Source organism: Brachyhypopomus gauderio, chromosome 18, assembly GCF_052324685.1.
Source record: "Brachyhypopomus gauderio isolate BG-103 chromosome 18, BGAUD_0.2, whole genome shotgun sequence".
NCBI classification, from domain to species: domain Eukaryota; kingdom Metazoa; phylum Chordata; class Actinopteri; order Gymnotiformes; family Hypopomidae; genus Brachyhypopomus; species Brachyhypopomus gauderio.
The window spans coordinates 83,854-155,942 of record NC_135228.1 but is presented as its reverse complement, the minus strand read 5'-3'; the positions used below and the strand labels follow the sequence as shown (position 1 = coordinate 155,942).

General features: G+C 44.3%; 1 protein-coding gene across 3 annotated transcripts; it reads right to left on the bottom strand.

The window, feature by feature from the left end:
* Positions 1-28,056: 28,056 nt before the first annotated feature.
* Positions 28,057-69,826, bottom strand: LOC143482267 (trypsin-2-like). 3 transcript variants are annotated; one of them, XM_076980592.1, is made up of 6 exons: positions 69,715-69,826; positions 69,201-69,378; positions 64,903-65,141; positions 60,557-60,681; positions 59,432-59,540; positions 57,316-57,435 (listed from the first exon to the last, which is right to left on the bottom strand). In XM_076980592.1, the coding sequence occupies exons 1-6, from the start codon at positions 69,755-69,757 to the stop codon at positions 57,425-57,427; spliced, it is 705 nt and encodes a 234-aa protein (XP_076836707.1). In that variant the 5' UTR covers positions 69,758-69,826; the 3' UTR covers positions 57,316-57,424. The 3 variants fall into 3 exon arrangements, 1 of the variants encoding a protein (XP_076836707.1); XR_013122175.1 differs by lacking the exons at positions 57,316-57,435; positions 59,432-59,540; positions 60,557-60,681; positions 64,903-65,141; positions 69,201-69,378 and adding exons at positions 28,057-28,592; positions 36,470-36,594; positions 41,206-41,450; positions 43,039-43,213 and having other exon boundaries at positions 69,715-69,802; XR_013122174.1 differs by lacking the exons at positions 57,316-57,435; positions 59,432-59,540; positions 60,557-60,681; ... (1 more) ...; positions 69,201-69,378; positions 69,715-69,826 and adding exons at positions 28,057-28,592; positions 36,470-36,594; positions 41,206-41,450; positions 43,039-43,213; positions 43,835-43,925.
* Positions 69,827-72,089: the final 2,263 nt, after the last annotated feature.

Genomic DNA, 72,089 nt, shown 5'->3' with positions numbered 1-72,089 from the left:
TGTTTGCAGCACATTGCTTGAAATCACCAAAGAGAACACCATAGATCACCCCCGTTCTCCCAAACCTCTTCTTCAGCCAACCTCCCCCAGAGTCCCCCTGTTTGAGAGACAGACAGAAAGAGAGAGAGTGTGTGCATGTGAGAGAGAGGGTTGTGTCTCTATTTCTGTTGTTGTAGAATTTGTGGAATTCACCACAAGGGGGCACTGTTATGACTGAAAGAGTTTGAAATAGCTCTTTCCAGATCTTCCTAAACACAACACTTTTGTCTTTAATTTAGAAACCAGTGTTCACACCTTCTTACTCATAGTAGCATTTAAAAAACCATTTGTTTCTTTAACTGACTGTCAATTATTGTACATTGTGTTTCTGTTGTTTAGCACGTTTATATTTGGCGTTCATTAAACTTAACCACCTGAGACCTGTGTTTGTCATCCTCTTTATTCGATGTCCACAACTGCAGTAAAGCACACGTATGATATTAGTGTCACGCTACAGCCCCGAACCCCTCCCTTCGGGCATGTGTTAATGTAGTCCATGTCTTTATATGTACGTCTGTGGGTGTGTGTTAATGTAGTCCATGTCTTTATATGTACGTCTGTGGGTGTGTGTTAATGTAGTCCATGTCTTTATATGTACGTCTGTGGGTATGTGTTAATGTAGTCCATGTCTTTATATGTACGTCCGTGGGTGTGGCTGGGTGTGTGTGTGTGTGTTCACTTGTTTCATTAGTGTGTTTCATGCGGTGCTTGTTAGGCTACGTGTATATAGTGTGTGTGTTTGTATCATTTGGTGCTTGTCTTTAATGTGAAAACCTGTGTTAAACTGTTGTTTCAGCACGCCATGAGCATGTCCTGCGTTAAGCTCAATAAACGTCGCCTTGTGAACACACCCCGTCTTTGCATCCTCGACTCCCTCGCACCCGTTACAATTAGCTTGAAAAACATAATTTGATTGTTGATGGGCCCAGGCTCTAATTTACATTGCTGTTTCACAAACGTGCCAGATTTGTCAATTGTGATTTTCACCTCAATTGAAATTTGTCCTAGGGGGCTGAGGTGCACGTGTGTGTGTGTGTGTGTGTGTGTGTGTGTGTGTGTGTGTGTATGTGTGTGTGTGTGTTGACAAGAACTAAAATTTAAGGTAATTTATGAAATTAATATGTAAAATATTATAATGGTAGGTATCCTACCGGGCAGACATAGGCGGCTCGTTTGTTATGAAGACCTTCACCACAGAAATAGTTGGGCGTGGACTCAAGACAGTCGGTGACTTTTAGATGAAGACACTGTAGAGGCTGGTTCCTGACAGCAGGTCCTAAAACATAAAGAGTGTCACGGTGACAGCTCGGGACCCCTCCTTGTGGGCGTGTTAATACGTTGTCTGTGTGTAGTTATGTCCATGTTTGTAGTTCTGTGGTGTGGGTTGTTTGTGAGCGTGTTCGTTAGTCTCACCTGTGCCTTGTCTCGAGATCACGAGGGAATGTGTCATGTAGGGCTACGCCCCCCTCTCCTAGCTGTCACTTCGGGTTCCCTCGTGTCTGTGTCCCTTGCCCGTTAGCCCCGCCTTGCTTGTCTGTCTGCCTGGTTTCTGTCTGTCTGCCACGCACGGACGTAATTTTGGGGGGGGGGGACGGGGCCCCCCACTTTTTCAAAAGCCGGCTTTGGTCCCCCCCAGTTTTTACGGTTAAAACCAAATATTTAAATAGCGACGAATCCATGTCCCCCCCACTTTTGAAATCAAAATTACGTCCATGCTGCCACGCCCGTGTCGTAATCAACCTCAGCTGTGTCTTGTTAGTTCTGTGTACTTATAGTCCCTGTGTTTCCCTAGCCCCTTGTCGGTTATTCGTTCTGTCGTGTTTTGCTGTCGTGGATTCATTCTCTCTGGTATCGTGTTCTCCGTTGTCTGCTCTTTGGTCTGTGTAACTCTGCGTTGTTTCGTGTCTGTTTTGATCATGCCCATGTACCTGTCTAATCTGGATGGCTCTCCCGTTGTGACCCCTGTCTGCTACTACAACTATGATTATGGAATGCCCTGTAATAAATCTCGCTCTTCTCAGCGTTTGTGTCCGCCTCCATGCTCCGCAGCGCGAGCTGCGTTACATAATGTTATTCACCTGTTGTCTAAAGTTCGTGCCTGTGTAAGTCACACGTATAAGTGCTTGCGCTATCGCGCTGAACTTCACTTTTGTGTGCAATAAACGTTCTATGTTTCACCACGATATTCGTCGTGCCTGCCTCCGCCCATCATCACAAAGAGGAATTTATATTAAAGGTCTGATATTATTCTAGGTGATTATCCATAATTTATGCAGTTCAGCTACAGTTAAAAGTGCCCAACAAACAAAGCATTTATGGTTTATGCTCCAACAAAGCATAAAGTGAGAAAAAACAGAAGGAATAAAGACATTTGAAGAAACTTGATGCAGGAGTGTTGCATCTTGATAGCTTTAGTTGTCACGCTACGGTCCCCGAACCCTTCCTTTTGGGGCGTGTGTTAACGTTGTCTGTGTCTACTCGTCTGCGTCAGTGTAGCTCCGTGGGTGCGGGTGCGTCTTGTCATTATCCGTCTCACCTGTGGCTCGTCTCGTCATCACGTGGGGTTGATGTGGTCTGTCTATTTAATGTGCGTTCGCGCAGTGTCTTGTGCTCGTCGTTGTCTAATGTCTACACGTTGCCGTGTCTGTTTAGGTTAAACGTGCGCTGTATTGCGCAATATTTGTATCACATTAAACGTGACGTCTGCTGAATTCGGAGGTTCTGTGTCTCATCCTTCGCTACGCTCCCGGCGTCACATTAGTAAGACCTGAAATAGTTTATTTATATAATATTGCTAAATTGAGAAATTTATTTCCATCAAATGCAAAAAAAAACTAGTCCACACTGTTGCAGCTGATTTTACAACTTAAAATATGTCCACAAATTACTCATTTTCTTTCACCTCTACACTGGCTTCCAATCAAAATTATGAATTTGAAATTTCTGTTGAAAAAGCTATATACTCTGGTCCCACAGTATCTGAGTGAGATCATTGTACACTATAACCCACATCACCTACAGCACTCTCAAATACAGGAGTTCTCTTAGTCCCTGTATTAGTAAGACTACAGCTGTGGTGAGTGATGTTTTACACAAGATACAAGAGAAAAGAATAAACTAATTGAAACACAACTACAAAGTGAAAAGTCTATTCAAATGCATATGATGTCTCTCTATTTTATGAGTAGTTTTGTAAGTTTTTTACCTGTTTGGTTAACAGTACTTCCATAACCAGCCACCTGCAGCTCCTCTCCATTAGCAGGAGTTTTACAGGAGGAGGGAGGGAGCTGAGCAGGAGTGATTCCCCTCACAGCTGCAGGGAGTTTGATCAGCATGATGTCACCAGCTTCCAGGGTTTCATCAAATTTGTGGATGTCATGAAGTTTAATGCGAAACCTTTGGATTGCTGAATTCGGATGAACCCCTGTCTTAACTGAAACAGCTCTGCAGGATACACACACACAAAATTGTATCTGGCAACTTTTAACTCTCAACCGCTCACAGCTTCAGGACGTTTGATCAACATGACATCACCATCCATAATGGATTTATCCATAATGTTTTACGTGTAGCAGCTCCCTCCTCACCTCACCATCGTGCCTTTACCTCCTCATGTAACAATACAGCTCTTAAAAAATGCACTGCAAATTAATCGGTTCCTCTAGTTTTACTATTTCTATTTATGTGTTTGAGTAAAACAAATCACATAAGCTACTATATTTAAAATATAAATATTGTAATTTTCATCTGATCACCACAATCTTGGTACCAAACTACTCAGAAGAATCTCATTATCAATATTCATGGATAAAATTGTAACATTTGTATACAGTCTGGTTGTCACATGTCAATCAATAGCTCCGAAGCGTGACCAAATTTACTTCAGCAGCTATATCTCAGCAATGCTTTGACCAATCTTCATGAAAATTGATCAGCTGATAGGGCACATGTCTTTGGGGTCACAGGTCAAAGCTGGCCACAATTGTCCAATGGGGGGGGGGGGGGGGGGGGGGGGGGGTGCTATAACATGGGAAAAACTGTTTCTCAGATTAGACACAACAAGCCAAAACTTTACAGGCATCATCAGGGGCCCAAGTGGTATCAAGGCACACAATGATGACATCATCACTCAAAAAACATGGCCACCATGAGCCAATTAATTGATTTAGGCCATTTGACAGACTTAACATTGGCCAATCATCATGAAACCTGACCATTATGCATATCTCAGGACTCTGTGTCATGCTGTGCAGTTTCAAAACATTTGGCTATATTCGAAACTAGGTGGCGCTATTTGTGAAAATCATGCATAACACCTGCCTATTTTTGCTTAGGAACATGCAACTTGATACTTTTGATTCCTTGCAGTACACTAATCTATTTTTATCCATAATCTTTTAGATGTAGCAGCTCCCTCCTCTGCGACCCCTCTCCCCCGTTAGTGTATATCGTGTGTGTTTGTGGGTGTGTGTGGGTGTGTGGGTGTGTGTGCGCATCTGTGTATGCCCCCTTTGTTATGTGTCGTATTGGTTCCTCAAGTTTTAGTATTTCTATTTGTGTTTGAGTAAAACAAATCCCATAAACTACTATATTTGAAATGTAAATATTGTCATTTCTAAATGTTATACATATAATTTATGCAGCATAACTGGGCTTAATAAGAGAAAAGGCATATTACTAATAAATAAAGTACTAACTCAATAAGTCAGATTTGGTTCAGGTGTTTTGGTGCCTCATTAAGTATAATGAGGTGTTCATGTGCTGGAATTCAGCAGACACTGGAATGTTTTGGCTCTTATATGTGAAGATGAAATTCTGGAGTTGTCTTAACTTTTTCTAGAGCTTCATGTCTTGTGTGTCAATGAAAAAAAAATTCTGGTTTCTTTGGATGAACAAATACATGGACACACACACGTCCACACACACACACACACACACACACACACACACACACACACACACACACACACATACACTCACACTTGTGAAGGTCCCAGATACAGATTGTGCAGCACAAACTGGACAAAATATACTAAGCAAGTTTTGAGTACATGTCTGTATTAATCCAATACATACCCGCCTGCTGTTTGGTTGTAACAGTGAGCTGCAGTCAAAACCCAGTTCTCATGGATCAGAGTCCCACCACAGAATCCTTCTCGTCTGTTAGGTTTGTGATGAAAAACCTGTACGTGATGGTGTCGTTCTCTTTTTTTACAGGGTCCTCCACCAATCAGACGCTCACCTGATCCAACACCTGGAATTATTTAAAATTTACTTTGTATGTTTACATTCTCTTGTTTAGAGATGAACGTATAAACATGGATAACAGACAAAGCATTCATTATGTTTTTTTAGACCATATTACCATGGGTACATTACAGGTAAGATGTTCAAGTTTAGTTCACAATAACCATGCTCATCTAATGTTAGTTCAGCGTGGTTCCTACAGGAAAACCTACTTCTGAATTGACAGTCCATAAAAAATTGCATATACTGGTAACGAACTTTAGTTCAGCATGTCTTTAAAACAGAAACATTTATGTGTTCCAGTATCTGTGTATTGTTACTGTGAGTTTTACCTGCCAATAGAAGCAAGAGTTGCAGGAGAAAAACCTTTGCCATGATTGGTCCCTCTCAGTCTTCAGTTGAATGGTCCCTCTCAGTTTTCAGTTGATTGGTCCCCCTCAGTCTTCTCTTGGTGAAAATTTCAGACAAGTGTCTGACTTTTAAACTCTCTAACCCACATCACGCCACATCTGCACATAAGACAGACCAATCACAGGTGACACAGCTCATCAGTTTTCCACTTCCTAAACCATTTATGTGAACTTGTGAAAACCATACGAAAGCTGAACTATAAATAGATTACCAAGGTAAATGCCATTACAAAATTACATTAAATGTATATAGTCATGTGAAATATATATATAGGCGTGCAGGAATAGACATCAGGTGGTGCTAAAGCAACAAAAGTGCCCTTTTGAAACTTTGGGGTTTTTTTATTATTATTATCATTATTATTAACATATAATAATATATTTACTGAGGTTGGTTTGAAATGATATTTTGGAAACCTGAGCGATTAAAAACAATGCCCTGAAATGAGCCACTACCTCGCACACACCCAACCTCTCTCTTCCTTTAACACCAGATGCGCTGCAGTTCAGTTCAGTGAGTGGAAGGAAGCGTCTTCAGTACAGCACACACGGTCACAGATAGACTTCTTCTCCCGTGCCCCATCAGTCAGGTTAGATACACATCAAGTAAAATCATACCGTTTGCCCTCTAAGCCCAACGTGAAATCATTTTCTTGTGCAGTAAAATGTCTCATACAGCACCAAACTACTAAGCATTTTTAGCCGACTGGTCACCTGATAAACTAGTCGCTCTAGCCCAAATCAATGATAGATAACGTGAGGACGACCACATACAAATAATTAAGGTAGAGTTTGCAAATCTATGTGTTAAGCTGAACGTTTTGTATAGGTTTTGTTAGGCAACATAAATTAACACATTCGTTTGTGAAAGAAGCAAGGACGGATTAAGGATAGTCTTAAGACCCCCCCACCCCCCGCACGCACCGCCCCTCCCCAAAAACATAAATAAATGAATACATTAAACAACCTGTCACTAACTAACCCTAACTCAAGAGTCTATGTTTCTTTCTACTCTACTTTCTTGCAAAGTCATCCACTAATTCATCAAAATTAAGCTGTCTGACCAAATCTGATTCAATGGCCAGAAGTGACAGTGAGTTCAGATGGTTTTGGCGCATCCTAATCCTGAGATCATTCTTAATACGAGCCAGTTTGGAGAATGAACGCTCCCCTTCACAATTTGTGATAGGCACAGTCAAAAAAAGTGCTATGTAGACATTTGGAAAGGTTGACTGTAAATTCAAATTTATCATGGTTTTGAGCATTTTACTAGGATGTTTTTCTTTTTCTGTTATGAATGATTTGTATTGTATCAACTCATCAGCCAAGCTCATGTTCAGATTTGAAGGATATGCTGCAGCGAGTGAGTTAGCCTTTAAAGTGAGCTCACTGTTGGACATATTGTCAGGCATGAAAAGAACATCAAATAGTTCAGTTAAGTGTGTGTATGCATTCAAACGGTGGTTGAGACAGGACACAAGTTTGTCAATGACAATATTGAAAGTTTCGATCCGAAACTTGTCCTTTCCGTTAAATGCTACACCTGGCTCTGCACTATCATCAGACATAATTTTGTGCTTCTTTGTACGCTGGAGGTCATGCCTGTACTCTTGGGAGACAGTAGTAATGACATTTAAAGCTGCCCCTTCAAACACCTCAAAGTTATCTCTCTGTGCTGCCACAAAGTCTCGTAAAGACAAGAGAAGTTGTGTAGCTGTACATATGTCAACATCATGCTTCTGCAGCTGCAGGCTTGTGGCTTGGAACCTCTGTAGTATTGTGTCCCAGAAGTATGCCATGAAGGCCATCTCCAACATGTCTAATTTGTCACAGAGTGCAGAGGCTTCACTTCGAGTTACACATTTCTCCTCCATATCTTTAGACATATCATTCAATGCCTCTCAGTTGTGCATAATATTTCCAAAGAGCCTTAGTTGACTCCATCGAGTACCTGACTTCAGTGATTTCAGTGTGAGTTTGATATCAGTATCACGGAAAACCTTTCCCCACCTGTGTGTAGATGATGCACAAAATGTGTACATTGCCTGTACAAAGTAAAAAAAACGTCCAGCTTCTGGGCTACTGTCCACAGCATTGACACCAACTAAATTCAGTGAATGTGCTGCACAGGGGACATAACAAATCAAAGGGTTTCTTTGTTTAAAATGAGATTGGACTCCACTTTCCCGACATGTTAATTGCATTATCATATGACTGGCCCCTACAGTTGGATAAGTCTAGGCCCAGATTCTCCACCATAGCAATGACACACTCTGCCAAACTGTCCCCACTATGGTTTTCAATAGGCTAAAAAGCTAGAAAACGATAGCATTCATCAGACAAATTGCTTGTCTTAAATTTAAATTTAAATTAATTTGTGTCTCTGCACTTAAGAGAAATTGAACATAATAATTTTGAAACAATACAAATTCAGAAACATTAAGTAAGGGCCTGAATTTGTAGGTCCCTAGAAAGTCAAGGAGCCATGGTAAACGACTTCTATGGAAGTCAAGGGCCCCATAGCAGGGGCCCTCATGATCAAGGGCCCTCTAATGGTATGCCTTGCTCTTCTCTAGGGCCCCCTGGTAGGGGCTCTCATAACCAGGTCCCTTTAAAAAATATGTCCCCCTCTTTCCTAGGACCCCCCAATAGCCAGAAGTCGAAGTCAGAGCAGTGCCACAATGCCTCATCCATTTTCCTAAGGGGCACAAAAGCATGATTAGGGCCCCCAAAAGCATGGCTAGGGCCCCCAAGAGGCCCTGGGGTGAAAGTCCCTAATAGTCAGAGGATCCTTAAAATGGAGGGCCCTCGGAAATAAAAATATATTGTACCATAAATGTTGATAGGCATTGCAAAAAGTTTTCGGCCAGGGCCCCCCCGGGGCCCCCTGACCTCAAGGGCCCCTGGGAGCTGGCCCCACTGGCCCGGTCAGTAATCCAGCCATGGAAAGAAGAAACGGGAAGTTCCCCATTACCTGTGAAAAATGCCCATTTGCATTCATGTAATGACAACACTCAGTAGCCTATAACTCCTTCTCCTACTTTTTGGTCATTTTACTGTCTTAATTGTAGGCCTATATTGATTTACTAATTGCAAAATATATGCAACAAGGCCTCCAGATAGTGGAGGGTAAACAGAAGTTAAAACTGAAGGACTTAACAATGACTGTAGGCTATATAGGTAATATTGGATATGCATTTTATCAGTTGGTGGTGTGACTTTTTTCCATTTAAAACTCATGTTTAGAGAATGTTACAAATAAAAGTCAAATTTCATGTGCGTGTAACTTTTTTTATAATGAAGTGTTCCACGTGTGCGAAAAAGTGCCCTTTTCCCCTGTCACGTCCAGCCCTTCCCTCCTCCCTGGTCCCGCCTAGCTCCCCGCTCCCATTCGTCCCTCCGTCTGTCCGTCACGCCCTCTTCGTTAGTCTTGCACACCTGAGTCTTGTTTCTCTGTCTTGTCCAGTGTATATAATCCCTGTGGTGTTTCATTCCCATGTCGGTCATTGTGGTTTTGTGAGTACCTCCCTGTCTGCCTGTTCATGGTTTTTGTATTTCCCTGCTTTCGTGTTCATGTTCTTGTTGTCTACCTCCCTCCTAGTGTTAATCTACTGTCATAGTTCTCCTTGTTACCCAGCCTCCCAGCTCCATGTAGTTTGTATTGTTTGCTAGTCTCTCTGTCTCTGTACTCATCCCTAGTTTCTTCATAGTAGTCTCGTGTAGCTGTTTATTTTATTCCTTGCCCTGTTAGTATCTCCTTCCTTTTAGTTGCCGTCCTCCCCGTTGTTACTTCCCGGGTTTTTCTACGTGCGTTGTGTATGTGTCTCCCTCGCCTTGTTTGCTCTCTCTGTTTCAGTTTAGTGTCTCATAGTTTTCTGCCTGGCTCATGTTAGGTTTCCTTATGGTTTTGTTAGCCGTTTAGTCTAATGTAGGTTTTCCTTGTCTACTTACCATATCACTCATTAGCCCTCATTGTTCTGTGTTTAGTTTCCTGTTCTTCTAATAAATAATTTGAATATCTGCATGTGCGTCATCCCCGCCCTTGAATCGTTACATAATGACCGACCCAAGTATGACGCAGCAGGTAGAACCCACTCACGCCAGCAGCACGACAACCAAGGCAAATGAACGCCTTCAGGAAAGACTGAAGGTTTGTCAGTCTTTCCTGGCAGGAGACTCAATGGGCAATCCCGTGTGCCTGCCCTCCCTGACCCTCTGCCCTGAGAGGTATGATGGGGAAGGGACTTGTGCTGGAATGTTTGTTTTACAGAGTACTGAGTACATCAGGCTACTCACTTGTCCCCCACCGCCTGATGAAGTGCTGGTCCTGTTTCTACGTTCTCGGTTGGATGGCAAAGCACTTGAATGGGCGGACATAATTCTGACTACTCGCTTGGATGAGGCGTGGACCGTGAAGGGGTTTTGCAGGTTGATGCGGAGGAGGTTCCAGGGAGTTACCCCTAAGCCCTCCTTCGTCCAATGCGGGGTTCCCTCCTCCGCTACACACTCCAAGGACAGAATTGAGAGGGGCTGTGTCCAGTCACGCCAGGCCCTCAGAGCTCAACCAGCCAACCATGTTAGCCATATGGGAGAGACGAGCGTCTCGAGGACAAGTACCCCCATGGCTAATACCCCTGCCTGCAACGCCCGGACTGACGGCGTCGGTCCGGCGAAACCGACTTCTGATGATGCCACCTCGGCATCCCCTGCCCCTGATGACGCCTCCTCAGCATCCCCGGCTCCTGGTGACGCCTGCTCGGCATCCCCTCCCACTGATGACTACGCTCCGGCGGCTCCGCCTCCCGATGACGTCTGCACGGCGGCTCCGCCTCCCGATGACGTCTGCACGGCGACTCCGCCTCCCGATGATGTCGCCACGGCCGTCCCTGCCTACGATGACGTCGCCACGGCCGTCCCTGCCTACGATGACGTCGCCGCGGACACGTCCCCCGATGACGTCAGTGTGGCCAACACGCCCCCCGATGACGTCAGTATGACGACCACACCCTCAGATGATGTCTACGCGGCGGCCCGGCTTCCCAACGGCGTCTGCGTGACAGCTCCGCTGCCCGATGATATCGGCCCGGCTGCTCCGCCCCCTGACGACGACGTCGTCCCTGCATCTCTGGCTCCGGCAGACAGCACCGGCCCTGCGTTCCTGCCTGCTCCAGGTGAGACCTGCCCGGTGTCTCCTACTCCAGGTGACGCCTGCCCGACGTCCCCGCCTACACTACACGACGTCTCATCTGCGGCCGCGGCCCCCAATGGCGTCTGCACGGTGGCCGCACCCCCCGATGACTGCGTCCCGGTGGCCACGCCTCGCAATGACTGCGTCCCGGTGGCCACGCCCCCTGATGACTGCGTTCCGGCAGCCGCGCCCCTCGATGACGTCGGCACGACTTGCCTCCCCGCTCCTGATGGCACCGCCTCGGCGCGCCCTGCTCCGGATGGCGCCTGCTCGGCGTCCCCGCCCCGCGATGACGCCTCCTTGGCGCCTCTGCCTCCTGTGCCCGCAGCCCGGAGGAGGTCACTGCCTGTTCCCGCTGCCCGCCAGCGGACCCCGCCTGTTCCCGCTGCTCGCCAGCGAGACCCGCCGGTCCCCGTTGCCGGTCGACGGACCCTGCCTATTCCCGTTGCCGGCCAACAGACCCGGCCAGTCCCTGCCGCCTGTGGGGCCATTCCTGAGGCCCGTCTCCTGGCCTCCCGGGTCCCTACGGCCCCTCCTCCGGCCTCCCCATTCTCCGCTGTCTTTCAGCCGGACCTGCCGGTATCCCTGGACCCTTCCCCGGCTCCCCTGGACACTCCTCCGGCCCCGCCGGTTCCCCTAGACACTCTTCAGTCTGCGCCAGCCCCCACAATGACTGCTTTGCCCACCTGTGGGCCTGGGGCTGGATCCTTGCGGAACTGTTCGGACACTGACACTCCTGTTACACCTGTTTTGCACTCGCCTGTGTTCCCTTTTTTGCCATGTCCCCTCCCTGGCTTCCTGTTGGTCCCTGTCCCTGTGTGTGTCTCTGTCCGCGTCCGCGTACCTGTCCCTGTGTCCGTCCTCGGTGGTGTCCTCCATGTCCCTGTGCCAGTCTCTGTTCCCCAGGTAGTCACCCACTTTGTTCCCGTCCCCATCTCCGTCATCCTCCGCCAGTTTGCCTCTGCATCCCAGTCCTCCCTGGCGTCCAGTCCTGTACCCTTGACCACGCCTTGTCCGCCCCCCTTAGTCCCGCCTCCTGTGCCGACCCCCTGTCCTGTCCCGTCTGGCCCCGTTCCCATGTCACCATCCGTTCCTTGTCCCGGTCCTCCCATATGTCTGGAGCCCAGACTGTTGTATCCGTCCTACCCCGTGTCTGTTGTCCCTGCCCCAGCCTCAGCCGCTCGTCTCCCTCTGTGTCGTGGTGTTTCTGTCCCCAGCGTCTGTCCGGCCCTCCCTGGTTGGCGTGCCCCGGAGTTGCACGCCTTGAGGGGGGGTTATGTCACGTCCAGCCCCTCCCTCCTCCCTGGTCCCGCCTAGCTCCCCGCTCCCATTCGTCCCTCCGTCTGTCCGTCACGCCCTCTTCGTTAGTCTCGCACACCTGAGTCTCTGTCTTGTCCAGTGTATATAATCCCTGTGGTGTTTCATTCCCATGTCGGTCATTGTGGTTTTGTGAGTACCTCCCTGTCTGCCTGTTCATGGTTTTTGTATTTCCCTGCTTTCGTGTTCATGTTCTTGTTGTCTACCTCCCTCCTAGTGTTAATCTACTGTCATAGTTCTCCTTGTTACCCAGCCTCCCAGCTCCATGTAGTTTGTATGGTTTGCTAGTCTCTCTGTCTCTGTACTCATCCCTAGTTTCTTCATAGTAGTCTCGTGTAGCTGTTTATTTTATTCCTTGCCCTGTTAGTATCTCCTTCCTTTTAGTTGCCGTCCTCCCCGTTGTTACTTCCCGGGTTTTTCTACGTGCGTTGTGTATGTGTCTCCCTCGCCTTGTTTGCTCTCTCTGTTTCAGTTTAGTGTCTCATAGTTTTCTGCCTGGCTCATGTTAGGTTTCCTTATGGTTTTGTTAGCCGTTTAGTCTAATGTAGGTTTTCCTTGTCTACTTACCATATCACTCATTAGCCCTCATTGTTCTGTGTTTAGTTTCCTGTTCTTCTAATAAATAATTTGAATATCTGCATGTGCGTCATCCCCGCCCTTGAATCGTTACATCCCCCCTGAGCCCCCCAAAATCTCTGTGCACGCCACTGTGTGTGTGTGTGTGTGTATATATATATATATATATATATATATATATATATATATATATATATATATATATATATATATATATATATATATATATATTTTTATATATATATATATATATATATATATATATTAGGGGTGGGCATAGATACATTTTTTTTAATCTAGATTAATCTCACTGAAATCTAGATTAATCTAGATTAAAATGGCTCATTCAGAATATGTGTGCTATTGATCAACTTGTCTGATAGAGCTGCGCTGACCTTGCCTCGGTTGCACTCAGAGTAGTTTGGCGGCGACTCTTCCCCTGGGCTGCATCAGTGCTTGACCCATTTGTGCTTTGCGTTTAAATGGTACTTCAGACTGGTAGAACTCCTACAATAAACTAATTCCGCGTTGCATAAGGTGCAAACAAATTTAGTCTTGTCGACGTCTCCATTAGGAAGATTCTTAAAAATGAATTTTCCATGAAGCAAACCTGGCAGCTTCGTGGCTGCATCCATGTAAACACATGTGCGATTTGTAATTCACAGGTTTGAAAACTCGTTCTCGCCCCTACTGTGCAATTTGGTTATGAATACACCCGAGCTAAACTATCAAGGTGAAAGTCATCATAGTTTGCTTACCTATTCTGACCCAGTTCCCAACCCAACTTTAAGACTAGATTAATGGCAATATTAAAGACTAAGATTAAAGACTTATAGATTAAAGACTAGATAAAGGCTGAGATTTTTTTTTATATTGCCCGATAAGAGTATCACATTATTTAACGCCGATAACGGCCCACCACTATATTTATTTATTTATTTATTTATTTATTTATTTATATACATTCTCAAACTGACGACATGAGGGTGGTGTGAGGGCCCGACATCCACAAGTGGGGCTTATAATTACGGCCCAACACTGTGCAGGGCACTTGACATTTTTGCCAGAGAACACCAAGATTGGCGGATTCACCATTGGCGCCCTGTGCTCTTCACAGATGAGAACAGGTTCATACTGAGCATGTGACAGATGTGACAGAGTCTGGAGACGCCGTGGAGAACGTTCTGCTGCCTGCAACATCCTCCAGCATAACTGGTTTGGCAGTGGGTCAGTAATGGTGTGGGGAGGCATTTCTTTGGAGGGCCGTACAGACCTCCATGTGCTAGCCAGAGGTACCCTGACTGACATTACTTACTGGGATGAGATTCTCAGACCCATTTTGAGACCATATGCTGGTGCAGTGGGCCCTGATGCATGACAATGCTAGACCTTATGTGGCTGAAGTGTGTCAGCAGTTCCTGCAGGATGAAGGCATTGATGCTATGGACTGGCCTGCCCGTTCCCCAGACCTGAATCCGATTGAGCACATCTGGGACATCATGTCTCGCTCCACCAACGTCACGTTGCACCACAGACTGTACAGGAGTTGACTGATGCTTTAATCCAGCGTTTCTCAACCGGGGTGCCGCGGCACCCTGGGGTGCCGTCTGTCTTCATCGGGGATGCCGTCAAAATATTCTGATGTGAAATAAAAAACTATAGTTTTAAAAATTGAAGTTATTATACGCTTTAAAAATCATTAAAATGTGTTTCATATGACCAGATCTCTCAAGTTTGGTGGGCGTGAGCTTTTTTTCAGGCGGGGGGGATTGGAATCTGTCGCGATGGTTAGTGTAGCGGCTGTGTGTGTGTGTGTGTGTGTGTGGTTGGCGGGCTGGCTAAAGTCTACAAAGAAACAGCGCGATCTATATTCTACGGAGCCCGTAAGGTGACATCATGTAAAAAAATAATAACTGAATATTGGCTGAATATGCTGCGGTGTGCGGCGATTAGATTATTTAAAAAATAAATTAATAATAATAATATTCAAGCGTGAGAAATTCCATGTGTGGCGTGAGAGCGTGTGAAATCGCTAAATATGCGTGAGTCTCACGCTCAAAGCGTGCATATGGCCTGCATATGACCAAGGTCAGCACGTGATTACGCAGGTTTCCCCACTGACTGTAAGTCACATTTATCTGCTCTCTGTCTTAATAATCACTTTTTTGTGTTATGTTGGCCGGGAGATGGTTGCAGAGAGTATGTTTTCAGGGTTGCGAACGCTCACGCATTGAGCATGAGACACACGCATTTGACCGTTTTCACACGCTCTCACGGCACACTTCCGATATCTCACATCCGAAAAAAAAATCTTGTTTATTTATCTGATCCATATCTATGATTCAATGAGTTACTAGTTCGCTTTGGCGCCAACCACCCGCGATCGATATATTGCGATATAATACTTAATTTGTGTCCATTTTACGTTCACACCCCCCCCCCCCTCCGTCAACAACTTACGTCTCCACCCCCCCACCCCCCAAAGCCTGTGTTTTTAACGCATTGTAAACTGGGGTGCCTTAAAATTTGCATGCATATAAAGGGTGCCACAACTGAAAAAAGGTTGAGAAACACTGCTTTAATCAATCTCTGAGAGGAGATTCCTCAGGAGACCATCCGCCGTCTCATCAGGAGCATGCCCAGGTGTTGTAGGGAGGTCATACAGGCACGTGAAGGCCACACACTACTGAGCCTCATTTTAGCTTGTTTTGAGGAATTACCACTGAAGTTGGATCAGCCTCTTTGAGTTCATTTTCATAATGAGGTTCCATAATCCATCGTAAGTTTCTGAGTTCTTGTGTCCTTCATGAGGTGAGAACTCTACGGTCTTCAATAAAGGTGTTACTAGGTGCCCCCTAAAAAAAACCTTTCTATATCCTGCATTTGTTTGCCCTGTTTATATGACATCTGCAACAGACCCTCTGCCTACATCTCATACTCATATCTCAACTGTGGTGGAAACAACTCTGTGGTCAGTGTGGTCTTTTCAGAAGCATCAAACAGAAGGTACAAAAGATGTTTGTGGCACCTTGTGTCTGTCCCAGTCTGCTCAGACTCCTCCCTCAAATGGGGGGTTCAGACTATCAAAAGTCTGTAACATTCAATGACACACAGTGGCATGTTAGTTCTAATACTTTATTTTTAAAGATGAGGGTTTAGGAAAGACAATTACACTATAACAGCTTTTACAAACTTTTACAAAGTGAGCAGTTCAACTGCAGGATGAACAGCACATTGTTACAACCACAAGGTCCATCTGAAGAGATGTTTAAATTAAGTTCTGCTAAAATGGCATGCTGAACACAACACTTCTAAGAACATTTGATTTAGCAGCTATGATGAACAATAACAATTACTCATTCATAAACAGTATATAAAAATATACTGGCGGTGAAGAGGGAGCAAGAGTTAATTAGATAAGATTTTTATTTGCCATTTGTGTAAAGACCACCGTCCAGACACATTGGAATTCTTGTGCAGAGCTCTCATCATCAACAGTTTAAAAAACAATAAAACAACATAACCACCATTAGATAAGCAAAGAGACAATCATACCAAAGGTTACAATACGAAAATACAATTGCTCATATCATAGTATGTAAAAAAACAATAACATTTCATTACACAGTTGCCCATCATCAGCATATAATTAATTCTTACACATTTTCAGTGGTTGTGTTTTGCCATCAGCCTAACTGTAGATGGGAAAAAACTGTTAAGAAAGCGAGTTCTGTGTGTTATAATACTGTCTGCCCTTCTGTGTCTCAGATTGTATGTGCAGTGCTTACGTCTGAGCAGAGAGTGAGCCGGATGGAATAAGTCTCTAATGATTCCCTCTCCTCTTTTCTGTCCCTATAATCCTCACTGCCATCTTTATAACTCTTTGCAGAGCCTTCCTCTCTGCCTGTGTGGTGTTACCATACCAGACAGTAATACCTGTAGTGAGGATGCTCTCTATCAGCCCCATATATGCCTGGGTGAGAGGACGACGGTTCAGACCAGCTTTCCTGAGCTGCCTGATAAAGTAAAGTCTTTTCTGGGCTTTTTTCACTGTAGCTGTGGTGTTCAGAGTCCAGTTCAGATCAGATGTAATCTGTAGTCCCAAGAATCTGTATTATTATTACTATTAACCCTTTCTACCTCAGTCCCACTGATGACAAGAGGAGTTGGAGGATTCTTCCTGAAGTCCAGTATGATTTCTTTAGTTTTTCCTGTGTTCAGGATGAGATTATTCTTCTCTCCATATACAACTATGTTGTTCACCAACGTCCTGTACTCTGACTCATCCCCTCCCTTAATAAGTCCCAGAATGGTAGTATCATCAGCATATTTGATGATGATAGTATTGTTTTGGGTGGAAACACAGTCGTGGGTATACAGGGTAAAGAGTTTGGGGCTGAGGTAACAGCCCTGTGAAGATCCTGTACTGACTGTAAGCTCAGCCAACATCTGTCCTCCTATTCTCACCACCTGTGGTCTTTCTGTCAGGAAATCCAGAATCCAATTACATGTGGATGTAGGCAGGCCCGTTGACAGTCTCGCTGGGGCCCGGGACAAGAAAGATTCATGTGCCCCCCCCCCCCCCCCCCCCCCCCCTACGCGAAATTGACGTAATCGCAGTGGCTCCGCCCGTGCGCGAGGGCCTCGCGCGCTGTCGGTTCGCGAGGTCGTGCACCTCTCGAATTTTGTAACTTCGCGCGCGCCGCGCTTCAGCGCGATGGACAAAGTCATGTTTGCAGGGTTCATACACCTTTATAAGGTGGAATTCAAGCACTTGTACGTCATTTTCAAGGTCCATTTCAATATTTTCCAGCACGTTAAACTTAATTAAGTTAAATATTTATACATATACTCGAAATGATTCAAAATAATTCGCTAGTTAATTAATAGTTGTTTATTTTCAAAACGCCCAATCTTGTCTTCACGAGAATTGTTCAGTCAGACAGCTATTTGTTGTGAAACGAAGTAGTTACAATTTCAAGCATTTTCAAGTACTTTACCCTAAATTCCAGCACTTTTCAAACATGGAACACAATGCAACATTAAAATTCGTCAGGTAAATGTTTTTCCTTTCTTTTCTGCGCTCCAGGTTTCAGTATTTACTTTAACTATCCACCACTGTATTTCTCGCTGTTGGGCGGATACCGGCCGGCTACAGTCGGTGCTGGATCAAACCATTTTCCAGTGGGAGGCGGGGGTGTATGCACTTAATGGAAAATATGCAGATAGGTAAAAAACATATATATTTGAGCCATTGAGCTTATTATGAGTACATAATTTTATATTAATGAAAGATTTCAAGATTATTTAAAAATTATAGACTTTAAATAAAAAATAAATTGCTGGGCTCTTTGATGGGCCCCCCTGGCCCTAGGGCCCGGGACAACAGACCCGGTTGTCCCCCCCTGTCGACGGGGCTGGATGTAGGGACGCCCAAGTCTGTCAACTTCTTGATTAGTTTGCCTGGCCGGATGGTGTTAAATGCAGAACTGTAGTCCAGGAAAAGCATCCTGGCATACGTTCTGCCGTTATCCAGATGTTGCAGAGTGTTGTGAAAGGCTATTGCTACCGCATCGTCCACTGATCGATTGGGGCGATAAGCAAACTGGAGGGGGTCAACAGTATGCGGGACCATGTGATTAATATGTGCCAGGACTAGTTTTTCTAGGCACTTCATGGCAACTGATGTAAGTGCTACTGGCCTAAAGTCATTTACAGTGGATATAGTTAGTCCTTTAGGGACTGGAATGATGGTGGAAGATTTAAAGACACGGGGGACCACAGCCTGGGATAATTGTTCCCCGCAAATCTTCAAAACTTTAGGATGAACACCATCTGGTCCCACAGCCTTGTGGGGATTTGCTTTTTTCAGAGCCTTGAGGACCTGTGTATGAGACACCTGGAAAACTGTGTCCTCCGGATCACAAAGGGCTTTCAAAACTGTCTGTATTCTGCCTATCAAATCTGGCATAGAAGGTGTTAAGGCTATCTGGGAGAGTGACATCTAAAGGGTTTATAGTTGTGGTTCTCCTGTAATTTGTAATGGCCTGGATTCCCTTCCACATACTGCGTGTATTGTGACTGAGATAATACCTTTCAAGTTTTTGGCAATGAGCCCTTTTTGCTGCTCTGATGTATTTCTGGAGTTCATAGCGTGCTCTTTTATCCTCCCCTTGATCCCCTGACTTGAAAGCTTCTCGCCTCTTCCTGATTCTCTGTTTTATGTCCCTATTAAACCATGGGAACATACGCACAGTCCTGGGAGGTGCACATATGGAGGTGCACCAGCTGATATAATCACTCACAGTCTCTGTGTATTCGTGTGTCATTACTAGTCTCTGTGTATTCGTGTATGTCATTACTAGTCTCTTTAAAAATATTCCAGTTTGTAGTCTCCAAACAGCTCTGCAGGCTAGCCTGTGTGTCATTAGTCCAGGTGTTAATAGTTCTGACTGTGACTGTTTTTGTCTTAAGCATTTTGTTATACACAGGTTTAAGCCGGATTACCAGGTGGTCCGACTTTCCCAACTGGGGTTTTGGCTCAGCTAAGAAAGCATTTCTAATGTTACTGTAGCAGTGATCCAGCATTTTATTTCCTCTAGTGGGAAACAGTTTTGGCATGTTTTTCCGAAGATTACAATGATTAAAATCTCCCAGAATAATGAGAGCAGCATCAGGATACATATTCTCATGCTCATTGATCATGTTGTGTAGCTCTTTCAGTGCATTCTCTGAATGCGTTCTGCATTCTTTAATCTAGCGTTGGGTCCGCATAGCATATTAGCTCCGGGTAGGATTCTAGCGTGTTCGGGTCAAAAAGTCCAAAAGGACCACGCTCTCTCAACTCTAATAGTTTCGCCCGATCATAAACAACGTTCGCAGAATATGTCTTAACTCGGCATAATAAAGTAAAGAGAAAAAATATATATATATATAAATAACTTGATTCAGAGAGCTCCACAACGTCGCCAGAGTTATCACCATGTAGCTGGTGAAAAGTATTTATTATCCATTTAAGACTTGTAGACACATAAAGCAAAAGGTTGGCAGTGCAGTATAATGCAAACAGACACAGAGTCACTTCAGGAGACGCAGGAACACGCCAGTCACTTCAGGAAACTCTGAGACACGTCAGTCACTTCAGGAGACTGAGAAACACATCAGTCACTTCAGCAGACTCGGGGAAACGTCAGTTATTTCAGGAGACTCTGGGACATGTAAGTCACTTCAACAAAACATTTTTTTAATAAGCATTTTCCACATGTGATACTGCATTCTGATTCAATGTGTCACGGTGAGGGGGCCGGGTCGCCACCAGAGGGCGCGCAACCCGGCCAGCAGCCGATCCCAGCACACACCCCCGCGCACGCAGCCACTCCCACAGTCGCAATCACCATCATACTGAGCACCTGTTTCTTGTTTAATTTGCACTTCTTAAGCCCGCAGGTTGTCTGGTCCAGAGCTGCACATTGCCGCTACACAAGAGTCTCTGGTTGATAGCGAGTCCGTCACTGCATTCCCTACCGTGTGTGTACGCTACGAGCTTCACCTTGCATCCACAGTGTGTGCACTACGAGCTTTACCTTGCATCTACAGTATGTGCGCTACGAGCTTTACCTTGCATTACTTGCTGCGATATGAGTGTTACTGGTTGCCATGGATAATAAACCACCTTCTGTCCAACCCACGTCTCCGGCTGCCTCTGTCCCGACGCCCCCGGCGTCACAGAATGTGCAGCCTGGAGCAGCCGGAGGCGAGGGCGCCTCTGCTATAGAGGTGTTGGCCCATCAAGGCATCATCCTGGGCAGACAACAGCAGGAGCTCCAGGAGCTCCGCTCAGTGGTGAATACCCTGACGACCTGCATCCAGGCTCTGACGGTACAGGCATCTGCGCGCCCTCCGACGCCAAGAACGCCGATTCCTCCACCCGAGCCCTACAACGGGGATCCGGAGCGCTGTGAGGGCTTCCTGGTCCAGTGCCAGCTCTATTTTACCAGCATGCCCCACCTGGAGGAGAAGGAGAAAGTCGGCTTTATGGTGAACAGGTTGCAGGGCAAGGCACTGGACTGGGGAGCAGCCCAGATCAGCACGGAGAAGCCCTGTACCCGCAGCTATGACCAGTTCGTTCGCGAGCTGCGGGCGGTCTTCAACCACCCCAGCCGCGGGAGGGTCTGCGGCCAGAGCCTGTTACAGCTACGGCAGGGAAGCCGAAGCGCCGCAGACTACGCTCTGGAGTTCCGGACCCTGGCCGCCAGGACTGGTTGGGGAGAAGCGGCTCAAACAGACGTCTTCCTGGCGGGGTTGAAGCCCGACCTGAGGGCGGAGTTGAGCTGTCGGCCCGAGGGACAGGACCTGAATCAGATGGTGCACCTGGCCATAACCATGGACAGGTTGCTGCAGGAGCGAGGCAGAGGAGCTGCGCTTCCTCCTACCCTGCAGGCTCCCGTGCACACACCGCCCCGTGAGACCACACCTGCCGAGCCCATGGAGATGGGTGCTGCCGCCCCCCCCCCCTCACTCGTACCGCTGGTCCGAGGAGGCGGCAGGCTAGGGTAAGTATCGCTCTGATGGGTAATCTTTTAACGTGGGAGGCGTCAGTGTCTTACGGGGCGATGTCCTTATCTGTGTTTGCATTAGTGGATACGGGAGCCTCGGGGAACCTGATGCGGAGGAGCGTCGCTGAGCAGCTGAGGGTGCCCCTGATCCAACTCGAGGAGCCGAGACGCGTGCACGCACTGGACAGGCGACCTGTGGGCGGGGGTTTTATTTCTCACCGCACTGCACCAGTCACCATACACGTTCAGGGCCGAAGGGAACAGATCAGTTTTTTTGTACTCCCTTCCACACGCTATTCCATCACATTAAGTCTCCCATGGTTTAAACTCCACAACCCCGTCATCGACTGGTCCACGGGTAAGCTGCTGAAGTGGGTAGCGCCCCTACAGGGCACCCGGTCTCCCTCCCGTGTGTTCGCGCAATCCACCAGCGTTGAGAGCCCTAACATCAGCTCCACCCCAGTCATTCCCGCTCCGTACCGTGACCTAGCGAAGGTGTTCAGCGCTGCCAAGGCAACCCAGTTACCACCCCACCGACCCTGGGACTGTCACATCACCCTCAAGGCAGGTACTACGCCACCGCGCGGTCGAGTCTATCCACTTTCTCAGGAAGAGGAGCGGGTCATGGCTCAGTATGTTAAGGAGGCTCTCGCTCAGGGCTATATTACTCCCTCCACCTCTCCCGCCTCAGCCAGCGTCTTCTTCGTAAAGAAGAAAGACGGTGGGCTGAGGCCATGCGTAGATTACCGAGGGCTCAATTCCCTCTTAGTGAACTTTGCCTACCCGCTGCCTCCAGTGCCGTCGGCGCTGGAGCAGTTAAGGAAGGCTAAAGTCTTCACTAAACTAGATCTGCGCAGCGCCTACAACCTTATTCGCGTACGCGAGGGTGATGAATGGAAGACGGCGTTTAGTACCTCTACGGGGCACTACGAGTATCGCGTCTTGCCTTATGGCTTGGCGTCTGCTCCGTCGTTCTTCCAGGCGTTCATTAATGAGGTCTTAAGGGAGTTTCTGAATAGATGCGTTGTCGCTTACATCGATGACATTCTGATCTATTCTCCCTCCCACGACCAACATGTACGGGCAGTTCTGGGCACGCTCTTGCGCAATCGGTTGTATTGCAAGCTCGAGAAGTGCGAGTTCCATCTCAGCGAGATGAACTTCCTAGGCTACACCATTAGGCCAGGCTCCGTGCACATGCAGCACAGGAAGGTGGAGGCGGTCGTGAAATGGACGCAGCCTCACACACGGCGCAAGCTGCAGAGATTTCTGGGCTTCGCGAATTTCTACAGGCGGTTCATTCGCGCATATAGTCAGATCGCAGAGCCCCTTACTGACATGCTGAGAGGGGGAGGAGTTAAGCTTCGCTGGACAGAGAGATCTACGAGAGCGTTCAACCAGCTGAAGCAAGCGTTTGTCGACGCGCCGGTTCTGCACCAACCGGATCCTAACCGTCCCTTTATAGTGGAGGTAGACGCGTCGAACGTGGGAGTAGGCGCGGTGTTGTCACAGCGACCGAAGAAGCATAGCTCTCTCCGTCCCATAGCCTTCTACTCGAAGAAGCTCACCGCCGCTGAGCGTAACTACAGGGTGGGAGACCGTGAGTTGTTGGCCATGCGCAAGGCGTTCGGTGAGTAGAGACACTGGCTGGAGGGAGCTAAGCATCCATTCACCGTGCTTACTGACCACAAAAACCTGGAATATATCAGGACCACGAAACGGATGAACGCCCGTCAAGCCAGGTGGTCTCTGTATTTCTCTCGTTTCAAGTTCCAGGTGACGTACTGGCTAGGAGAGAAGAACCAGCATGCGGATGCGCTATCTAGGTCCTTTCCTGGCAGTACGGAGTCGACGAGCGAGGAGCCGGTGCTTACGCCTGAGTGCGTCGTGGGAGCCTTGGAGTGGAGGATCGATCGGGAGATCGAGGCAGCGAACCCGCATCTAGGTTGCCCGCCGCACCGTAAGTACGTTCCCCCCACGCACCATAGTGCCCTCATCAGCTGGGCTCATACGTCAGTGGGGACGGGGCACCCAGGGGTGTCAAAAACGGCTCAGTTGTTGGGGGCTCGCTACTGCTGCACCGGGACGTACTGCAGCAGGTGGCGTCCTGCGCGGTGTGTGCGCGGTGCAAGGTGCCACACACTCCTCCTGTGGGTAAGCTCCTCCCTCTCCCTGCACCCAAGCAACCATGGACGCACATCGCTCTGGACTTCGTCACGGACCTCCCCCCGTCCGAGGAGAACACGGTCATCATGGTGGTGATAGATCGGTTCTCGAAGATGGTTCGCTTCCTTCCCCTGCGGGGCCTGCCCACCGCTTGGGAGACTGCGGATCTCTTGTTTTGGCACATATTCCGGCAGTTCGGTCTGCCTGAGGATATCGTGTCGGACAGGGGACCGCAGTTCACCTCGCGTGTGTGGTGGGACTTCCTGTCCAAGCTCAACATCACAGTTAGCCTAACCTCTGGTTACCATCCGCAGGCTAACGGACAGGTGGAGCGAGCGAACCAGGAGGTGGGAAAGTTCCTGCGCGCGTACTGCAGCGAGCACGCGGACACATGGTGCGCCCTTCTGCCCTGGGCCGAGTACGCACAGAACTCCCTCACTCATTCCAGCACGGGGATGACACCGTTCGAGTGCGTGCTCGGTCGCCAGCCGCCACTCTATCCTTGGAACGCCGCGTCCTCAGACCAGCCCATCGTCGAGGAGTGGTGCAAGAGGAGCGAGCGGGTGTGGGAGGACACCCATCAGCGGCTGAGGGAGGCAATCCAGCGATTCAAGAGGAAAGCCGACCGTCGGAGGGGAGAGGCCCCATCTTATCAGGTAGGGGATAAGGTGTGGGTCTCCATCGAAGATGGACGCCTGGGCAGGAGAGGTAAACTGGGGGAGAGATATGCCGGCCCGTACGTCATCTTGAGGCGGCTTAACCCAGTTACTTATCGCATCAGTCTGCCCGAAGACAGACGTGTGTCGCGTGCATTTCATGTGTCCGCTCTCAAGCCATACAGAGCAGGTGCATTGGAGGAGGCCTCGACGTCACGGCCGCCCTCGCCGCTGCAGTTGTCGGACGGACCCGCGTACCTCGTGGAGAGGTTACTGGACTCGAGGCGCAGAAAAGGTGGCTTACAGTACCTGGTGGACTGGGTCGGATACGGACCGGAGGAGCGCTCCTGGATACCGGCCTCTCAAGTGGTAGGCCCCTCCCTTATCGCCGACTTCCACAGGGAACATCCAGATCGGCCAGCTCCGCGACGACGGGGAAGACCGCGTGGGAGTCGACGGGAGGGGTCCTTGGGGGAGGGCTATGTCACGAGTGAGGGGGCCGGGTCGCCACCAGAGGGCGCGCAACCCGGCCAGCAGCCGATCCCAGCACACACCCCCGCGCACGCAGCCACTCCCACAGTCACAATCACCATCATACTGAGCACCTGTTTCTTGTTTAATTTGCACTTCTTAAGCCCGCAGGTCGTCTGGTCCAGTGCTGCACATTGCCGCTACACGAGTGTCTCTGGTTGATAGCGAGTCCGTCACTGCATTCCCTACCGTGTGTGTACACTACGAGCTTCACCTTGCATCCACAGTGTGTGCGCTACGAGCTTTACCTTGCATCTACAGTGTGTGCGCTACGAGCTTTACCTTGCATTACTTGCTGTGTATGCGATACGAGTGTTACTGGTTGCCATGGATAATAAACCACCTTCTGTCCAACCCACGTCTCCGGCTGCCTCTGTCCCGACGCCCCCGGCGTCACACAATGAGCATTCTGATTCAGGTTAAACAATCAGGACAGATTTTTGATACTGAATATAGTTTGACTGGCATTTATTATGTATTAATAATTAAACCACAGCTTTAAAGCACAAAAAGTCATAAGGTATTGTCCTGTCTTTCATATTGAGCGTTGCTTATGAGCGGTAGATAGTCACTGAAGAATGCTTGTGCAAATAAACATTTGATTTGCACATCAATTTGGGCAACACTTGTAAATGTGGAGATGCAGCCTTAGACCTTCACACAATGCAAACAGTAGAAGAAAAAACCAGGAAATACAGAACAAATGTAAGTTCTGGTGCTTAGCACGTTTGCCTCTCAGCACTGGGATCTTGGGTTCAAGTCTCTATCTGAGTGGAGTTTCCATGTTCTCCCTGTGTCTGTGTGGGTTTCCTCCGGGGTCTCCGGTTTCCTCCCACATTCCAAAGACATGGAGGTTAGGTAAATTGGCAGTCCCTGACAAATTCTCTTTGAGTGTGTGTCTATGTTCAATAAAAAGCAGTTGTCTGAGTGTGTGTGCTTGTATGCCCAGTGGTGGATGGTGCTCTGTCACTAGGGTCTGTCCTCTCTCTCCCCTTCCTGCACCCCATTCAGTCCCCCAGGGGGCTGTGGCTTCTGGTAGAGAGTACGCTATGCGCACTTGGCTGCCGCTTCTCGCCTGTGTGTGATTGGTTGTGTAAGACCTGTACCTGTGTTAAAATTGTAAAGAGACCTTGGGTATCTTGAAAGGTGCTTTATAAATTGAACATACATTTATTCATATATTTTCCCTTTGAATGCCCAGGTTTTATGTATGCACCTGTTAACAGAAGAAAGAGTTGCACAAATATAAATGTTGTTATGGTCTCCTCCTTAATCTGCTGCAAGATGTCAGCAGTGTCAGACTTTTAAGGATGCCAGGATTCCGGCCATCGGGAAAGAGGTCAAGCAAGCATGGGACAAAGAAGGGAAGGCACCAACGGTACTCCCTCTTCCAGGTCCCATCGCATGTCCTCACCTTGTGCGCAGTGCGAAGTACCGGAGAGTGCGGAAGAGCGTAGGATCGCCTACTTTCAGCAACTTGCTCGCGAGGCTGAGGAGGAGGGACTGGCAGGCTACTACCGTAGACTCGCGGAAGAAGCCCGGTCAAACCGTGCCTGTCAGTTAGCGAGGGACTCCTCCCCCCTGGCAAGAGAGGTGCACATAGGCACGGAAGGAGACGTCATGCTCGCCACCGGAGAGGTGGTGTTTGCGCCGCCAGAGGATGAGTTCGGGGATGAAGACTCAGAGGAAGAGGTGTATTCCCCCTCAGTGTGCTCAGAAAGCACTGTTTACTAGGAGACGGAAATGACGTCAGCCTCCCTCCGTCGGAGTATGCAGCTGACCCAGAGGAGTGTGGCGAGAGTGTCAGTCCCCCGCCATCCGAGTACAAGGCTGAGAGGGTAGACTCTGAGGAGGAAAAGTATTCCCCCTCAGTGTGCTCAAAGAGCACCGTTTATTATGAGGGGGATGACGTCAGCCTCCCTCCGTCAGAGTATGCAGCTGACCCAGAGTATGGCGAGAGTGTCAGGCCCCCGCCATCCGAGTATGGGGAGGAAACTGGTTCCCCTCAGCCCGAAGGCTCAGAAGACAGAGCAAGCTTGGGAGAGGAAGCGGAGAGCCTGCCCTCTTCAGAGCACTCTGAAGGGACGGTGAAATCATGGGGGAGGGATCACCGGACCAAGGACGCTCTGCGATCTTCCTCAGAGGAGAGGATGGACTCTCCGGAGGACAGCACGCCTGAAGCCACCAGCATGAGGAGCTGCTGCTCCTCAGAGGAGGAGATGGAGTTTGAGGAGGCAAGGCGGTAATTGCCACTTACAGCCCCCCCTCCAGGAGCATGGCTCGGGTACGACCCCGCAGAGCGCCCACACGAGGCGTTTCAAAGAACTCCCAGTACTCCCAGGCAGCCTCGCGTTGGACAGCGCCCTCTAGTGTCGTCCAGAGGGACCACACACTGTTCGGCCCAGAAACCGGAGCCGGCGCAAGCCACTGCGGCTACCAATGCGGGGGAGCGAACGCAGCGCTCCGCGAGAGGACAGAAGGGAGAAGGATCGGGATCGAAGCCCTTCACCCCAGGACTGCCCTTTTCCTCATTCACGGGGTTGCAGGCATGGAAGCCTGGTCTCCTGTTTCCCATGATTCCCATGCCTGTGTTTTTGTCTGTCCCAGTGTTTCTCCCCAATCCCTTGTTCCCCTTCATGCCCTTCGTGTTGCATGTGCCTTTTTGTAGTTTCGTGAACGTGCCTGTGTTGTCTAACGTGTTTTCCCCTGTCTCCCCAGGGGGGGTGTTCTAGGCTGGTGTGTGGCGGGCTCTCCACTGCGGGTTGTCTTCTCCTGGCCATGCGTGATTACGGCGGCTCCGGATCCGCCCATCATCGTGGGTCCGGAGCTTTGTTGCTGCAATGGGCACCCCAGGACAGGTAGTGCTCTTGGTGGGGGGCTCTGTCATGCTACAGCCCCGAACCCCTCCCTTCGGGCGTGTGTTAATGTTGTCCATGTCTTTATATGTACGTCCGTGGGTGTGGCTGGATGTGTGTGTGTTCACTTGTCTCGTTAGACTAAAGTGTTTCACGCAGTGCTTGTTAGGCTACGTGTATATAGTGTGTGTGTTCGTAGCGTGTGTTGCTCGTCTTTAACATGATCTGTGAGTAGCGTTTAATGTGAGAACTGTTGCATGTCTGACTGTTGTTTCAGCACGCTGTGAGCGTGTACTGTGTTGAGCCATCTCGACTGTTGTTTTGTCACGCTGTGAGCATGTCCTGCGTCAATTCAAATAAAACGTAGCCTTGTGAACACCCCTCGTCTTTGTATCCTTGACTCCCTCGCGCCCGTCACCTTACATTAATGTAACTTAAAAAAACAAATCATTTTATACTAAAGATTGATCAGTACAAAAATGAAAGTCAAACAAATGCACAAAATGGAATGCTGTTTGTATTTATTAATTGTAAGTACAGAATGACAGATCAGCAGTCTAATCTGTATATAATCTGTATATTCATATGGGACTATACAGCTACAGCTTCATATGGGACTGATACTGATTCATATGGGACTAATACTGCTACTGCTTCATATGGGACTAATACTGCTACTGATTCATATGGGACTAATACTGCTACTGATTCATATAGGACTAATACTGCTACTGATTCATATGGGACTAATACTGCTACTGCTTCATATGGGACTAATACTGATACTGATTCATATGGGACTAATACTGCTACTGATTCATATGGGACTAATACTGATACTGCTTTATATAGGACTAATACTGCTACTGATTCATATGGGACTGTACTCAGTAATTAGTCATGGTGTCTTCTATCCACTTCCTGATAGGAGGAGCACACACACTTGTGGATGCGGATATTTTAGTACATTGCATAACTGAACCTCTGTGAACTCCGTAGATCACACCTGTTCTGCCAATCTTCTTCTTCAGCCAGCCTCCACCAGAGTCCCCCTGTTTGAGAGATGGGGAGAGTTATTTCCCTTTTTTTTCTATATCTAATGGTCCACACAAAGCTTTTCCTTACTACTCTACTAAATAGGCCCCAGTTTCATCTTGTCACACTGTGACGGTCCAACCACCAGGGGGCAACCTACTCTCATTCACAGACAGCCACTCGTCCTCTCCAATTCACCTACCGATTAGATCATTGCTTACCCCTGTTTCTTATTTCTTACACACTATTTAAGCCCACAGGTCCCTGCTGTCAATACAGATACACTATATTGCCAATCCGCACCCATCCAAACTATTGGAATCAGGTGTTCTAGTCACTTCTATGGCCACAGGTGTATAAAATTAAGCAACTAGGCACGCACCCTGTTTTCACAAACATTTGTGAAAGAATGGGTCACTCTCAGGAGCTCAGTGAATTCCAACGATAGAATGCCACAAACAAATTCAGTCATGAAATTTCCTCTGTCCTAAATATTTTTAAATGAGAATAGTATTTTGTCTGATTTTCAATCTGGTTTTAGGAAAAAACACAGCACAATTACAGCAGCACTTAATGTTTTTAATGATTTTATAGATACTATTGATAACAAACAGCATTGTGCGGCCCTTTTTATTGACTTGTCTAAGGCTTTTGATACTGTAGACCATTCCATCCTTGCACACAGATTATCTAAAGCAGGATTGTCAGACCATGCAGTTGGCTGGTTTAAAAATTACCTAATAGGCAGAACACAGTGTGTACAAGTAGATGGCTGCACTTCCAGCTTACTCACTGTACAAAAGGGTCAGTCCTGGGGCCGCTTTTGTTCATACTTTATATTAATAACATTAATTACAATATTTGTAATGCAAAATTTCATTTTTATGCTGATGACACAGTTATGTATACTTCTGCATCCACACCTATCCAAGCTCTCAGTCAGTTACAAGTTGATTTTAACATTATACAACAAAATTTTTATGATTTAAAGCTGGTTTTAAATGCTGATAAAACAAAAGTTATGATGTTTTCTAATTCAAAATCTAAACTTTCAAACCTGCCTTCAATTATTACTGCTCAAGGAACTCAGATAGAACTTGTTCCTACGTATAAATATCTAGGCATTTTAATTGATAGTTCTCTTTCTTTTACTGCTCAGATTCAGCAACTTGTTAAAAAATTAAAACTGAAGTTAGGTTTTTTCTTTCGAATAAAATCATGTCTCTCTTTTGAATCTAGAAAGAGACTGGTTTCTGCTACATTTATATCTGTATTAGATTACGGTGATGTTTTGTATATGCACGCCTCTTCTCAAAGCTTACAGTCTCTGGATACTGTCTATCACGGAGCTCTGAGGTTCATCACCAATTTTAAATCTCTTACACATAATTGTATGCTGTATGCGCGTGTTGGATGGTCTTCGTTGTATGCTCGTAGAAAATATCATTGGTCTATTTTAGTTTATAAGTCTATTTTAGGTCTACTCCCATCCTACCTTCTGACCTATATCAATCAAAGGAGTATTGATTCTTATAATCTGCGCTCCCAGAATCTTTTTTTATTGTCTGTTCCTAAAGTTAGAACTGAACTGGGAAAAAAGGCATTTAGGTTTGCAGCTCCATTTACTTGGAATGAGCTACAAAAAGACTTGAAACTTAAAGATCTGGTTTCTTTGGGCTCTTTTAAGAGGATGTTGAGCAACTTGGAGGTGGATGCTTCTAGTTGCAAATGTTTTGACTGATTAATTGATTTGACTTATTGTCTTGATTCTATGTTCTGATGTATTGAAAACTTGTTATTGTCTTTATGTATGATTGTTTGTTTTTATTGTAAATTGTGAATGTACTGCTGCCTGTCTTGGCCAGGACACTCTTGAAAAAGAGATTTTTAATCTCAATGAGTTTTTTCTGGTTAAATAAAGGTTAAATAAAAAAATATATAATAATAATAATAATAAATAAATTCCACAGTCAAGAGTCAACTATATTATAAAAAATGGAAGTGTATGGGAACAACACCAACTCAGCCACAAAGTGGTAGGCCACATAAACTGATGGAGCGGGGTCAGAGTGCATAGTGCAAAGAGGTCACCAACTTTGTACAGAGTCAATCACTACAGATATCCAAACTTCATGTGGCCTTCAGATTAGCTCAAGAACAGTGTGCAGAGAGCTTCGTGAAATGGGTTTCCATGCTTGAGCAGCTGCATCCAAGCCATACATCACCAAGTGCAATGCAAACCGTCGGATGCAGTGGTGTAAAGCACGCCGCCACTGGACTCTAGAGCAGTAGAGGTGTGTTCTCTGGAGTGACGAATCATGCTTCTCCATCTGGCAATCTGATGGATGAGTCTGGGTTTGGCAGTTCCCAGGAGAATGGTACTTGTTTGTGTTTGACTGCATTGTTCCAGTGAAAGGAACTCTGAATTTGTCTCTGTGCGAACAGTTTAGAGCTGGCCCCTTCCTGTTCCAATATGATTGTGCACCAGAGCACAAAGCAAGGTCCATAAAGACATGGATGGCAGAGTCTGGTGTGGATGAACTTGACTGGCCTGCACAGAGTCCTGACCTCAACCCAATAGAACACATTTAGGATGAATTAGAGCGGAGACTGAGAGCCAGGCCTTCTCGTCCAACATCAGTATGTGACTTCACAAATGTGCTTCAGGAAGAATGGTCAAAAATCCCCATAAACACACTTCTAAACCTTGTGGACAGCCTTCCCAAAAGAGTTGAAACTGTTATAACTGCAAAAGGTGGACTAATGTCATATTGAACCCTATGGATTAGGAATTGGATGTCACTTAAGCTAATAATGTGAGTCAAGGAAGGTGAGCGAATTCTTTTGGCAATGTAGTGTATTGACTTCCAGAAACACATGACATCTTTATTCCTAATGAAATATTACTAAGTGATCACTGTCCAGTTTCTTTCTGTTAAACATAATTTTGGGGGGTTTCTTTGCGGGTTTATAATTCTTATTCATTTCAGATTTAAACTGAAACACTGCCAGTGTTTTGCAAGCTAAATGCCCTGCTGTCACGGTCACAGCCCCGGACTCTTCCCTGTGGGCGTTGTTGTGTCGTCTGCATGCAGTTATGTCCATATTCGTAGTTCCGTGGGTGTGGATTGTTTGTGAGCGTGTTCGTAGTCGCACCTGTGCCTTGTCTCGAGATCACGAGGGTATATGTTAACCACCTATATAATGTGCGTTTGCGCAATGTCTTGTGCTCGTCTTTGTCTAAAGTTTCGTGCCTGTGTGAGAGTTGTCTGTTTCTGCTTACACTCCGCATGGAGCTTCACGTGTTGACCTCCACCAGTCTTAGCCCTCTCCTTTCTGAGTCCTGCCCCCTTATTTTTGACTTGACTACAGTTTTTTTCTGAATTTGATGAACTTCCTCGAGCTATTGAAAACAGTAGGCTATACTTTTGTTTTTGGCTCAGTTCACTCGACAGAAAGTTTCATTTTCTCTGCTTGTTTGCCATGGTTTTAAATAACGTGTGAAAGGTTAATTGTGTGCCTTATTTATAGCCTTGATAAAAGCCTACGATCGGTCAGAATTGCAAAGGTAACTAGATAGGCAAAGTTTGTGAACAAACTTTATGTTGGCTTGCAAAGCAGCTGAAACGCTGTTTTGAATGTTGATGGCCTAATGTTAAAGGTTGTTTTAATGTTATCATTGTTAAATTATGTTGCGGTTAAGGGGTAGTTTAGGTGTTTGGGGTAATTACTGCTGAGGGGTAATTGGCTGTGGGGTAGTTGACATTGAGGGGTTATTGACCTGTTGGGGTTATTGTTGTTGATGGGTATTAAGATTACTGTGTAGTTTCTGTTAAAAGCTTGTTTAGATGTGGATTTTTTGTTGAGGGGGTATTTACCTGTGGTGGGGCAATTACTGTTGAGGGGCTATTGCCATTGGGGAAGTTAATACAGATGTATTTGATATTGTTGAAGGCTATTAGTTTAATAGGGTTGTTGATGTTGAGAGGTAATTTAGCTGTTTGGGGTAATTACTGCTGAGGGGTAATTGGCTGTGGGGTAGTTGATATTGAGGGGTTATTGACCTGTTGGGGTTATTGTTGTTGATGGGTATTAAGATTACTGTGTAGTTCCTGTGAAAAGCTTGTTTAGATGTGGAATGTTTTGTTGAGGGGGTATTTACCTGTGGTGGGGCAATTACTGTTGAGGGGCAATTGGCTGTGGGGTAGTTGACATTGAGGGGTTATTGACCTGTTGGGGTTATTGTTGTTGATCATTTTAAAGATTTCTGTGTAGTTCCTGTTAAAAGCTTGTTTAGATGTTGTATTTTTTGTTGAGGGGCAATTACCTGTGGTGGGGCAATTACTGTTGAGGGGCTATTGCCATTGGGGTAGTTAATGCAGATGTATTTGTTATTGTTGAAGGCTATTAGTTTAATGGGGTTATTGCGGTTAATAGGTAATATAGCTGTTTGGGGCAATTACTGCTGAGGGGTAATTGGCTGTGGGGTAGTTGATATTGAGGGGTTATTGACCTGTTGGGGTTATTGTTGTTGATGGGTATTAAGATTATTGTGTAGTTCCTGTGAAAAGCTTGTTTATATGTGGATTATTATGTTCAGGGGGTATTTTCCTATGGTGGGGCAATTACTGTTGAGGGGCAATTGGTTGTGGGGTAGTAAAATTGCCATTGGGGTAGTTAATGCAGATGTATTTGATATTGTTGAAGGCTATTAGTTTAATGGGGTTGTTAATGTTAAGAGGTGATTTAGCTGTTTGGGGTAATTACTGTTGAGGGGTAATTGGCTGTGGGGTAGTTGATATTGAGGGGTTATTGACCTGTTGCGGTTATTGTTGTTGATGGATATTAAGATTACTGTGTAGTTTCTGTTAAAAGCTTGTTTAGATGTGGATTTTTTGTTGAGGGGGTATTTACCTGTGGTGGGGCAATTACTGTTGAGGGGTAATTGGGTGTGGGGTAGCAAAATTGCCATTAGGGAAGTTAATACAGATGTATTTGATATTGTTGAAGGCTATTAGTTTAATAGGGTTGTTGATGTTGAAAGGTAATTTAGCTGTTTGGGGTAATTACTGCTGAGGGGTAATTGGCTGTGGGGTAGTTGATATTGAGGGGTTATTGACCTGTTGGGGTTATTGTTGTTGATGGGTATTAAGATTACTGTGTAGTTCCTGTGAAAAGCTTGTTTAGATGTGGAATGTTTTGTTGAGGGGGTATTTACCTGTGGTGGGGCAATTACTGTTGAGGGGCAATTGGCTGTGGGGTAGTTGACATTGAGGGGTTATTGACCTGTTGGGGTTATTGTTGTTGATCGTTTTAAAGATTTCTGTGTAGTTCCTGTTAAAAGCTTGTTTAGATGTTGTATTTTTTGTTGAGGGGCAATTACCTGTGGTGGGGCAATTACTGTTGAGGGGCTATTGCCATTGGGGTAGTTAATGCAGATGTATTTGTTATTGTTGAAGGCTATTAGTTTAATGGGGTTATTGTGGTTAATAGGTAATATAGCTGTTTGGGGCAATTGGTTGTGGGGTAGTAAAATTGCCATTGGGGTAGTTAATGCAGATGTATTTGATATTGTTGAAGGCTATTAGTTTAATGGGGTTGTTAATGTTAAGAGGTGATTTAGCTGTTTGGGGTAATTACTGTTGAGGGGTAATTGGCTGTGGGGTAGTTGATATTGAGGGGTTATTGACCTGTTGCGGTTATTGTTGTTGATGGATATTAAGATTATTGTGTAGTTCCTGGTAAAAGCTTGATTAGATGTTGGTTTTTTTTTTTTTTTTTTTGTTGAGGGGGTATTTATTTGTGGTGGGGCAATTACTGTTATGGAGCAATTACTGTTGAGGGGTAATTGGTTGTGGGTTAGTTAAAATTGAGTGGTTGTTCAGTTATACAGTTAATACTGCTGCAGGGACTGAAGGAGAGAAGAGGTTTGTGTGTTGTGTGAGCCTGTGGGGATCTCCCTTACGGAATGTTCAGTTTTGAACATTCCGCCATTCATTCTCTATGGGAAAAAGTCAACTTTGGAGCGCTGTCCTGAGGACACCGTATGTCCGACATGTCCCAAAAGCACAAGCACACTTCTTCCATATATGATCTGTGATCCTGCCAATTTTCAAGGTTCTAGCTCAAAAAGTGCCAAAAACTGGGATAGAATAATAATAAGAAGAAGAATAGGGAGAACAGTATGTTGGCTGCTTCGCAAGCCAACATAAGTGTTGACATTTCAAGTATAAGGAAAAAATGAGTAGAACATATTATTATGTTGGCTTGCGAAGCAGCCAACATACTGTTCTCCCTATTCTTCTTCTTATTATTATTCTATCCCAGTTTTTGGCAATAACCCCTCAATGTCAACTACCCCACAGCCAATTGCCCCTCAACAGTAATTGCCCCACCACAGGTAAATACCCCCTCAACAAAACATTCCACATCTAAACAAGCTTTTCACAGGAACTACACAGTAATCTTAATACCCATCAACAACAATAACCCCAACAGGTCAATAACCCCTCAATATCAACTACCCCACAGCCAATTACCCCTCAGCAGTAATTGCCCCAAACAGCTATATTACCTATTAACCGCAACAAAACCATTAAACTAATAGCCTTCAACAATAACAAATACATCTGCATTAACTACCCCACAGCCAATAGCCCCTCAACAGTAATTGCCCCACCACAGGTAAATACCCCCTCAACAAAACATTCCACATCTAAACAAGCTTTTAACAGGAACTACACAGTAATCTTAATACCCATCAACAACAATAACCCCAACAGGTCAATAACCCCTCAATGTCAACTACCCCACAGCCAATTACCCCTCAGCAGTAATTACCCCAAACACCTAAACTACCCCTTAACCGCAACATAATTTAACAATGATAACATTTAAACAACCTTTAACATTAGGCCATCAACATTCAAAACAGCGTTTCAGCTGCTTTGCAAGCCAACATAAAGTTTGTTCACAAACTTTGCCTATCTAGTTAGTTGTTAGTTTTTATGATTGTCATTTTGCCAATGATGGTTTTGCGGCGTAATTATGAAAAATGTATGTAAATCGGTGGTTCGGTTTTTGACTAGCGGAGATTTTCCAGTCCAGCTGCAGAGGCGGAGTCAACTAAGAACTACTTAGAACTCGTTCGTAAATTTGGAGACTACGAAGGCTTTTGGGAAACACTCGTAAATTTGGCGTTCTTAAAGTTACGTCGTTCTTAAAGTTGTTCGTAACTTTCTAAGATCGTTCGTTATCGGGAAACCCACCCCTGGCCAACTCTAATGCACTCAGCTTATAAGCCCAAAGGTCTGCAGTCCAGTCCAGTGCTGCACATTGTTGAGCCTTCGCTGTTCACTACGGGTAGCCTGCTCTCTGGAATGTCACCTACAATACTGGCCTGACTCTCTGGACTTGCTGTGTGCCACCCTTTTCTCCATTATTGCCATAAGGCCTGAGTATTTCTGTTCTGTGCACCATGGACAATAAAGCCTTTAGCTCACAGCCTCTGCCGCCTGCTGCCTCTGTCCCCATGTCACAGTAATAAAAACAAGGCCTACTTTAAAAAGTTTGATACAACCGCAATGCAATTCTCTGTATTTTGAAGTTCTTAGGTCTTATGAATAAAGCAGCACAAACACATTGAAACAATATGACAAACAAAAGAAAGAATGATAGAGAAAACATCAGGAATAATGAACTAATCATCACTATAAAACTATACCTGTGGCACAGCAGTAATCCATAGTTTACAATGTCACAGTTTCATTTTGTCATTCTATTACTAATGGGACTAGGTTATATATTAAATTGCAGTATTACTAGAGGCAATAAAATATAAGATAATTAAGGAAATAAACTTGTATGATATTGTAATTAATGACAGGCTCCCTACCTGGCAGGTGTAGGTGGCTGGTTTCTTATGAAGACCTTCACCACAGAAAGAGTTGGGAATGGTCTCAGGACAGTCTCTGACTCTTCGATAAAGACACTGCAGAGGCTGGTTTGTGTCTACAGGTCCTAAAACATAAAGAGGAAATTATAACAAGAGTCTGTTCATATACACTGCTCAAAAAATTAAAGGAAACACTTAGACAACACAATGTAACTCCAAGTCATCCACACTTCGTGTTCAGATAGGAAGCAACACTGATTGTGAATCAATTTCAACTGCTCTTGTGCAAATGGACAGACAACAGGTAGAAATGAGAGATTTTCGACTGATTTCAAAGATTTTTATTAATTGAGATCTAGGATGTGTTATTTTAGTGTTCCCCTTATTTTGAGCAGTATATATAAACATATATATAGTGGAGTTTCTGATTATTCAGCAGTTAGCTCAGGTACAGCTGAAAATGCAGTGCAAGTTCTTGTATTGCAAACACTCCAATAATGTAAAGAATGTGAGCAAAAATCAGAAGAAGTAACACAAAACAAAGAGAATTGATGTAGGACTGCATCTCAGTGGCTTTTAGTAGCATCCAAATTCTGGTATAAACTCTTTTCACATTCACATATGTAACATTACTAAAATTGACTTTTTCCATTAATATAATATTGCTAATCTGAGACATTTGATTTCATCAGATGCAGCAAAACTGGTCCACACTTTTATGTCATCAAAAGTGGGTTACTGTAAAAGTCTTTTAATTGGATGCTGTAAAAGTCACTAAATAACCTTCAACTCATGAAGAATGCAGCAGCCTGAGTGTTAACAAGGGCTCTAAGGTTTTGATCACATTAGTCCTGTTATTTCACCTCTACACTGGCTTCTAGTCAAATTTTGATAGTCAAAATGTCTCAGTTAACTAGTACACTATAACCCACATCACCTACAGCTTTTTCAGGATTCTACAGGATTTCTCTTAGTCCCTGTATTAGTAAGACTACAGCCGAGCTGAGTGATCTTTTGCACAATAATAATAATAATAATAATAATACATTTTATTTAGTATAGCGCTTTTCAGGACACTCAAAGACGCTTTACAGTACAAAATTACAAGCAGCATAATGACTGCACAATACATTACAATATAGAACAACATTATAAGAAACAAAGTGAATTAGTATTAGATAAAACAAATAAGAAAAAGATGTGTAGCATCATAAATTAAAAGCGGATCTGAAGAGGTGAGTTTTTAAAAGAGATTTAAAAGTGGAAAGATCAGAAGAATCACGGACGTGTTTGGGGAGAGAGTTCCATAGAGTGGGTGCAGTCACTGAAAAGGCCCTATCACCCCAGGTACGTTTGGTCCTATATGGTATGAACAAAAGATTTGCATCAGAGGAGCGAAGCGACCGAGAGGGAGTATAGTGATGGAGCAGATCAGTGATGTAGGGAGGTGCCTGATTATGGAGAGCTTTAAAAGTAAATAAAATAATTTTATATTGAAAAATTATGTTGTGTGACAGGGAGCCAGTGTAGTTGTTGAAGAACAGGTGTGATGTGTTCACGGGAGCGTGACTGGGTGAGAAGACGTGCAGCTGAGTTCTGAATGTACTGAAATTTATTTAGGATTTTGTTTGGTGTACCATAGAGAATGCTATTACAATAGTCAATTCGTGATGTAATAAAAGCATGGATCAGAGTTTCAGCAGCAGAGTGATGGACGAAAGCGAGCAATATTTTTTAAATGAAAAAAGCAGTTTTAGTGACTTGCTTTACATGCTGTTCAAATGATAAATGACTGTCAATAATAATATCAAGATTACGGATGTGTAAGGAAGGGTACAGTGTAGAGTTGTCTATGGTCAGGCAGACGTTCTGTATGTTTTTTGTGAGGGATTTTGGACCTATTACGACCATGTCAGATTTATCACAGTTTAATTTGAGAAAGTTGGTTTCCATCCATAATTTTATTTCAGTAAGGCAATTTGACAGTGTGGCTAGAGTTATAGTGGAGACTGATTTGGTGGAAATATAAAGCTGGATATCATCGGCATAGCAGTGGAAATGTAGACCATGTTTCCATATGATGTCACCTAAGGGGAGCATGTAGAGAACAAACAAAAGAGGACCAAGCACAGAACCCTGGGGAACACCTTGGGACAGTGGAGCAATGTGTGATCTGCAGTTGTTGATACATACAAACTGTTTACGGTTTGTGAGATATGATCTTATGGCGCATTTCCACTAGGGCCTGCTTGGCGCGGTACGGTTCGATACGGATCAATTCGCAACGGAACGGTACGGTCGCGTTGTGTTTCCATTACAATGGTGGACCACCACAATGTGGGTGGAGTCGCTGTTGGCGCGCGGGTTGTAGTGTCGTGACATAATTTGTATGCGACCACAACACCGGTCGATGCCCCTTAACATATAGCATGATTGTATCTTATTTATCTTTATCTTCATTATTGTATGTGGTTGCTCTAATTATTGATAATAATTTGGTATTACTCAAACAGGCTGAACACACCCTGCATAAAAAGCATCAGTCATACAATCAAATGAAATCAAACTTTATTATGAAATATAGATATTTAAAGTACAACATATGTAAATAATATAGTTATAGTTTAAAAAAGTGCAAAAAGCAAATTACCTAAAAATAACGTATAGCTTTATATGAAATAAATATTTATAGTACTACAAGCAACATTTTGTGTGCTTTTACTGGCGTCTGTCTCGCATGGTGTTCACAAGTTCGCCAAGCACCCCGAGGAAAGCCCGGTTGAAGGAAACATTTTCCGCCAACTCCGCTCGCCTCGTCAGTGGAAGGGAAATCTTGAACGTAAAAAATAACAAATATTAAACACAAGCATTCCCGTGAAAGCAACAACAATATAGCGTAACTGCACAAAATGTGTAGCACGTCATCGCTGCTCATGCTGTGTTTATGGCTACAGCTAACTAGCAACTAGCAAGGCTAAGAACTAGCTATTGTACAGTAGTGACTGTGGTGGTAACATTAACTACAAACACAGCTCTAAATTCCTGCGTTTAGAATAGATGCGTTCATATTACGTTCATATTACATCTTTTACGAGCCTAGTAAAACTGAAATCACAATACACTCACCATTCTCCGTGGCCTCCAGCACCGACATTGTCGTGTCCAGCACATTTTCTCTTCCGTTACTGGCTGACCGGTGACCGTATATGACATCCATTTGCTGGAACCATTTCTGGTCTTTGCGGTTTGCTCCGCTGCGTCTGTTATGGTCCTTCACCGCCCGGTAATCGCGTTAAGCTTTTTCAGCTTGGACCGACCGGCACTGCTGAACGGACCGCTGGTAGCCATGAGTGGCCATTAGCGCGGAAACCTCGCTAAAAACCTTTACATTTCTAGTGGCCCTGTCCAGTTCGCCCTGGATTTTTTGATCGCTGATTATTAACAGAAAGGTTTGTACCTCGGCATTTGACCAGGGAACAGACTTCGCTCCTTGGGTTTTAAAAATGGCTGAGGAGTCCATAGCATAGCAGAGGAGTCGCTCTCCTGACGCAACCTGTGACGACACTCCCTGGCCAATCAGTGTCATGCTGTTCCTCCACGTCACAGAACTGTACCGCTTCGGAACGGTTAGAACCTCGAGCGAGTCGGTACGAAAATAGTACCCGAAGGGGCCGGCTAACTGGGACCTGGTACTAATGGAAACACTCACAAACCGTCGCGAATCGAACCGTACCGCGCCAAGTAGGCCCTAGTGGAAATGCGCCATTAGCCATGCAAGGGCAGTACCAGTGATGTTGGTAGAGAATTCTAGGCGAGAAAGAAGAACAGAGTGGTTAATAGTGTCAAAGGGCACAGTTAAATCGAGGAGAATGAGAATACTAAGATTGCCAGAATCAGAGGAAAGAAGAAGGTCGTTTGTAACCTTGATAAGGGCTGATTCGGTGCTGTGTTGGGAGCGAAAACCGGACTGAAATAGTTCAAACAGACTATTTGACATTAAGTAATCATTAAACTGAGTGGCAACTACCCATTCTAGTATTTTAGATAGAAATGGAAGATTAGAAATAGGGTGAAAATTACTCAAATTATCTGAATCCAGCCCTGGTTTCTGAGAGCAGCCCTGGAATGAGAGCAGCAATTTTAAGGGACTGAGGTACTGAACCAGAACAAAGGGAAGAGTTTATTACATCTGATACAACTGATAATATAACTGGAAAACAATCCTTGACCAGTTTTGTTGGAGCAGGATCAAGAATACAGGTAGAGCTTCGTGTTTTCGTCATGATCTCAGACAGCTCAGCCTGAGATACAGGTAAGAACTGGGAGAGAGACCGAGTGGTAGATTGAGGTGTGATCAACGGAAAGACAGGAGGAATAGAAGGAATGTTCAAGGAACTGTAGATAGTCTCAATACTTGTCTGGAAGAATGACATGAATGAGTTGCTTTTATCAATTGTAAAGGTATTTCAGATATTATCTATTGGTTTGAGAAGTTTTATTGTAGAAAAAAGGTCTTTGGAACTAGTTGAATAAGCATGAATAAGGTCAGAATAATATGTAGTCCGGGCTATATTGAGAGCGTCTTTATAGAGTTTAAGATAACTAGAGTAAGCCTGATGATGTACTGCACAAGGTACAAGACATAATAATAAACTAAAACAAACTACAAAGTGAAAAGTGTTTTCAAATATGCATAATGGCTCTCTGTTTTATGAGTAGTTTTGTAAGTTTTTTACCTGTACGGTTAACAGTACTTCCATAACCAGCCACCTGCAGCTTGTCTCCATTAGCAGGAGTGTTACAGGAGGAGGGAGGGAGCTGAGCAGGAGTGATTCCCCTCACAGCTGCAGGGAGTTTGAGCAGCATGATGTCACCTCTTCTCTCAGTTATATCATATTTGTGGATGTCAGCTGACTTGATGTGAAACTTTTGTTTTGAGTAATCATTTTTTGGATGAACACCTGCCCAGACTGAAATTTTTCTGCAGGGCATACAAACACACACACACACACACACACACACATATGATAATTTATATAATATTTTCCTCTATTAGTAGTGTTCAGAAGCGTTTTTACCATCTTGGTAAGTAGAACCGTGACCAGCCACCTGCAGCTTGTCTCCATTAGCAGGAGTGTTACAGGAGGAGGGAGGGAGCTGAGCAGGAGTGATTCCCCTCACAGCTGCAGGGAGTTTGAGCAGCATGATGTCACCTCTTCTCTCAATCAATATCGATCAATAATAAACTTTTATTTTTTGTGATTTTGTGAATTCGGATGTGTGTGTGTGTGTGCACACCTCCAAATTATGCACAAACTATTTAGAGAAGAAGCAAGCAGCTGGTGTTTTATCGTTAATGGAGTGGCCAGCGCAGTCACCAGATCTCAACCCCATTGAGCTGTTGTGGGAGCAGCTTGACTGTATGGTACGAAAAAAGTGCCCATCAACCCAAACAAACTTGTGGGAGCGGCTTCTGGAAGCATGGGGTGAAATTTCTCCAGATTACCTCAGCAAATTAACAGCTAGAATGCCAAAGGTCTGCAATGCTGTAATTGCTGCTAAGGGAACATTCTTTGATGAAAGCAAAGTTTAAAGTAGAAAATTATTTCAAATAAAAAAAAAAAAAAATTTTTCTACCTTGTCAATGTCTGGACTATATTTCTATTCATTTTGCAACTCATTTGATAAATAAAAGTATGAGATTTCAGGGAAAACACAAAATTGTCTAGGTGACCCCAAACTTTTGAACGGTAGTGTATGTTTATGTGCATGTGTATGTATATATATATATGTGTGTGTGTATATGTGTGTATATATGTTGTCTGGTGTTTTATCAAAAGTTATTATATTGTCTTATTTTATCTTATTTTATTTGTCTTCTTTATTTTTATCATTTTATTTTATTATTGTATTACCTTTTATTAGCTGTTGTGCTATATGTACAGCGCTTTGTGACTATTGTCTGTGTAAAGCGCTTTATAAATAAAGCTTACTTACTTACTAACCCTTTCACTTTCGTTATCAATAAACATGTTTTCTTACACCTCACCATTCTGCCTTCACCTCCACATGCAACAACACAGCTCTGGAAAAAGTATGTAGCACTGACCACTGCAACTTAATTGGTTCCTCAAGTTTTAGTATTTCTATTTATGTTTGAGTAAAACAAATTCCATAAACTATAAATATTGTCATTTCTAAATGTAATACATACAATTTATGCAGCATATCTGGGCTTAATAAGAGAAAAGACATATTACTAATAAATAAAGTATTAACTCAGTAAATCAGATTTCGTTCAGGTGTTTTGGTGCCTCATTAAGTAGAATGAGGTGTTAATGTGCTGGAATTCAGCAGACACTGGAATGGTTTGGCTCTTATGTGTGAAGATGAAATGGAGAAGTCTTTTCTAGAGCTTCATGTCTTGTGTGTCAATGAGAAAAAAACAAATACATGAACACACACACACACACACTTGTGAAGGTCCCAGATACAGATTGTGCAGCACAAACTGGGCTAAATATACTAAGCATGTTATGAGTACATGTCTGTATTAATCCAATACATACCCGCCTGCTGTTTGGTTGTAACAGTGAGCTGCAGTCAAAACCCAGTTCTCATGGATCAGAGTCCCACCACAGAATCCTTGTCCGTTAGGTAATTGTTGAAGAACCTGTACGTGATGGTGTCGTTCTCTTTTTTTACAGGTTCCTCCACCAATCAGACGTTCACCTGATCCAGCACCTGGAATTATTTTATATTTACTTTGTATGTTTACATTCTCTTGTTTAGAGATGAATGTATAAACATGGAAAACAGACAAAGCATTCATTATGTTTTTTAGACCATATTACCATGGGTACGTTACAGGTAAGATGTTCAGGTTTAGTTCACAACAACCATGCTCATCTAATGTTAGTTCAGTGTGGATCCTAAAGGAAAACCTAACTTCTGAATTGACAGTCCGTAAAAAATAAATGTAAAAATGTAAATGTGCCATATTTTGTCAATTGTGATTTTTCACTGCAATCAAAATTTGTCCACCGCTTTTTACCCATCTGTGCAGTTAGAACACACACACACACTAGTGATTACTAGGAGGCTGTGGTGCACACATGCCCAGAGCTGTAGGCAGTCCTAGCCCGGTGCCCGTTTGGGGTTAGGTGCCTTGCTCAAGGGCACCTCAGTCATGGCCTCAGGTCTGGGACCCACGACCCTCCGATCACAAGACCAGTTACCTACCACCAGGCCATGACTGCCAGTAGCACATACTGGTAATGAACTTTAGTTCAGCATGTATTTAAAACAGAAACATTTATGTGTTCCAGTATCTGTGTATTGTTAAGTTTACATACTGAGTTTTACCTGCCAATAGAAGCAAGAGTTGCAGGAGAAAAACCTTTGCCATGATTGGTCCCCCTCAGTCATCTCTTGGGTGAAGATGTCAGGAAGTGTCTGACTTTTAAACTCTCTAACCCACATCACGCCACCTCTGTACATAAGACAGACCAATCACAGTTAACACAGCTCATCTATTTTCCACTTCCTAAATCATTCATGTGAACTTGTGAAAACCACACAAAGGCTGAACTATAAAATTTTTCACAGATATCACCATATATATATCATTTTTTCTAAATTCTTGAGGCAGATTGCCAAGGTAAATTCTATTACAAAATTATATTACAGTTTTGTGCAGCTGCTAAGACACAAAAAGTGGTCTTTATAGCACAATTTTTTAAATAACTAACCCGTGTAGCCTATCTATTGACCTGGTACACTAAACCTTAAGCACATTCTCTGCCTTACACTCATTTAGAAATTCTAAAACACACTTTTTGCAAAACATTAAATACAGTTGTTCACATAAGGTGTTCACTTTGACTTTGACATAAGACACAACATTCAAAACTGAAAATGATGTGTTTCTTTTGGAAAACACTGCCCCACAACTGCTACACTCACCTACCAAACTCCATCCCTAGTCCTCACAGGTTACAACACTTCCAGCTAATTTTTACAAATCTATAGACCTCAAAGCCTAATCCCTATGAAGAGGCCACAAGTTCCAAATCTTGGTGTGCACATCACTGGAGTTCAATATTGTTCGGAGATGGCGATGAAGAGTACGAGAATGAGGAAGAGGATGAGCAACCATAATGGATGAGATCAGAGTCATGCTGGTTGACCATGTGGTCAAGCATACATTGGGTTTTCTGGAGGCAAATGGTCCAACCTTATCTGTGCTGCTATATTGTAGCATCATCCAGACATTTCAAAATGAGAATGGATAAGTAGACCTATCCTCTATACATACTATGTCATGTACTAGATTACCCCTTGCTGGGTGGCTATCCACCTCAGAACAGAAAGAGACCATCATCAGTATGGTCAGAGCAAACAACTGCATACGTTTCCGACAACCACAACAGCATATCATTACTGACAATGTCACCATCAGCAACATCCTTTCAGTGAATCTATCTGGACTGTGCATATCATCACCTTCTTCAACACAGAGCACAACATACTCATTCTCCATCACTAGGGGGATGAACCAGAACAGTCCGGGTTTGTTGTCGTCTGGAACAACATAAATTTGCGCTTGGCTGCTCAAGTATTAACTGGTTCACTGAACAGTCACAATTTGTGCTTTATCTCTACCATTGTTCCCTTTATTTTTTTGAGCAGCATATATACACCCTCTTTGAGTTCATTTTCATAATGAGGTTCCATAATCTATCATAGATTTGTGAGTTCTTGTGTCCTTTATAAGGTAAGAACTCTACGGTCTTCAATAAAAGTGTTACTAGGTTCCCCCTAAAAAAACCTTTCTATATCCTGCATTTGTTTGCCCTGTTTATATGACATCTGCAACTGACCCTCTGCCTACATCTCGTACTCATATCTCGTAACTGTGTGTGGTGGAAACAACTCTGTGGTCAGTGTGGTCTTTTCAGAAGCATCAAACAGAAGGTATAAAATGTTTGTGGCACCTTGTGTCTGTCCCGGTCTGCTCAGACTCCTCCCTCAATTGGGGGGTTCAGACTATCAAAAGTCCCTAACATTCAATGACACACAGTGGCATGTTATTTCTAATACTTTATCTTTAAAGAAGAGGGGTTAGGAAAGACAATTACACTATAACAGCTTTTACAAACTTTTACAAAGTGAGCAGTTTAACCACTGCAGGATGAACTGCACATTATTACAACCACATGGTCTATCTGAAGAGATGCTTAAATTACGTTCTGCTTAAATTGCATGCTGAACACAACACTTCTAAGAAACTTTGATTTAGCAGCTATGATGAACAATAACAATTACTCATTCATAAACAGTATATAAAAATCCTAACTGTAATGGTGGCGGTGAAGAGGGAGCAAGAGTTAATTAGACTAAGAGTTAATTAGCTGGTGAAAAAGCAAAAGGCTGGAAGCACAGCACAATGCAAACAGACACAGACAGTCACTTCAGGAAACTCAGGAACACTTCAGTCACTTTGGGCAGTCATGGCCTGGCGGTTAGGGAACTGGACTTGTGACCGGAGGGTCGTGGGTTCGATTCCCAGACAGGCCATGACTGAGGTGCCCTTGAGCAAGGCACCTAACCCCAACTGCTCCCCGGGCGCCGGGCTAGGGCTGCCCACCGCTCTGGGCACGTGTGATCCACAGCCCCTAGTAATCACTAGTGTGTGTGTTCTGACTGCACAGATGGGTTAAAAGCGGAGGACAAATCTCGATTGGGGTGTAAAAATCACAATTGACAAAATATGGCACATTTCACATTTCATTTCATTTCATTTCATTTTTCACTTCTGGTGACTCAGGGACACGCCAGTCACTTCAGGAGACTCTGGGACACGCCAGTCACTTCAGGAGACTCAGGGACACTTCAGTCACTTCTGGTGACTCAGGGACACGCCAGTCACTTCAGGAGACTCTGGGACACGCCAGTCACTTCAGGAGACTCAGGAACACGCCAGTCACTTCAGGAGACTCAGGGACACGCCAGTCACTTCAGGAGACTCAGGGACACGCCAGTCACTTCAGGAGACTCAGGGACACGCCAGTCACTTCAGGAGACTCTGGGACACGCCAGTCACTTCAGGAGACTATGGGACACGCCAGTCACTTCAGGAGACTCAGGGACACGCCAGTCACTTCAGGAGACTCAGGGACACGCCAGTCACTTCAGGAGACTCTGGGACACGCCAGTCACTTCAGGAGACTCTGGGACACGCCAATCACTTCAGGAGACTCTGGGACACGCCAATCACTTCAGGAGACTCAGGGACACGCCAGTCACTTCAGGAGACTCTGGGACACGCCAGTCACTTCAGGAGACTCAGGCACACGTCAGTCACTTCAGGAGACTCAGGCACACGTCAGTCACTTCAGGAGACTCAGGCACACGTCAGTCACTTCAGGAGACTCTGGGACACGCCAGTCACTTCAGGAGACTCTGGGACACGCCAGTCACTTCAGGAGACTCAGGCACAAGCCAGTCACTTCAGGAAACTCAGGGACACGCCAGTCACTTCAGGAGACTCAGGGACACGTCAGTCACTTCAAGAGACTCAGGCACACGCCAGTCACTTCAGGAGACTCTGGGACACGCCAGTCACTTCAGGAGATTCTGGGACACGCCAGTCACTTCAGGAGACTCAGGGACACGCCAGTCACTTCAGGAGACTCTGGGACATGCCAGTCACTTCAGGAGACTCTGGGACACGCCAGTCACTTCAGGAGACTCAGGCACACGCCAGTCACTTCAGGAGACTCAGGCACACGTCAGTCACTTCAGGAGACTCTGGGACACGCCAGTCACTTCAGGAGATTCTGGGACACGCCAGTCACTTCAGGAGACTCAGGCACACGCCAGTCACTTCAGGAGACTCAGGCACACGTCAGTCACTTCAGGAGACTCAGGCACACGTCAGTCACTTCAGGAGACTCAGGGACACGTCAGTCACTTCAGGAGACTCAGGGACACGCCAGTCACTTCAGGACACTCAGGGACACGTCAGTAACTTCAGGAGACTCTGGGACACGCCAGTCACTTCAGGAGACTCAGGGACTCAGAAAACCAAGAGCTGTTAAACCACCACATAATGAGCGTTACGGTCCTTAGTGCAAGATGGCTCGTTCTAAAAGGACGCAACATAAATAAACCAAAACACCACACAGTAAGGTTCTTTCATATATGGTTCTTTTATATTTTCTGTTTTCCAACCCATCATACAAAACAAAACAACTTAAGGAGTTAACATTGGATGGGCTCATGCCAAAATAACAACCAAAAACAAGCTAAACACCCCCCCCCCACCTTCTAACTTCCCTAAACCAAAAAGAAATAACCAAAACACAGACCAATCGTCCCTAACTCCCTATCCTCTCACAAAACAGGAGAAAAGGACGGTTCAAAGAAATGTCACATGGAAGCAGCACTTGTCTTCCATATTGTCCTCATGCTCGCCCTTCCGTGGACAACCTGCAAAAGAACATGCTAGCACAAAACAAGAAAACCAGGCACGTAACAGTTGCTTCTGAGCAGTAGATAATCACTGAAGAATACTTTACTGTTTATATGACATCTGCAACTGACCCTCTGCCTACATCTCGTACTCATATCTCGTAACTGTGTGTGGTGGAAACAACTCTGTGGTCAGTGTGGTCTTTTCAGAAGCATCAAACAGAAGGTATAAAATGTTTGTGGCACCTTGTGTCTGTCCCGGTCTGCTCAGACTCCTCCCTCAATTGGGGGGTTCAGACTATCAAAAGTCCCTAACATTCAATGACACACAGTGGCATGTTATTTCTAATACTTTATCTTTAAAGATGAGGGGTTAGGAAAGACAATTACACTATAACAGCTTTTACAAACTTTTACAAAGTGAGCAGTTTAACCACTGCAGGATGAACTGCACATTATTACAACCACATGGTCTATCTGAAGAGATGCTTAAATTAAGTTCTGCTTAAATTGCATGCTGAACACAACACTTCTAAGAAACTTTGATTTAGCAGCTATGATGAACAATAACAATTACTCATTTATAAACAGTATATAAAAATCCTAACTGTAATGGTGGCGGTGAAGAGGGAGCAAGAGTTAATTAGACTAAGAGTTAATTAGCTGGTGAAAAAGCAAAAGGCTGGAAGCACAGCATAATGCAAACAGACACAGACAGTCACTTCAGGAAACTCAGGAACACTTCAGTCACTTCTGGTGACTCAGGGACACGCCAGTCACTTCAGGAGACTCTGGGACACGCCAGTCACTTCAGGAGACTCTGGGACACGCCAGTCACTTCAGGAGACTCAGGGACACGCCAGTCACTTCAGGAGACTCAGGGACACGCCAGTCACTTCAGGAGACTCAGCACGTTTGCCTCTCAGCACTGGGGTATTGGGTTCAAGTCCCTATCTGAGTGGAGTTTCCATGTTCACCCTGTGTCTGCGTGGGTTTCCTCCAGGGTCTTCGGTTTCCTCCCACAGTCCAAAAACATAGAGGTTAGGTCAATTGGCAGTCCCTTACAAATTCTAAGTGTGTCTGTATTTCTCTGTTCAATAAAAAGCAGTTGTCTGAGTGTCTGTGCATGAGTCTGTGTGTGCTTGTATGCCCAGTGGTGGATGGTGCTCTGTCACTAGGGTCTGTCCTCTCTCCTTTTCCTGCACCCCATTCAGTCCCCCAGGGGGCTGTGGATCCTGGTAGAGAGTTGAAAGAGCTGCACAAATATTGTGATGTCCAGAGGAGGCAAGCACGATGACAAATGGTGCAACATATACTTTTAATTACACAAAAAGCGAAGTTCTGCACGGAAGCGCAAGCACACAAACATGCAGACTAGCACAGGCACGAACTCAAGACAAAGACGAGCACAAGACATTGCGTGAACGCACATTAAATAGGTGAATAATGCATTCTCCAGTGATCACGAGACAAGGCACAGGTGAGACTATCGAACACGCTCACAAACAACCCACACCCACGGAACTACAAACATGGACATAACTACACGCAGACAACGTAGCGACACGCTCACAAGGAGGGGTCCGGAGCTGAACCGTGACAAATATTAATGTTGTTATGGTGTCCTCTTTAATCTGCTTCAAGATGTCAGCAGTGTGAAACTTTTAAGCTCATTTGAACAAACCCACTAATCCCACTGTAACGTTCTGCGTGATGCAGAGCAGGGAGTCAAACACAAACGTTGAGGAGAGAGAGATTTATTAAACAGAATTCCATAAGCAGTCGTAAAACCGGAAAGGGGTCATAACAGGCAGGCAGTCCGAACATGAAATATACACAGGCATACTAACAAGACCGAAAACAACAAGGCAGGCTAACTAACGAAGGACAAGCAAAACACACAGATAACGGAAAACACAAAAGAGCGAACTCACGAACAGCAGCAATCACAATGAAGAGGAATGTACAAAATATCCGACCACCGACATGGGAGACACAGGGATTATAAATACATTGAACTAGACTAGAAACAGGTGATAACACTGACAACACGGGCGTGGCAGACGAGGGGAAACCATGGAGACAGACAAGTAGGGCAGGACCAAGGAGCAGGGAACAACACAGACACAAGGAACAGGGAAACCGGAGTGACAGCTAGGAGAGGGGGCGTTGCCCTACGTGACACCCACATAGCTTCCTGAACCCATCTTTCTTGCAAATGCTTGATAGATTAAATTATAATTATTTGTTATTTATGTTGGAAAGTAAAATAAAATAATTAAATTAATTTTAAATACAGTGGGGAAAATAAGTATTTAGTCAGTCACCAATTGTGCAAGTTCTCCCACTTAAAAAGATGAGAGAGGCCGGTAATTGACATCATAGGAAGACCTCAACTAGACAAAATGTGAAAAAAAAATTGAGAAAATCATTTTGTCTGACTTTTAAAGAATTTATTTGCAAATAATGGTGGAGAATAAGTATTTGGTCAATAACAAAAGTTCATCTCAATGCTTTGTTGTATATCCTCTGTTGGCAATGACAGAGGTCAAACGTTTTCTGCAAGTCTTCACAAGGTTGGCACACACTGTTGCTGGTATGTTGGCCCATTTCTCCATGCAGATCTCCTCTAGAGCAGTGATGTTTTGGGGCTGTCGGCGGGCAACACGGACTTTTAACTCCCTCCAAAGGTTTTCGATGGGGTTGAGATCGGGAGACTGGCCAGGCCACTCCAGGACTTTGAAATGTTTCTTACGAAGCCACTCCTTTGTTGCCCTGGCAGTGTGCTTGGGATCATTATCATGCTGAAAGACCCAGCCACGTTTCATCTTCATTGCCCTTGCTGATGGAAGGAGGTTTGCACCCAAAATCTCACAATACATGGCCCCATTCATTCTTTCATGTACATGGACCAGTCGTCCTGGTCCCTTTGCAGAGAAACAGCCCCAAAGCATGATGTTGCCACCCCCATGCTTCACAGTTAGTATGGTGTTCTTTGGATGCAACTCAGCATTCACTGTCCTCCAAACACGACAAGTTGTGTTTTTACCAAATAGTTCTACTTTGGTTTCATCTGACCATATGACATTCTCCCAATACTCTTCTGGAACATCCAAATGCTCTCTAGCAAACTTCAGACGTGCCTGGATATGGACTGGCTTAAGCAGGGGGACACGTCTGGCACTGCAAGATCTGAGTCCCTGGCGTCGTAGTGTGTTGCTGATGGTAGCCTTTGTAACGTTGGTCCCAGCTTTCTGCAGGTCATTCACTAGATCCCCCCTTGTGGTTCTGGGATTTTTCCCCACCGTTCTTGTGATCATTTTGACCCCACGGGCTGAGATCTTGCGTGGAGCCCCAGATCGAGGGAGATTAGTAGTGGTCTTGTAGGTCTTCCATTTTCTGATTATTGCTCCCACAGTAGATTTCTTCACACCAAGCTGCTTGCCTATTGCAGATTCAGTCTTCCCAGCCTGGTGCAGGTCTACAATTCGGTTTCTGGTGTCCTCTGACAGCTCTTTCGTCTTCACCATAGTGGAGTTTGGAATGTGACTGTTTGAGGTTGTGGGCAGGTGTCTTTTATACTGTTAACGACTTCAAACAGGTGCCATTAATACAGGTAATGAGTGGGGGAAAGAGGAGCCTCCACCATTATTATTTTTCACCATTATTTTTTTCACATTTTGTCTCTCATAGTTGAGGTCTACCTATGATGTCAATTACAGGCCTCTCATCTTTTTAAGTGGGAGAACTTGTACAATTGGTGACTGACTAAATACTTATTTTCCCCACTGTAGATGAACTTTTTAAAGTTATTTTGGACAGTTACAAAAAGTCATAATCTGTCAGATGACATCTGTGTTCACATCTGTTGCCTGGCAACACAGTGCTTCCTGATTTGATGGCTCATGCATCTTTAAAACCCCATTTTAAGTAACACACTTAACAAACAGTGGTTTGTCACAACGTAATAAAATATAATACTACTCTCCATCTCTATGCTGCCCTTGTCAGAGACAGAAGAGACCACATGTTTCAATGTGGAAATGTGAAACCAGACATGCTTCTAAAGAAAACCAAGAATTGCTAAACCACCACAGCAAGCGCCGAACAGTCACAACCACAATGCTCATTTTACCAGGGGAGCTGCTTTCTTGTAAATGGCCTAAAAGAGAAAATAATAACATAAATAAGTTCAGAGCAGGCAGGGTTCTGTGTATTTATGTAAATGTATCTCAGTGCACAGATACTGCTTTAATTGACAGACATTGCTCTGGGAACCTGGAATAATCAAGTGTGGACATTTTTGTACATGTACTGTTGTAGTAGCAATCTGTGTTCCTCCTGATACCATGTCAAAGATGTAATATAGAGGATGTAAAATATTCCATTACCAATAGAGCTCCATCAGAGCTTCACATAGTGCAGTGCTTGCTCTTTTCATTCCAACAACTACAGGATACATCATGAGTTCTTCTCAGGGGTCATCAGGTAGGTACATCATGAGTTCTTCTCAGGGGTCATCAGGTAGGTACATCATGAGTTCTTCTCAGGGGTCATCAGGTAGGTACATCATGAGTTCTTCTCAGGGGTCATCAGGTAGGTGCAGCATGAGTTCTTCTCAGGGGTCATCAGGTAGGTGCAGCATGAGTTCTTCTCAGGGGTCATCAGGTAGGTACATCATGAGTTCTTCTCAGGGGTCAGCAGGTAGGTGCAACATCATGCTTTCTTCTCAGGGGTCATCAAAAAGGCTCCTCCGTTCATCTATGTTTTGTTGAATTAAGCCCATGACACTTCCAGACGGTTCAATAGTGAGGTCTGGTGTCCCTGACTCACACCCCTGCAAGCTTTTAAACCAAGCAATCCCTCTTCGAGCACTATGCCACTAGCAAACACAACACGAAAGATCCATGATGGCCTTTCTAGCGACTAAGACTATACCCAGCCCCATTGGACAAAGACAGTACAAAGACTTCGAGGTGTTGTCCTCCAAATTCCCCTGATCTTCAGAGGAGTCTTGTAGAGTCTTTCCAGGTAACACGCTAAATAAGAATCATTTACAGGTGAGGACGAAATGGTAGGTTTTTATGTAGGCTCTATACTTGGATAAAAAAGGCTCTTTAGACAGTGAAAAATAGAATTTCTCTGGATAAAAAATCAAGCCTGACATGGACTTCCATTGAGTTTTCCAACAGTAGCTAGCTCCAACACCCATTTGGGTCACAATTTTACACTTCGGTATGACAGCACAGCTAAGTGTATGCCTTTAGAAAATCTGTCTCAAAGACAAATTAGACTGGATATAGTAAGATTACACTTGTACAATATATTTCTTAACCAGTACATCACAGCATCATGCTGCAGATGAAGCAAGTTGTCAGTGCACAAGGAGGCCTTTAAAATATAAGAGCCTTATTCACATATTTGACATGAACATGGGACAAACCTCTTGTATTCTTTCATGGAGTTCAGAATGTCCAGAACTATCCTGCTCATCTCTGGCCTTGAGGTACTACCACCACGATTATGGACCGGACTCCCAGGGAGGATACATTCTGATGAGCATGTAGAAACCTTCCCAGGAGTGTTGAGTAAGCTGCTCTATCCAACAGCATATGGCATTGAAAATATAACAATACCATACTAACTGTAACATCCCTCCTTTGTCTAACAATCTCTCCTTCGTGAACGCAGAAATAAGGAAATACAATGATCGGTCAGCTACAGTTTCAAACCATTGAGGTAACCTAGGCAGTTGATATAGCCTAACTGCTCTAGAACCACATATGGATACACAGGACATTGTTCTTAATCATGACTTGTTAGCACATCTCTGGCCCTGTGTATCTAGGGAAGGCTGGCAGATCAAGGTGACAAGGTTATGCTTTTGATTCTTAGAAACATATATGAATATGTATGCACACAATGTAACTCTGCAATCTTGTTAAGACATATTAGATGAAAACCCCTAGTAACAGTGGTGTGCGTTATCAAGACCTCACGGTCAGTTTCTGTCATGACAGAGATGCACTCCAAGACCATGAAGTACTGTCTGAATAGCTAAAAATCTAAAATAACTGGATAGTTCTAGCATATTCACAACATTCAGCAGATGTTCTTGTCCAGTGGAAACACATTCACCAGCATCATTTCGTGCTCAACTTGGGGATTGAACCAATCACCTCCAAGGTACCCTGTGCTATCACACATTTTATCTGACAGGAACATTGAAGATGCTGTAGAAGTCTAAGCCACCCAGCCATGAAAAGCAATCATGAAATACTCCATGATTCACGTGGCACCGTTCACGTCATTTTTTAGATATGAAAGTGTCTGTAACGTTCCAGTCTTCAAATTCAGGCAAATAAGAAGCAGAGACATGTTACCTTGACTACTTAGTACACTGTTTCTTACCTGGTTTTCGCACAAGTTATATATTGCAATCTGTAAACATTCACAATACAGGACTGTATTCCTAAATAAATTCCTACATTTATCCAACAGCTTCCATCCTGCCGGTTTCATTTCAGAAGCAAATTTAATTCTGCGTCCAGAATCAGGAGGGTAGTAGAAATGAGCTGACCAACACATGGTTGTTCTGTAGCCACATTCATCTTCTGTGCAGTTACGCTGCCTTCAAAACTCAGAGGTGCACACATCATGCCCTGAAACGCATGATAACTAAGAGCTTCAGCCACACAGCTACAAGTCCTCAAACACTCAAATGCTTTTAAATTCCCCACAATCACTCACCCCCAATCAAAACTTTACCACTCTATACCAAAGTTTCTCCTTGAGTCTCTCCAAATGAGGACACGGGCACAACATTTGATCAAAAACTTTATTCTCTGTCAGACTCTGTGCACAGGTGTGTTGTGTATTTACTTAGTTAGCTTGATAATGAGGAGACAAACAAGAGTGAGGTAATGGTATTTTTACTGCAGATTGAACTTGCCAGAAAACAGGGAAAACCGCCCCAAGGCATAGTGGGGCTACGGTGGCCTCAAATGGCCAAACATGAGGACAGTATAACTTTGCTCCCTATCTAACAAGGTGTGTGTGGGGAAGGGGTCAGAGTTCACGCTCTCTTGGCCGCTCTGAAGCGTTTCTTCTTCACCACCACAGGCTTCTGGCTCCTCAGAATGGCACTGGCACGTCTCAGGGCAGCCTGAGGAAGAGGAGGAGCGTGAGGAAGAGGACTCACCAGACTCACCAGAGTCGATAGATGGTTCGCCCCTACCTGGGATTTTCCTCTCCAACGTCCGCTCACTCTCCAATAAAATGGACGAGATCGCGCTGCTGATGAGAAGAAATAGTGACTTCTCCTCCTCTAGTGTGTTGTGCTTCACCGAGACGTGGCTGAACACACAGACCCCGGACTGTGCGCTCCATCTTGAGGGATTCCAGCTCCTCCGAGTGGACAGACAACAGGAACTTGCCGGAGGTAAAACGAAAGGTGGAGGTGTCTGCTTCTATATCAACAACGCCTGGTGCTCCGATGTTACGGTGATTTCCCAACACTGCTCTCCTTCCCTGGAATACTTCATCAACTGTAAACCGTTTTACTCTCCACGTGAGTTTTCCTCATTTATTCTGGCCGCTATTTATATTCCACCGAGCGCCGATGTGCGCTAAGCTGAGCGTGCTCTGGCGGACCTGATTATGACAGTGAAGCGGTTTTTACCGGACTCCCTTGTTATAGTCCTCGGAGATTTTAACAAAGGGAAACTTAGTCATGAACTGCCGAAATACAAGCAGTTTGTTACATGTCCGACCAGAGAGTGGATCACTGTTACACTACAGTGAGTGGTGCTTACCGTGCTGTGCCCCGTGCGGCTCTAGGACTCTCAGATCATGTCATGGTTCACCTGATCCCTGCGTACAGGCAGAGACTAAAACTCTCCAAACCTGTCGTAAGGACATATAAAAAGTGGACCAGTGAAGCTGTGGAGGAGCTACGCACATGTTTGGACACCACAGACTGGGACATGTTCAAGGCTTCTACAGACAGCCTAGATGAATACACGGATACAGTGACATCATATATACATTTCTGTGAAGACACCATCATTCCATCACGCCCCAGAATCACCTTTAATAATGATAAACCCTGGTTCACACCAAAACTCAGACAGCTTCGCCAGCAGAAAGAGGTTGCTTTCAGAGAGGGAAACAGAACCAGCTACAGAGGTGCAAAGTATGAATTTAGCAGGGAGGTGTTAAAAGCTAAAGCCAAGTACAATGCTCGTCTGAGGCAGCGGTTCTGTGCTAACCACTCTGCCACCGTATGGAGGGGGCTGAGAGAGATCACCAACTATAGGCCCAGAGCACATCAATGTTCAGAACGACTTCTATTCACAAGTACATATTATAATGTACCGAATATTACTTAGATCTTTATCCAGATTTGTGTAAAGCTCCATGACCTCTGTATAAAAATATAAAGAAGTACAAGAATGTGACAAATGAAAGTGAGGAAGTGAGGAAACATTTAAACCTTTACAATACCTGAGAAACAAAACTACTTGCAAAACCCAATACATAGAACATGTATTAAATATATAACAAGGATTAAATATTCAGGCTACCAAGGGATAAAGAAGACACGTTGTGAGTGCAATAAGGGGAAGAGAGTATGTAATAAAACAAACAAAACAAAGACCACATATTGTTGACACCATGGGATCCACAGTGAAACACTGATCTATAAGAACATTATTGCAAATGATGATCTATGTTATCTATTGGATATACAGTATTTCTCCTTGCTACACAGGAAAATTCAAAATGATCAGAAATGTGTAGAATAATTGATGTATAATCATTAAGAGACAATGTGGTTTGTGTACTAGCTATTTAGCTAAATTAACATTAGTTCATTTAAACATTGGTTTGACTTGTCAGTTCTGGAGAGTTGTAGCAGTCTGTTGATTTTGGATTTCCCTGCTCATACACACCTCCTTCAACTGATTAGTTAATTACCACATATGTGGGCATGTTGGAGCAGTGTATACACATCTAAGAAAATGTCCTAAGCAAATGATATAAGACACAGTAAACTGAACAGAATAATGCATGTGATGTCACTTATAGTAAGTAGCAGTATAATAAGAGGGTACTAGGAAACATTTATCACTTAAATGCCTGCGTTCAGAGGTGGTTATCACATTATAACATGACTAGAGTGAGAGGGTTGGTTATCCCCTTTAATTGGTAGCAAGTGGTAGAGGTAACCTTCCTCTCCAGTCTGAATCTTTATACTAACTACCACTGGTTAGGTAAGTACTTGTGACAGAATTTAGGATGTAAGGTGTGATTCATCTCTGGTGATAGAGAATGATCTTCTTCCCCACGTCATGCATGTGTCCTTGCCACTTAGATACAAGGGGTGTGCAGAACATTCTACATACAGGTCCTACAGGGCTTCTACAGGTCCTACAGGGCTTCTGGATGCAGTCATGGTGGTACCCTCTCTCACAGTTGTCACAGCATATCTGGAAAAAAAGAAAAGCAGGTCTTCCAACTGAAAGCTGCCCATCTAGAACTTAGAAATTGCTATCAGGCTTTACATTTTTAGACCAAAAATATGATGCAGTGCTATTGATAATATGGCAATGGCTCTGTGAAGTGCCTGAAACCCAGTAAATTGCCAAACTATTACAAATGGATACTTAGTTCATTATTGGCGACATGGAGGTGTGGTGTCGCCTCACAGCAAGGCAGTCTGGGTTCGATTCCTGGTCCACGACATTCTGTATGGAGTTAGTATGTTCTTCTTATGCCTGCATGTGTTTTCCCTGGGTACTCTGGTTTCCTCCCATGAGTTAGTTTGATTGGTCACTCTAAATTGGACATAGGTGTGTGTTGGTCATGTTGTGGACTGGCAACCTGTCCATGCCTTCACCCGATGATGCATGCTGGGATTGGCTCCATTGACCCTGACTAGCGGGATTAAGCAATAAAGATAATGGATGGCATTCTTGTTTTTGACACAGCTTTTGTGAGTATGTCGGTGACCATGTCTTCTGGTGGACAGTATTCAGTGTGTATTTTCCCTTGCTGACTGCATCATGGATGAAGTGGTATTTTACATCAGTGTGTTTAGATCTTGATCTGCTCAGTGGATCTGCTCTACTCAGTGCAACAACCCCCTGATGGTCCCCATAATTTTTTGCCGAACAGGGAACATCATTATCCATTCCATTTAACAGCTGAGTTAGATACATGCTAGTTAGATAGTGCTACTGTAGGTTGTTTCTTGAACTTCCAGGAAATAGCAGGGCCTTGTTTAGTCAAACTAAAACAGTAACCTGTATCACTCTGTGTAAGTCTGGTGTACCTACCCAAGTTCTCACATGTGACTCCTCTACTATGCTCTCTTCACTGGCTTCCAGTAGCAGCACGCATCAGATATAAAACCTTGATGCTTGCTTACAAAGCCAAAAATGGACTGGCCCCTCCCTACATGATGTCCATGGTCAAAAGCCGATCTGTACAGCGAACACTTAGAACCTCAAGCTTGGCTCGACTTGAAACTCCATGCTTAAAGTCTCATGGAAGACAAAGCTCCAGACTATTCTCTGTCCTGGCTCCAAGATGGTGGAACGATCTTCCATTAGCTGCTAGGACTGCAGAGTCTATTGTTATCTTCAAGCGTAGACTCAACCTGTTTGTTGAGTTCTTACCAGAGCACTAACTCAGCTGATACCACTTGCCGTTGTATGTATTCTTAAATTGTATGTCTGTTTATGGTTATTTGTGCTTCTTGGCAAATGTCTAACTTGCAAAACACTAGGTAATGATACTGACTCCTGTAGTTTAGTAGCAGTCTGACTCAATGGTGTCTTGAATTCTGGCCTATCCATACTATTTCCTAGGATGTATTCTGTGATCAGAAGCAAAGCACTTTGTAAGTCACTCTGGATAAGAGTGTCTGCTAAATGCCGTAAATGTAAATGTAAACGTAAATGTATCACCTGGGGCAATATGAGAGAAGAAGCAGTGTACGAAGGTGGCAGAGGCACATCTTTACTGTACATAGTGCAGATGAGAACATCAGATTCGCAGACTAAATCACAGTCGCTTACATGTGCTAACAAACACTTGCACAAAGGGCTTAACAAAAAATAAGAAAGAAGCTCGTTGTGTGCAGTCTCTCTCTCTCTGAAGCATAAGGGAGAAGTCCAGGCGACAGTGCTTCACACTTGAAATGCTTTAATGTGCAGCACTGGAAGACTGGACCTGTGGGTTTTAATGCTGGCAAAATTAGGAGAACAGAATTAGGTGCAGATGTGTGCGGCGTGTCAGTAGGAGGAAGAGTGAGAATGAGAGAGTGTATTAGTGCGTGTGTGTGTGGCTGGGAGTGTGTGCCTGTGGGAGTGGCCTCTACTCTACTGTCACTGCTTCATATGGGACTCATACAGGACCTGCTGTCTCAGTGATTAGTCATAGTGTCATTAATCCATTTCCTGATAGGAGGAGCACACACACTTGTGAATATGATGTTTGCAGCACATTGCTCGAAATAACCAAAGAGAACACCATAGATCACCCCGGTTCTCCCAAACCTCTTCTTCAGCCAGCCTCCCCCAGAGTCCCCCTGTTTGAGAGACAGACAGAAATAGAGAGAGTGTGTGCATGTGAGAGAGAGGGTTGTGTCTCTATTTCTGTTGTTGTAGAATTTGTGGAATTCACCACAAGGGGGCACTGTTATGACTGAAAGAGTTTGAAATAGCTCTTTCCAGATCTTCCTAAACACTTTTGTCTTTGATTTAGAAACCAGTGTTCACACCTTCTTACTCATGGTAGCATTTAAAAAACCATTTGTTTCTTTAACTGACTGTCAATTATTGTACATTGTGTTTCTGTTGTTTAGCATGTTTATGTTTGGCATTCATTAAACTTAACCACCTGAGACCTGTGTTTGTGTCATCCTCTTTATTTGATGTCCACAACTGCAGTAAAGCACACGTATGATATTAGTGTCACGCTACAGCCCCGAACCCCTCCCTTCGGGCGTGTGTTAATGTAGTCCATGTCTTTATATGTACGTCTGTGGGTATGTGTTAATGTAGTCCATGTCTTTCTATGTACGTCCGTGGGTGTGGCTGGGTGTGTGTGTGTGTGTTCACTTGTTTAGTTAGTGTGTTTCACGCGGTGCTTGTTAGGCTACGTGTATATAGTGTGTGTGTTTGTATCATTTGGTGCTTGTCTTTAATGTGAAAACCTGTTGAGTGTTAAACTGGCGTGCTGAGTTGTTTCAGCACGCCATTCAGCACGCCATGAGCATGTCCTGCGTTAAGCTCAATAAACGTCGCCTTGTGAACACACCTCGTCTTCACATCCTCGACTCCATCGCACCCGTTACAATTAGCTTGAAAAACATAATTTGTTTTTCTCATTTGATTGTTGATGGGCCCAGGCTATAATTTACATTGCTGTTTCACAAACGTGCCAGATTTGTCAATTGTGATTTTCACCTCAATTGAAATTTGTTCTAGGGAGCTGAGGTGCACGTGTGTGTGTGTGTGTGTGTGTGTGTGTGTTGACAAGCACTAAAATTTAAGGTAATTTATGAAATTAATATGTAAAATATTATAATGGTAGGTATCCTACCGGGCAGACATAGGCGGCTGGTTTGTTATGAAGACCTTCACCACAGAAATAGTTGGGCGTGGACTCAAGACAGTCGGTGACTTTTAGATGAAGACACTGAAGAGGCTGGTTCCTGTCAGCAGGTCCTAAAACATAAACAGTGTCATGGTGACAGCTCCGGACCCCTCCTTGTGGGCATGTTAATACGTTGTCTGCGTGTAGTTATGTCCATGTTTGTAGTTCCGTGGGTGTGGGTTGTTTGTGAGTGTGTCTCACCTATGCCTTGTCTCGTGATCACTGGGGAATGTGTAGTTCACCTATTTAATGTGCGTTCGTGCAGTGTCTTGTGCTCATCTTTGTCTAAGGTTCGTGCCTGTGTAAGTCACACGTATAAGTGCTTGCGCTATCGTGCTGAACTTCACTTTTGTGTGCAATAAACGTTCTATGTTTCACCACGATATTCGTCATCGTGCCTGCCTCTGCCCATCATCACAAAAAGACGAGCCGACGAAATGCCAAGATACGCATCCCGTACAAAGAAGGGGAAGAAGAAGGCCAAGCGCCGACATACGTCTTCCCCTGCGTTTTCCCCGGCGCGCGTACGGGAAAAGAACACCGACGTGTTCTTTGAGGCTGCGTGGAGAGAAGGGGCTACCACGCACTGCTGAGGGAGTCTATCCCTCTGGCATACCCTGAGGTGGAGTCAGGAGAGCCCATTATTGTGGGTACAGGCGCCTTTGCCCTGACCCCTCCCGAATGTGAATTTGGGAGCGAAGAATCCAGAGAGGAGGAGAGCCATCCTCCCTCCGTGTACTCAGAGGAGGAGAGCGAGGCCGAGGCCAGCTGCTTCCCCTCCGTGTCGGGGGCTCCCAATAGGAATGAGGAAGAGGAGGAGGTTAGTTCCCCGTCTTCGGTGTGCTTAGTGCCAACCGAGTACTACGGTGAGGAGGAGGGAGAGAGCACCCCCCCTTCGTCTGTTCACTCGGCCCCCACTGAGTGTTACGGGGAGGAAGAGAAACAAAGCAGCCCCTCTCCTTCCGTTTTCTCAGCACCCACCGAGTACTACGGTGAGGAGGAAGAAGAGATCAGCCCCCCTCCATCCGTTTACTCGGCTCCTACCGAGTATTACGGTAGGGAGGAGGAAGAAGTCAGCCCTCCTCTGTCCGTTAGTTCTCTCCCCTCCGAGCACAACAGCAAGAGTGAAGAGGAAGCTAGCCCCTCTGTATGCTCTGAGGAGACCGTCAGGTCGGAGAAGGGGCGCCAGGACAGAGAGGAGGTTCCTCGTGCTCCCTCGGAGGGGAGCAGTATGAGCTGATCACGCTGTCCGACATCCGAGAAACCCATGTCCCTTGGTCGGAGCGCCTCCAAGGAGGAGGAGATGGAGACGTCATGGGGTGAGACAACGCTGCCCCGAGGAGCGCGAGAGGGCGCTGGCGTAGCCAGTGGCCTGATGAGGTGGTTTGGGGCGCCCCCAGCGGCGCCTCGTAAAGCAGCCAGCGAGTGGCGAAAGGCCCTTCATAGGACCGAAGGGACTCCACCCCCTGTGTCACCTGCGTCTCTAGGGGGGGTTGGCGCCACTGTTCGCGCTCTTACAGGCGGGGAGAGCGATCTCGTGGATGCCTGTGCCTGTGTGTGTGTGTCTGTCCCAATGTTTTTCCCTAATCCCCTTTTCCCTCTTGTGCCTTTTGTGCTTAATGTGCCGGTGTGTGTGTTTGTAACTGTGCCCGTGTTAAATGTATTTTCCCCTGTCTTCCCAGGGAGGGTGTTCTAGAGTGGCTCGTGGCCTGAAATTGTTTATTTATATAATATTGCTAAACTGAGAAATTTATTTCCATCAAATGCAAAAAAAAAAAAAAACTAGTCCACACTGTTGCAGCTGATTTTACAACTTAAAATATGTCCACAAATTAGTCATTTTCTTTCAACTCTACACTGGCTTCCAATCAAAATTATTATCAATTTGAAATTTCTGTTGAAAAAGCTAAATACTCTGGTCCCACAGTATCTGAGTGAGATCATTGTACACTATAACCCACATCACCTACAGCACTTTCAAATACAGGGTTTCTCTTAGTCCCTGCATTAGTAAGACTACAGCTGAGGTGAGTGATGTTTTGTACAAGGTGCAAGAGAAAAGAATAAACCAGACATGTAAACAAGTCACTAAGTTGCAAGTAACAAGTAAGTCTCAAGTCTTCACAATCAATTCTTGAGTCAAGTCCCAAGTCGATACAATCAAGTCTCGAGTCAAGTCCCAAGGCGATACAATCAAGTCTCGAGTCAAGTCCCAAGTCTTAAACTTCAAGTCCTAGTCAAGTCACCAGATGTAATTTCAATATTTAACACAATTGATGCAGTTGATTAGTAGTATATTAAGTTAGTCAGACTAACTTTTGTTTGTGCAGCCTCAAATGTCGAACAAAGTTTGAAGTGGTTGCATCTCCATCTCTTATCCTGACTCCACATGTCTTGCATGTCACAGTTCTTCTTTTATTCACAACAGCATAATCTTTATAATTGAACAGGATAATTTTTGGTAGCATGTTGCTTGTCCTCTCCGCACAAATTCAACGCTGCTGCCCCACTCCCCCCTGATTGGCTGCAGAACTTCACCTGTTACAGATAAACTGAGCTGAGCGGTTCACATTTTACAGACCATTTAATACAAAATGATCCAGTTATGTGATTCTATATTACTTAATTATTCTGTTAAAATAAGGATTTCAAGTCTTTTCAAGTCTTAAAGCTCAAGTCCGATTCCAAGTCCAAGTCAGTAAAGGTAAAGTCTAAGTCAAGTCGCAAGTCTTCAGTGATGTTGTCGAGTCAAGTCACAAGTCATCAGTTTAGTGCAGGGGTGGGCAATTAATTTTTACAAGGGGCCACATGAGAAACCTGAATTGTGTCAGAGGGCCACACAAATAAAAATGACGTCATTACGGTGGCCCCGCCCACCTCGCACAAACTTCCGCAAACGGTGGAGGCATTTATACTTGCCGCTTCACATTCTGTGTAGTGTTCTCCGAAACGATGTGTGTTAGAATAAAGAAACACCCCTCAAAAACAATGGAAGGAACATTTACCTGACCAATTTTAATGTTGCTTTTTGTTTCAGATTTGAAAAGTGCTGGAATTTAGGCTAAATACTTGAAAATGTTTGAAATTGTAACTACTTCGTTTCACAACAAATAGCCATCTGAATGAACAGTTTTCTTGTATTACATTAACAAATACGAGCCTCTTGTAATTCCAGGATGAAACATGGGAGAATGTGAAGACTTTAAACAACCATTAAATAATGTGATAAAAAAGCGAATTATTTTGAATCATTTAGAGTATATGTATAAATATTTAACTTAATTAAGTTTAACGTGCTGGGAAATATTGAAATGGACCTTGAAAGTGACGTACAAATGCTTTAATTCCACCTTGTAAAGGTGTATGAACCCTGCAAACATGACTTTGTCCATCGCACTGAGGCGCGGCGTGCGCGCGAAGTTACAAAATTCGAGAGGTGCACGACCTTGAATCAACAGCGCGCAAGGCCCTCACGCACGGGCAGAGCCACCGCGATTACGTCATTTTCGCCGCGCGGACCCTTGCGATGTTCGCGCTGCGTCGGTTTAAACCTAGCTTTAAAGCACTTCTACGCCACTTTCAAGGTCCATTTCAATATTTCCCAGCTGACTCAGGTTCTCTCCAAGCTCGGTTTCTGGAACGGAAAACCCTGAGTTTTCGTTAACTCTGAGTTTACTTACCCGGTTTCGTCACTAAATCCGCTTTCTGGAATACCCCCTGTTCAGTCAGCTATTTGTTGTGAATCGAAATACACTTACAATTTCAAGCATTTTCAAGTACTTTAGCCAACATTCCAGCACTTTTCAAACCTGGAACACAATTCACAATTATAATTTGTCACGTAAATGTTCCGCCGTTCGCGGAGGTTCGTGCAAGGGGTGCGGAGTCGCGTGCTACGTTCACTCGCATAAATTTTGCCTTAACTTGTCGCTGATCACCTACAGTGTTTCTTGCACAGCTCACACACAAGCACGTACATCCACACGGAATTAACAAAAACGTAGCGCTTTCAAAATAAAAGCATCACAGTTGTATTGCACGCACGACATAGATATTTGTTAAATTTATGATTGACCTCTCGCGGGCCGGACGCACAACGGGCCGGATGTGGCCCGCGGGCCGCAGTTTGCCCAGGTCTGGTTTACTGAATCGAGTCGGACTCGAGTCCAAGTCATGTGACTCGAGTCCACACGTCTGGAATAAACTGTAACTGAAACACAACTACAAAGTGAAAAGTCTATTCAAATGCATATAATGGCTCTGTTTTATGAGTAGTTTTGTAAGTTTTTTACCTGTATGGTTAACAGTACTTCCATAACCAGCCACCTGCAGCTTGTCTCCATTAGCAGGAGTGTTACAGGAGGAGGGAGGGAGCTGAGCAGGAGTGATTCCCCTCACAGCTGCAGGGAGTTTGAGCAGCATGATGTCACCAGCTTCCAGGGTTTCATCAAATTTGTGGATGTCATGAAGTCTAATGCGAAACCTTTGGATTGCTGAATTCCGATGAACCCCTGTCTTAACTGAAACAGCTCTGCAGGATACACACACATAAAATTGTATCTGGTAACTTTTATCTCAACCGCTCACAGCTTCAGGATGTTTGATCAACATGACATCACCATCTATAATGGATTTATCCATAATGTTTTACATGTAGCAGCTCCCTCCTCTGCGACTCCTCTCCCCGTAGTGTGTGTGTGTGTGTGTGTGTGTGTGTGTGTGTGTGTGTGTGTGTGTGTGTGTGTGTGTAGTGGAGAAAGCCAAAGCCATTTTACTATGACACCCAAAGTGGATTCCTTTCCCTGATGAATGAGAGACTGACCATCCAAATCTCTTTGATTGTATGTAAAGATAAACACTGGTTCTTCACCTATCAACAGGCTCTAAAGAATCCACATTCACAAAGGTGTTTGTCTCTCAAAGCTTAGAATTCTGACCTTATCTGATCTCCTGAGCTTGGGAGTTCTGGTCAAAATCAAACCTTCTTTTGGAGGACACTGGGATCGCAGTCAGGAAGGACCTACACTCATAAAACTCTAAATTCCAACCTTATCTGATAGTCCAAGGTTTATACCCAATTTATAGTCCCTGACATATGTTCTGTCGCTTATCCATGTTGTGGAAACAAAAGCTTATAACCTGACTTTAAATTCATCGATTGGTTTTAGAAATGACTCATATGAAAGCTGAAACCCTCCCAAATGAGATTTAATTTTTGCTTTACTGCAGAAATATTGTTTATTTAATGAACACAGAAAGGTCAGATTTTGGCAAGACAAAAGTTTTGTCGCCCACAGAAAGTAAGGTGAAAATCAAATAATTCACTTCATATACAAATATATGCCTCATAACACTGGTGAATGACTTTGAGGTGCTATTAGAGCCATATTTAATATTTTGTGTGACTTCCACGAGCTTGAATGACCGCATCCATGCTTTCAGCTTTCATATGAGTCATTTCTAAAACCAATCGATGAATTTAAAGTCAGGTTATAAGCTTTTGTTTCCACAACATGGATAAGCGACAGAACTTATGTCAGGGACTGTACAACACCTTGGAAGTCCTGTGTTAAAATTCAGAACTGAAGATGCAAATATTTCAGAGATCTTTGTAACTCCAAATCTGAACTGTACACAGAATTGGAATCCAGCCTACTGGAACCAACTCAGTGAACTCAATCTAAAGACATCAACCTCAACAACCTTCCAACCAAGGAAATAATAATTATTCCTAAAACCAGCATTCAATTTTCCAGTCCTTAAGGACAAAGGACCACAGGCACAAGCTGTGCCTCTGAATTTGAACATTCTGATATGTGGTTGATATAAAGACACAAATTATGATCTTTCATGTACTCAGTATTAAGTGATCTTATCAGAATACCTGTTACTGTATAATCACCCCACATTGATGCATATCCATGTACTACTTTGTGTTTCTGTAGTTAGATATACCTGTTCTTGTAGTCCTGAACTGTATAGTGAATACATGCATGCATATATATATATATATATATATTCCTGTGTGTTCTGCTGTTTAGACATGCATGTTCATTAATTCTGTGTTCGAGTCATAGAGACCTGTGTATTCCCATATTCATGTGCTGCATTATTTTAGACATATCAATACACTTGTATTCTGGTGTAATATTAATTTAGATTCATATTGTGACGCTGGGGTGCTGGAGCAAGGACGAGACACGAGTTCAGGTCTCCGATCCAAACGACACGGTTTTTATTTCGAATATTGCGCAACGGCGCACAGAAAACAATCACAAGCACACAACGTGCAGACTATAGACAACGACGAGCACAGGACACTGCGCGAGCGCACATTAAATAGACAAACCACAGTAACCCCATGTGATCACGAGACGATTCACAGGTGAGACTTATTAATCACACAACAAAACCCTACCCACGTATATACACTGACGCAGACAAAGCACGTGGACTACGTTGACACACGCCCAAAAGGGAGGGTCCGGGGTCCTCAACGTGACACATATTTAACCAAGTATCAACATGTAATGTGCTATATTAGGCATATGCATATCTATGTATTAGTTTGTATGTTACTCATCAAATGTAATCATTCTCATGTGTGCTTAGGTGACCTCACATTCATGCCTGTCTGTGCATTATGTGTCATTTATTGTCCAAAAGTGCAAATTAAGAATGGCTCAATGTGTAGACTAATAGAACCAAATTAATACTTATTTATGTAGAGTATGTAAGTAAATTTATTTAGGAATAGAGAATCCCCCTTGTCTTCAAATTGTGCTAGTCTGCTTTTTGTCATTCATTAACTGGACCTGGAAAGACGCCCCCTCCCCTCTCTCTCTCTCTCTCTCTCTCTCTCTCTCTCTCTCTCCTCTGTGCAGGCAGAGGTAATGAATATTCAGTAATCAAGGCCCAATGGTCAATGACATGATGACCAAGAAAGTGCCTTACGATGACGCCCCTAAAAGTTAGTTAAAAACCCTTGCTCAAGGAGAGACAATCAGCCTGGCAGACTTGGAAGGACTTGGAAAATTTCACACATCTCCTCAAGTCAACTGCACATGTCTGAGCCCTCCAGCTGCAACTGTGATGCCTTCGCGATTTTAGCAGTCTCACGAGAGTTGCTCCGCCGACCTTAGCTACTGCAGAAGGAAACGAACCGTGAACGCGCACCGGTTGGTCCGCTTCACAACATGCCTTCGTCACAGTAAAACACTCAGAGTTCATATGCTGACTTGGGGTTGCCAACCTGTGCCAATCTCTCCCAGAGTCCGATTTAACGATTACTGTTACCTAGCCTACCCAAATCTTCTCTTTCTCCTTTTCTATTTTCTTTCTAAAGACCTCGTGTCTGTCCCTGGGTCCTACGCCAGTTAGGAAACGTCTTAGGGTAGCCATATAATCCATTTAAATCCCATGACCGTTGATAATTGCTGATTATTCGATGTTGTTGTTTAATTTTCTATTCTTTGTTGTTTACTATTATACATCTGGTTAGATTAGTAGATTTACATACAGGTTTAGTTTCATTTTGAGTCCAATCATTCCATATGATATTCTTTATATCAATTGTATTATTAACCATTTAATAAATTTGGATATCTCTTCATTAATCTGGTCACGGTGATAAATACATATTTTGGTCGATGGTATTAGGTTACTGCGTGGAACCCGAACTTAACCATTTAGTAATGAAACTGATCAAACCATATTCCACCATCAGGATGGTGCCCCATTCATAATCCATAAACAACCAGTTACGTGTGTATGTGTGTGTGTGTGTGTGTGTGTGTGTGTGTGTGTGTGTGTGTGTGTGTGTGTGTGTGTGTGTGTGTGTGTGTGTGTGTGTGTGTGTGTGTGTGTATGTGTTTGTGCTTGTGGATCATTGACCCTAACCCTTTCATTTTCTCACACCTCACCTCACCATCGTGCCTTCACCTACTCATATAACAACACAGCTCTTGAAAAATGTACCACTGACCACTGCAAATTAATCGGTTCCTCTGGTTTTACTATTTCTATTTATGTGTTTGAGTAAAACACATCACATAAGCTACTATATTTAAAATATAAATATTGTCATTTCTACATGTTATACATATAATTTATGTAGCATATCTGAGCTTAATAAGAGAAAAGGCATATTACTAATAAATAAAGTACTAACTCAGTAAGATTTGGTTCAGGTGTTTTGGTGCCTCATTAATTAGAATGAGGTGTTCATGTGCTGGAATTCAGCAGATACTGGAATGGTTTGGCTCTTAAATGTGAAGATGAAATTCTGGAGTTGTCTGAAATTTTTCCAGAGCTTCATGTCTCGTGTGTCAATGAAAAAAAAAATTCTGGTATCTTTGGATGAACAAATACATGGACACACACACGTCCACACACACACACGTCCACACACACACACACACACACACACACACACACACACACACACACACACACACACACACACACACACACATACACACACACACATACACTCACACTTGTGAAGGTCCCAGATACAGATTGTGCAGCACAAACTGGACAAAATATACTAAGCAAGTTTTGAGTACGTCTGTATTAATCCAATACATACCCGCCTGCTGTTTGGTTGTAACAGTGAGCTGCAGTCAAAACCCAGTTCTCATGGATCAGAGTCCCACCACAGAATCCTTCTCGTCTGTTAGGTTTGTGATGAAAAACCTGTACATGATGGTGTCGTTCTCTTTTTTTACAGGGTCCTCCTCCAATCAGACGCTCACCTGATCCAACACCTGGAATTATTTTATATTTAATTTGTATGTTTACATTCTCTTGTTTAGAGATAACGTATAAACATGGAAAACAGACAAAGCATTCATTATGTTTTTTAGACCATATTACCATTACGTTACAGGTAAGATGTTCAAGTTTAGTTCACAATAACCATGCTCATCTAATGTTAGTTCAGCGTGGTTCCTACAGGAAAACCTAAGGGCTAAATACAACTTCTGAATTGACAGTCCATAAAAAATAGCATATACTGGTAATGAACTTTAGTTCAGCATTTATTACAAACATTTATGTGTTCCAGTATCTGTGTATTGTTAAGTTTACATCTTGAGTTTTACCTGCCAATAGAAGTAAGAGTTGCAGGAGAAAAACCTTTGCCATGATTGGTCCCCCTCAGTTTTCAGTTGATTGGTCCCTCTCAGTCTTCTCTTGGTGAAAATTTCAGACAAGTGTCTGACTTTTAAACTCTATAACCCACATCACGCCACATCTGCACATAAGACAGACCAATCACGGTTGACACAGCTCATCAGTTTTCCACTTCCTAAACCATTTATGTGAACTTGTGAAAACCATACGAAAGCTGAACTATAAATAGATTACCAAGGTAAATGCCATTACAAAATTACATTAAATGTATATAGTCATGTGAAATATATATATAGGCATGCAGGAATAGACATCAGGTGGTGCTAAAGCAACAAAAGTGCCCTTTTGAAACTTTGGGTTTTTTTTATTATTATTATCATTATTATTAACATATAATAATATATTTACTGAGGTCGGTTTGAAATGATCTTTTGGAAACCTGAGCGAATAAAAACAATGCCCTGAAATGAGCCACCACCTCGCACACACCCGACCTCTCTCTTCCTTTAACACCAGATGCGCTGCAGCAGCAGTTCAGTTCAGCGAGTGGAAGGAAGCGAGTGGAAGACTTCTTCTCCCGTGCCCACCAGCCAGGTCACATACACATCAAGTAAAATCGTACCGTTTGCCCTCTAAGCCCAACGTGAAATCATTTTCTCATGCAGTAAAATGTCTCATACAGCGCCGTATGTCTCATACATACTAGTTTAACTGGTCACCTGATAAACTAGTCGCTTTAGCCCAAATCAGTGATAGATAACGTGAGGATGACCACATACAAATAATTAAGGTAGAGTTTGCAAATCTATGTGTTAAGCTGAACGTTTTCTGTTGTATAGGTTTTGTTAGGCAACATAAATTAACACATTCGTTTGTGAAAGAAGAAACGGGAAGTTCCCCATTACCTGTGAAAAATGCCCATCTGCATTCATGTAATGAAAACACTCAGTAGCCTATAACTCCTTCTCCTACTTTTTGGTCTTTTTACTGTCTTAATTGTAGGCCTATATTGATTTACTAATTGCAAAATGTGCAACAAGGCCTCCAGACAGTGGAGGGTAAACAGAAGTTAAAACTGAAGGACTTAACAATGACTGTATATAGGTAATATTGGATATGCATTTTATCAGTTGGTGGTGTGACTTTTTTCCATTTAAAACTCATGTTTAGAGAATGTTACAAATAAAAGTCAAATTTCATGTGCGTGTAACTTTTTTTATAATGAAGTGTTCCACGTGTGCGAAAAAGTGCCCTTTTCCCCCCTGAGCCCCCCAAAATCTCTGTGCACGCCACTGTGTGTGTGTATATATATATATATATATATATATATATATATATATATATATATATATATATATATATATATATATATTAGGGGTGGGCATAGATACATTTTTAAAATCTAGATTAATCTCACTGAAATCTAGATTAATCTAGATTAAAATGGCTCATTCAGAATATGCGTGCTATTGATCAACTTGTCTGATAGACTCAGAGTAGTTTGGCGGCAACTCTTCCCCTGGGCTGTATCAGTGCTTGACCCATTTGTGCTTTGCGTTTAAATGGTACTTCAGACTGGTAGAACTCCTACAATAAACTAATTCCGCGTTGCATAAGGTGCAAACAACATTAGTCTTGTCGACGTCTCCATTAGGAAGATTCTTTAAAATGAATTTTCCATGAAGCAAACCTGGCGACTTCGTGGCTGCATCCATGTAAACACACGTACGATTTGTAATTCACAGGTTTGAAAACTCGTTCTCGCCCCTACTGTGCAATTTGGTTAGGAATACAGCCGAGCTAAACTATCAAGTTGAAAGTCATCATAGTTTGCTTACCCATTTTGTCCCAGTTCCCAATCCAACTTTAAGAATAGATTAACGGCGATAATTTTTGGTTAGGAATATAGCCGAGCTAAACTATCAAGGTGAAAGTCATAATGTGACGGGCAGGGTGAGCAACTTAAAAAGGAAGCGATCACGCCAAGTCTCAGGGAAATAGGATGGTTTAATAGAAAGTGTGCAAACCAAAAACCCGTGCATTGTTCCGAATGAAGGAAATAATAACCAGCAGTCAACTGGTACAAAGACAAGACATATATAGACGAACAAACGACCCTCAGGTGAGACGGATCACGGGTCCCGCCCACCTGAGGGACGAACATCACGTGACCAAAAACAGGACATCTGCCGCTGTAAACGGGGCGACCGGCAGGGGGCCCCCCCACAATGTGACAGACCCCCCCACCAAAGCCGCACTCCCCTCCGGATGTGCGGCTTACAGCGGCAGCACACAAAACACAACAAAGGGGCGGGAGGGCGGGGACAAGACAGGGACCCGTTCC

Coding starts and splice junctions, on each gene's coding strand:
- LOC143482267 (XM_076980592.1), bottom strand. CDS start 69,757: ATGGCAAAGGTTTTTCTCCTGCAACTCTTACTTCTATTGGCAG. Junction 60,682..64,902: donor AAGTACTGTTAACCATACAG/GTAAAAAACTTA, acceptor TTTATGTTTTAG/GACCTGCTGACAGGAACCAG. Junction 59,541..60,556: donor CAGCCGCCTATGTCTGCCCG/GTAGGATACCTA, acceptor TCTCTCAAACAG/GGGGACTCTGGGGGAGGCTG.